The sequence below is a fragment of the Acinonyx jubatus genome, chromosome B3 (assembly GCF_027475565.1).
Source record: "Acinonyx jubatus isolate Ajub_Pintada_27869175 chromosome B3, VMU_Ajub_asm_v1.0, whole genome shotgun sequence".
Lineage (NCBI taxonomy): Eukaryota > Metazoa > Chordata > Mammalia > Carnivora > Felidae > Acinonyx > Acinonyx jubatus.
Window position 1 is genome coordinate 70,939,930 of NC_069386.1, and position 68,222 is coordinate 71,008,151.

General features: G+C 39.8%; 4 protein-coding genes and 1 pseudogene across 4 annotated transcripts; 1 reads left to right on the forward strand and 4 right to left on the reverse strand.

The window, feature by feature from the left end:
• Positions 1-5,048: 5,048 nt before the first annotated feature.
• LOC106971386 (olfactory receptor 10G3) lies at positions 5,049-5,990 on the reverse strand. Its single transcript, XM_015068191.1, has one exon. The coding sequence runs from the start codon at positions 5,988-5,990 to the stop codon at positions 5,049-5,051; it is 942 nt and encodes a 313-aa protein (XP_014923677.1).
• A 17,247-nt stretch (positions 5,991-23,237) lies between these two features.
• LOC106971387 (olfactory receptor 10G2) lies at positions 23,238-27,942 on the reverse strand. Its single transcript, XM_053225143.1, has 3 exons — positions 27,660-27,942; positions 27,268-27,325; positions 23,238-25,158 (listed from the first exon to the last, which is right to left on the reverse strand). The coding sequence occupies exon 3, from the start codon at positions 25,142-25,144 to the stop codon at positions 24,107-24,109; it is 1,038 nt and encodes a 345-aa protein (XP_053081118.1). The 5' UTR covers positions 25,145-25,158; positions 27,268-27,325; positions 27,660-27,942; the 3' UTR covers positions 23,238-24,106.
• A 14,238-nt stretch (positions 27,943-42,180) lies between these two features.
• LOC113601455 (Y-box-binding protein 1-like) lies at positions 42,181-42,956 on the reverse strand (annotated as a pseudogene).
• A 12,968-nt stretch (positions 42,957-55,924) lies between these two features.
• Positions 55,925-56,920, forward strand: LOC106971388 (olfactory receptor 1509). Its single transcript, XM_015068193.3, has one exon. The coding sequence runs from the start codon at positions 55,925-55,927 to the stop codon at positions 56,861-56,863; it is 939 nt and encodes a 312-aa protein (XP_014923679.2). The 3' UTR covers positions 56,864-56,920.
• A 5,086-nt stretch (positions 56,921-62,006) lies between these two features.
• Positions 62,007-63,048, reverse strand: LOC106971389 (olfactory receptor 4E1). Its single transcript, XM_015068194.3, has one exon. The coding sequence runs from the start codon at positions 62,952-62,954 to the stop codon at positions 62,007-62,009; it is 948 nt and encodes a 315-aa protein (XP_014923680.2). The 5' UTR covers positions 62,955-63,048.
• Between the last annotated feature and the right edge of the window lie 5,174 nt (positions 63,049-68,222).

Here is a 68,222-nt window from a genome sequence, read left to right on the forward strand (position 1 = left end):
TTTTTTTTTTTTTTTTTTTTTTTAGTATTTATTTATTTTTGGGAGAGGGCAAGCAGGTGAGGGGCAGAGAGAGGGAGACAGAGGATTGGAAGCAGGCTCTGCGCTGACAGGCTGACAGCAGCGAGCCAGATGTGGGGCTCAAACCCAAGAACAGTGAGATCATGACCTGAGTTGAAGTCAGACACTCAACCGACTGCACAACTCAGGTGCCCTGAAAGTTGAGAAGCTTTTAAGCATCTGCTTAAGATGACTTCCAGGGTTAGATTTTTGCCTTCTGGTGTATATACCTACTTCCAGTTATTCAAACACAATCAAAATTTCTTCTAGGTACTAATGTGAAGGAATTTTGCAAATGTAATTAAAGGTCCCAAATGAATTGATCTTAAAATAGGAAGATTATCCTTTGTGGGCCTAGATTAATTGGGTGAGTCCTTAAAAAGGACTGAATTCTTCATTGGGAGAGAGATTTGAGACACAAGAAGGATTCTAGGTGAGGTAGAGTTCTGTTTTTGGCTTTAAAGATGGAAGAGGCCAGGGATGCCTCTTCCAGTGGCTCAGTCAGTTAAGCATCTGACTCTTGATTTCTACTCAGGTCATGATCTCATGGTTCACGGGTTTAAGCCCCACATGGAGTTCTGTACTGACAGTGTGGAGCCTGCTTGGGATTCTCTCCCTCCCTCTCTGTCAAAATAAACTTAAAACAAATAAACTTAAACAACTTAGAAAAAAATATGGAAGAGGCCATGTGGCAAGGAATTTGGGTAGCTTCTTGAAGCTGAGAGTGCCCTCTACCTGACAGCCCACAAGGGAACAGGGACCTAAGTCCAATAATTGCAAGGAACTGAATTCTGCCACAACCTTGTGAGCCTGGAAGAGAACCTTGACCTCCAGATGAGAATGCAGCTCAGGGACACCTTGATTTTAGCCTAGTGAGATACTGAGCAGAGAACCAAGTCATGTGGTGTTTGGATTGTTGACCTACAAAACCGTGAGCTAATAAATGAGCTTTGTTTTCAGCTGCTAAGTTTGTGATCACTTGTTACACGGCGATTGAAAACTAACAATGGCCATCATAGTAGATTAAATCCAAACTGCTTACGTAGTTTCCAAGGTTTTCTGTGCTCCAACCCTTGCCTGCACCTGTGTAATAACCGTGTACTCTCTCCCCCATGCACTACACTTCAATGACATCCCTTTCCTTTCAAACATGCCAAACTCTTATCCACCCCAGGGCCTTGTACTAGCCTTTCCCTCTATTCAGAAAACTTTTTCCTGAGATTTTCATAGCTATGGCTTTCAAAAAGTCTTTTATTATGGACATTTACAAACATACTTGAGTAATGAGAGCAGCGAAATGACACCTCATGTTAAGTTAGCTTCAATGAACATATGGCCTAACTTTTTCATCTATATTTCTCCTTAATCTTTCCCCAGCCCCGTTCCTTATTGTATTTTTATTTTTTTAACTGTGGTTAAATACATATAACATTTACCAGCCTAACCATTTTTTAAAAAATGTTTATTTATTTTTGAGAGAGAGAGAGCACGAGAGAGAATGAGCTGGAGAGGGGCAGAGAGAGATGGAGACACAGAACCCAAAGCAGGATCCAGTCTCTGAGTGGTCAGCACAGAGCCCAAAGCCCAGTGCAGGGCTCAAAACCACTAGCCATGAAATCATGACATGAACTGAGGTCAGATGCTTAACTGACTGAGCTACCCAGGTGCCCCTACCAGCTTAACCATTTTTTAAACATACAGTTCAGTAGTGTTAAGTATATTCACACTCTTGTGCAACCATCTCTGGAACTCCTTTCATCCTGCAGAACTGAACCTCTATACCTACTAAACAACAACTCCCCACTCTCCCCTCTCCTCAGTCCCTGGCAACCACCATTCTACTCTCTATCTCTATGAATTTGACTATTCTAGGAATTCATTTAAATGAAATCATACAGTATTTGTCTTTTTGTGACTGGCTTATTTCACCTAGCATAGTATCTTAAAGATTTATCCATGTTGTAGCATGTGTCAGAATTTCCTCCTTTTAAAAGGCTGTATAATATTCCAATGTATGTGTATATCACATTTTGTTTATCCAGTCATCCATCAATGGACACTTTTGGCTATTAAGAACAATGCAGCGATGAACATGGGTGTACAAATATCTCTTGGAGACCCAGCTTTCAATTTTTTTGGGTATGTACCCAGAAATGGAATTGCTGAGTCATTTGGTAATTCTACTTTTAATTTTTTTAGGAACCCCCATACTGTTTTCCATAGTGCCTGCACCATTGTTCATCCTACTGTACAACAGCCAAGAAGCCCACAGGAATCTTAAACTGACATTAGTCCTTCCTGAAGCTCATGCCTTGGAGAGCAGCCTCAGAGCCACAAGGAAATGTAAGTTCCTGATATGACTTTCCCAACAGCCCTTGTGATCGACAGTCTCCCCTGCCTCCTAGCACCTTCCTCTTATGTGTCATTTATTTTTTAAAGTTTTAAAAAATGTTTATTTTTGAGAGAGAGAGAGAGAGAGAGACAGAATGAGAGAGAGAGAGCACTTGAGCTGGGGAGGGGCAGAGAGACAGAGGCTCTGTGCCACCAGTGAAGAGCCTGATATGGGGCTCGAATCCATGAACCATGAGATCATGACCTGAGCCAAAGTCCAATGGTCAACTACCTAAGTCACCCAGGAATTCCCCCTTATGTATCCTTTAAATAAGACTCCTCTGTGGCTTACTAAAATCCTGCTCTTTTGGTTTGAATAATCTGGCTGTAGTCTAGGAACCCCAAAACATTCCACCTACTGACCTGAAAAAAGACATGTGCCCCAGGTCCTGCCTTTGTTTGTTTTCTGCCTTGACCTCCCATGTGACTCCTTGAGGCATGCTGGGTAATTCTTCCAGGACCTGTGAGTGATAAAGTTCTCTATTTCAATCCTCTTGTAGTCTGTTGTACTACAAATTACCATCCACCATCCTACGCTCCACTTAATACACGTTAATTCAACAAATTCATAGTAGAGTCCAGTCTACTTTTCATTTATTTATTAAAAAAAATTTTTTTTTCAACGTTTATTTATTTTTGGGACAGAGAGAAACAGAGCATGAATGGGCGAGGGGCAGAGAGAGAGGGAGACACAGAATCGGAAACAGGGTCCAGGCTCTGAGCCATCAGCCCAGAACCCGACGCAGGGCTCGAACTCACGGAGCGCGAGATCATGACCTGGCTGAAGTCGGACGCTTAACCGACTGCACCACCCAGGTGCCCCAATATATATATATATTTTTAAATGCCCTTAAGAGACTTTGGCTCAGGTCATGATCTCACAGTTCGTGAGTCTGAGCCCCGGTGGTGGGCTCTGTGCGGACAGCTCAGAGCCTGGAGCCTGCTTCCAATTCTGTGTCTCCCTCTCTCTCTCTGCTCCTCCTCCACTTGTGCTCTGTCTCTCTCTCAACAATAAATAAATGTTAAAAGAAATTAAAAAACCCCACAAGTATTTGCCCCAGAATTACTCCATTTTGATCTGTATTTTTATTATACACTTACAGATCATTTTAATGTTATTTGATTTTTAAAAAATAATTTTTTATTATTCTCATTTATTAATGTTATGTGATTAATTGTTAAAACAACAGGTATGATAACCATTGTGCTAGGCACCTGGGAAAATAGGAGCAAGATGTATAATAGCCTTTGGAAATATTTTTGGCTTATCAGCTGTAGCTCTAAGTTTATTTTTGTAACTCACAGTTTAGTCATTTTATTTATTAAATATTTTGAAAGACTAAGATTTCAGAAGTAATGTTTTAATGTAAGGGAGTTGATATCCATTATATTGTTTGTTTTGTGAACAAAATGCTGAAAAATTGTGTCAGTCAGCTTCATCCAAAGGAGAATGGTTCGTTTTTTTGTCTCCTATATCAATTAGGTAAACCTAATTTCCTTTGGAAACGAACATTTACATGCCCAAACTGCTGACTCTCAGCTATGCCCAAGAGACTTTGTTTTATAGATAACATGATATCATTCATCACATGGATAAGCAACCATCCACTATGACAAGCTGGAGAATGAGGCAGAATCACAACAGAATAAGATTGGAGGTGTGAAGGGATTGAAACAACAGATACCGCACCAAGTTTGCCCACATTGATTAGGCCCCAGCCAACTTAATGAAAGCTTGTCAAGCTCACAAATCTAAATGGATATGAAATACTCATTTGGGAAAAGGACTTCAGTTCCCTGGTTAATTGTCCTATTATTTAATTTATTTAAGCCATGGCTACACCCAATGGGGGCTCAAACTCACAACCCCTGAGATCAAGAGCCATGAGCTCTACCAACTGAGCCAGCCAGGTGCCTGCCTATTTTCTTTCCATGGGAAATTTCATATTGAGCTTTACTTTTTGGCATGGGGGAATTTATTACTGAGACATTTGAAAAGACTTCATTGCCTTTTTGCTGGGGAGGTATTGTTTAATTTGGTTTGGTTTGTGAAAACACCAGTTTAAGAGGAGTGTTATTTCTTCAGCAGGCAAGGGAGAGGAAGCACTTTAGTTCCTCCCCACATCCTATGATGACCTCAGGATGGCCCCAGAGCCAGGCCTGTTAACATGCATGTAGCACGGCATCTATAGTTTCTCTTCTAGCATTAGCTGTTGAAGTTAATATCCAATTGGAACAGAACAGAGGAACATTCTTCCATCAAAAGAACTATAGTCCTTCTTAAGCTTGGCCAATGTAAGCCTAGAGGCTGAAAAGCCCATTAGGTGCTTTTGTTCTGTCAGTTCTCTGGATGTGGAAGCGTGCCAGCTTTTGAGTGACTTTAGTCTCACTTTCTACTGTTGGAGTAGCTGAGGTTGTTTGTCTGAAGGGGATACCAAGGAACTGCTAGAAAGTGGTATTTTACTTAAAACTGTGTTTGCTCTTATTGTATTGATATTATATGGCTACATAAAAGAGAAAAATAATAATAAAGAAAACTTCACTGAAATGTAAGCATTAGGATAAACTGTGAAGGTTTCACCAGTGGGGGACAGACACTTTCAAACCTCACTCTTAGTCCCAGGGCCTCCTATCATTCTCTTCAGGGCCAGCTTTACCTCTTGGTTCCGCAGAGTGTAGATGAGGGGGTTGAGGAAAGGAGTAATAGCTGTGGGAAATAAGGCAGCTGCCCCATCCAGGGGGCTGTTGGTTTCAGGCCTCAGGTAGATGAAGGCACAGGGCACATAGTACACGGTTACCATGGTTACGTGGGCCCCACAGGTTGAAAAGGCTCGGCGCCGCCCATCAGTTGTGCGGATTCTCAGGATGGCCTGAGTGATCTGTACATAGGAGAGGAGGATCAGGGAGAAACAAGTGGCAACCACCACCCCAATGTCCACAAAGGTCACCTGCTCGTTGACTGTTGTATCAGTACAGGCTAGCCTCAAAACTGCAGGGATGTCACAGAAGAAGTAATCTACCTGGTTTGGCCCACAGTAGGGCAGACGGAAGGTTAGGATAGCCTGGAGGGCCCCATGGATGGATCCTGCCACCCAAGCTCCAGTCACAAGCAAGGTACTCAACTTAGCATTCATGAGAATATGGTAGCGCAGGGGTTGGCATATTGCCAGGTACCTATCGTAGGCCATCAAGGTATAGAGGAAGCACTGGGTGCTACCCAAAAAGTGATAGAAATAGAGTTGAGCAACACAGCCGCCAAAGGGGATGGGTTTGATGCCTAGAGTGAAGTTCATCATGAGGCGGGGGACAATGATGGTAGAGATGCCCATGTCAATGACGGAGAGAACACCAAGAAAGATGTACATGGGACGGGCATGGAGCTGCGGGTCTACCCAGACAGTGACTAGAATGAGCAGGTTTCCCAGCTGAGTCAGGATGTAGATTAGCAAAAAGAACACAAACAGAAATGTCCTTAGTCTGAGTGGGTAGGGAATTCCTGTGAGAATGAACTCAGTCAACGATGTGCTGTTGACTCTTTCCATCCTCTGGAGATCTTACCTAGAGAATGGACAAGAGAAGAGTTAGCATGGAAGTGAGAAGGACGTGAGGAAAAACTAGAGAAAGAGCTTATAAAAAATGAAGGACAATGATGGAGAAGTTTCTTTATGTGGGGGAGAGGACAGATAGGGAGAAGTATGCTTTATGGCAGGAGATGGCCTATTTAGTAAATACAGTTTTATTGGAACACAGCCATGCTCATTTACTTATGTGTTGTCTGTAGCTGCTTTGGTGCTATGATGGCAGAGTTAAGTAGTTGCATTTGTCCTGAAAAGCCTAAAATATTTATTCTCTGGGCTTTTACAGAAAAAGCTTGCTCCTAGGAGTTTGTACCTGGAACACTTTTGCCAAAGATTAAGGGTTTACTGGAAGCAACATGTGTGGGAAAAGACACTTGTTTTGTTAGATGCTCTGCCACTTTAACCTCCAGAATCCACTGACTCATTCTTATTGTGCCAGTACATAAACTTATACGTAGAGTGGGGAGTATGCAGAAAGGGAATGAGAAAATTCTTTGTATCCATTTGTAGTAGAGAGAACGGAACACAATTGTGATTAAATGGCTAGTTGTATGTGACATATCTTGATGCTGTGTGAGTCTACTCTCCAAGTTCTTTACAATGAAAGAAGTCCATGAGGCTGTAAGCATGTAAATAAAGTTACAGTTGGTACTTGCTGCTATGTATTTTGTTTCTTTGTATATAATAGTGTGGCCTTGCGACACAGTAAAGAAAGAGAGGAGAAAAGGAAGCAAAGAGGGATGTCTGTAGTGAGACATCAGAGATGAGAGAAAAAGCAAGGATGACTGGAGAGGATGAGAGAAGAGCAGGGCAAATGGCTTTCAGTGTGGAAGAGTTATTTTAAGTTTTTGGTCCAACCTCTTGACTGGCATTTCCCACCTAAAGAAAAAGGTTGATTAATGAGCTTTTAAAACTCACCAGTTGTACAATTCGCTAATATCTAAGCTTATGGGTTGAGGTGGGATGTCCAAGAAATTGAAATGGATTGATGCATTGATTTTGCTCTGGAATGATTCACATCCACTCAGAAGGAAGAGAGTGAGATTAACAGAGAAGCCAGGAACTCTCTGATTAATAATTCCCTCCAGCTTCACTCTTGTGCTTTGGCTCAAATGAATGTGAAGAGCAGGGAAGTGACAACCTTTGAGAAAGACATTATGGACAGATGGTCCTGCTGCTGGCTGGAAACCCTAAATGTTAATATTGTAATGAATCTGGGTCATCAGCTTGCTTCTTGGCTCCGAGAAAAGTTTCACAGCTCTGTTGGGTTCTCATTTCCTTATTGAGGTTATGAGGATGGGGAACGAAACTCTGGACCCAATTCTGACACATAGTGACCAAGAGTGGGTGGTTATACTCAACCCTTACATTAAACAATTAACTTAAAAAAAAACACTTAATTTTAAAACTGCTATATCCATGCCCTGTCAAAGCTTAGCCCTCATTATTTTACCATATCTTATAGAATTTTAAAAAGGCACCAGTAAATCATTCTACCCCTGTCATATGGTTTTTTTGTTTTTGCAAGTGAATGGAACAGCAGTTGTGATTTTTCAAAAAAAATATTTAAAAACAGTGATGGCTGAACTTCAAAAGTTGACTACAGAGCTCTTCTGGAAGTCAGGGTTACAAAACCAGGCCCATTCCTTCCATTTCCCAGTTTCAGGAACTGCAGAGGGTTACAAGCTTCCTTGAGAAATTCATAACAGCCCCCCAGCAGCCCTGGCCTGAATGAGTTCAGGTAGTTTCTCTGGTGCTTGTTGTAGGATGCTATAGTTCCCCGGGGTCACAGAAATCTGATGTTAAACTCTGCAGATTTAGAAGCCTGATTTGGTCAGGTCTCCTTAGAGGAATCAACACTGGGAAACCAATTCATGCTATTCAATACCTGAGAGAATGACTTGTAAACCAAACAGCCAATTTGTTAATTTACAGTGGGAGATCTCATTCCCATGACTGAAATAGTGTGTTTACTACCCAGGGCAACCACTGACTAATATTAAGATCTAGGGAAATGAAATTAGGAATCGGATGCATATTTCTAAGTTTTGAATCAGAGCAAAGAGACTATGATGGGGCACACTTAATTGAGGCTGTGATAGGTATAACTCAATGAGTTATACCTGGTGAATTACACAGTACGTTTATCTAGAAGTATTCTTTAATCTTGCCTTCAGATACAATATTTTTTTTCAGGAAGTAGTGGGGGTACATTGATAAAGTTTTACTTTATTAATTTTCTTCCTAAATTTAATTTCCCTAGTCATTTTTTCTCTTTTGTTTTCCATACTGTTTTCCTGTTTGCATTAGGGAATGTTCTCTGTTCTTTGAGTTACTCTCTAGGAACTGTTATTTCTTTGGGGAAATTTGCTGTAAATAGGGAATTCCAGTCCACACAGGGTATGCTGATTCTTGTCTTCAATCAGAGAGAATAGTATTTCATTATCTTGCCCTTAGATTTTAGGTCCATTTTTTTTTCTTTCCCTAATTTTTTTAAAGCAAGATCTATGCCCAATGTGGGGCTTGAACTCATGATGCCAAGATGAAGAGTTGCATGCTCTACTGACTGAGCCAGCCAGGTGCCTAGACCCATCTTAATGGGAGCGATGAGGGAATGGGATGTAGTCTTATTTGTAATACTGTCCTTATTAGGTGTGCTCTCATTCCAGTTGAAATGAAAATTTCCTCCATTTCTTTAACAAGTTTTCCCTCATTTAGCTATAAAGATAATAAATGGGACAACTTCCTTTTCGCCTCCGATCTGTTACAACCGTCTTCCTTGTGGTACTGCCATTATCATAGGTCTCCAAGAATGAAGCTTGGTGTTTACTGGATGAACACACTTCTGCTTGCTCTGATTCATTAATATCCCAGGTGTGGCTCTGAGACACATTTAATCATTTCAATAATAAAACTGCAGGGAAGGAGAGAGGAACATGGCACAAGGAGAAAGGAACATGACAGGGATGAAACCTCCATGGACTAGGGTGATATGAACTCACAGAACAATGGTATTTTACATCTGTGTAGTGTTGTCATGATCCTCAGAGGAGATAAATGACAGAGGAGTCCTATAGCTGTATGGTGCAAGAGTAAGGACCCCAACTAGATTTTATGGTTTTAAGTTCAGTATTCCTTTAAAAAATTTAATGTTTATTTTTGAGAGAGAGAGAGAGAGAGAGAGAGAGAGAGAGAGAGAGCAAGCAAGCATGAGCAGGGAGGGGCAGAGAGAGAGGGAGACACAGAATCTGAAGCAGGCTCCAGGCTCTGAGCTATCAGCACAGAGCCCGACGTGGGGCTCAAACTCATAAACTGCGAGATCATGACCTGAGCTGAAGTTGAATGCTCAACTGACTGAGCCACCTAGGCGCCCCTCCAGTTCAGTATTCTTTCTACATTTTACTTAACATTTTTTTCCTACAAATAATATGATTTACTAAATTATTTTGGCTGATTTCAGGATTTTAAATCATTAGAAGTTTTCAAAATTCACTGGCAATGTTAATTCTGGTGTCCTGAGGCCATAGCTTTGTCTGTGATCTGAATAACAATTTTAAGAGTTTGATGGTTTATTCTGTCAAAGACTCTAAATGGGAGCTGCTGCTCCATTTCTAAACCTAGATGTAGAATTAAGTGCAAGTTTTAAAGTTAAACAAGAGTTGATATTTCTTACTATGAATCTGTGAAGTGGACCATCTCCTTTCTGTCTGGGATTCTAGTGCACTGAATATGTCTTTGGGAAGTAGATCATTGCCTGGGGGCTTAGCAGTATTTTCATTTTACAGAGATTTTGACTGTGAAGGTATTGATGCAGGATGCTTTTCTTTTATGTTTGTTTATTTATTTTTGAGAGAGAGAGGAAGCAGGGGAGGGGCAGACAGAGAGGGAGACAGAGAATCTGTCAGCACATAGCCTGATGCAGACCTCAAACTCATGAACTGTGAGATCATGACCTGAGTCTGAGTGGGATGCTTAACTGACTGAGCTACCCAGGAGCCCCGATGCAGTATGTTTTTGAATTGTGATATATCAAATATGAAAAGTTATTTAGTACATGCATGTTATAAGAAAGATATGGGAATCATTAGTGGATCACAAAATGATTATACATGTATAAATTTGATCATTAAAAATTTGCTAGTGACTGATTTGCCCAGGGGATCAGGTATCTTTTCTAAGGAGATAAAGGGCACAGTCTTGACCCCATTTCAGCAGATGACTTTTGCTTAATTCTGGTCCCAAATACATACCTAACTCTAGTCACCTATCTCTCAAATGGCCATGAAATAAATACGTATTTAAAAAAGTTTTTTAATACAACTAAATCAGATTAGACTTTCTTTTAATTTGTAAAAAGCATCTCAAATATTTAGAAAATTTAGATGATCTGCTGCCATTTTCTGAATTTTACAATAAGACATATAAATTGTAAAATTATTTAGAGGAATAACATTGGAATGAACACATATAATGACATGAGAAAATTTTGAATTACTAAGTCTGAGAAAGGAGATAAAGCATTTCTATTAATGCTTAGCACCTGGCTCAGTTGGTTAAGCATCCAACTTTTGATTTCAGCTAAGGTCATGATCTCATGGTTCATGAGATCAAGCCCCATGTCTGGCTCTGCATTGAGAATGTGGAGCCTGCCTAGGATTCTCTCTCTCCTTCTCTCTTCCCCTCCCCTGCTCATCTCTCTCTCTCTCTCTCTCTCTCTCTCTCTCTCTCTCTCTCAAAATAAATATTAAAAAACCCAAAACCCCAAAACATTTCCATTAACATAAAACCCTTATTAGAGTAATGAGTTTGAAGCATGTAATATACTCACTAACATAGAAATCAGATTACAATTTTATTCATATCCATCCTTCACATTTTGGGTACAGAAACTGCCTTAAGGGTGGGGGGAGGGATCTGATAAGCAACAAACAGCAAGGTGCAGAGATGGAACCACCACAGAACTCTAAGATACTCTTACCTTCTCTGGTTGGTATGCAATCCAGGCAGTGAATGAACCTCTTAAGAAAGGTAGCTTTGGATGAATTGTAGCCAATACAAGTCTTGTGGAAATAGTGTTATCTTGATATAAAGTAGCTAAATGGTAGCTGCATAGTCTTTCTGTGAGAGCATAAACAAACATATATTGAATGATTAGACAAGGGAAGACATGGAGAGATGAAGCGACTGAGTGTGGAGAAATCCTTTGCATGGTGTTTGGACTGAACATTTATATATATCTGAAACTTACTCTGTGTTCATCTATATTTGCGAATATCCTCCTCTCTTTTAAGAACTTCTTTGCACCAGTGATCTTGTAAGTGATGTTTAATTCTGGAAAATGGGATAGAACAATGGCAGGTGCTACTTGGGGGCAGGTGCTTCACCTGGTGGTGCCAGTATCCACAGAAACTCCTTTTTCAATCTGAGATAAGGTATATAAATCTGTTCCTAGAGAGATTTCAGTGGCTTTGGATCCCACAGGGTCAGCAGATTTTGTTGTGAAGGGCTCATGACAGAAGACCTGAATAGTCAGTTCTGGTTGGAACAAAGTGAAGGACCAAATTACTGAAACCTGATTTATTTGCTTGTTTATTTGTAGACGTCCTCTTCCAGTTGCCTTATTAACTGGGGGAAGAGTTTTGGTCCCCACTGAAGGTAATTGCTAAGGTTGGTCTCTCTTGTGTTCTGTTACTTCTTTTATTTTCTCTAGAGTCAATTACAGTGTGTGAGACTTGCAGCTTGGGGACTATTGTAATGGGATCCCTGTGATAAGCCAAGACCAGTATCTTGGTTTGTTTCCTGGGATACCCCCTTAGTTTCCAGCTTTTCCCAATTTTGTAACATCAGCAGGGACAAAATCTGTGGGGCTTAATAAGGCTTGTTGTTGATTTTATGTCTGTGATTTCTTTACTCTTCCAAAAAAAAAGAAATTTGGAGAGAAAAAAAAGCTAGTGTGGTTGTTACTGGTCAATGATATCTTCTTATTGGCACATTCACACTTTATGAAAGTCATATGTTAGAATTACTAAGGTGCTAACATAGATCTGATAGTGTAGGAGAAACAGACTCTCAGGGTAGAGGAACATGGAAAGTCATCCAATCTGTCATCTAGCTGTCATATATAATACCATAAGTGATGTTCACTGAGCAATGATTTTTATTAATATTTCTTGGTTCTGTGTTTTTGAATACTTTGAGATTGGTCTTATTTATTTTTCTGCTAGTCTGATCTTTGGAATTCTCTGAAGCCCCCTTTCCGTTTTTTTTCCCCTCAAATGTCTAGAGATTGTCTAGGTCTTCAGAGAATACCTTAAATGTGATCTGTTTCACCTGCCTGCAGGCTTTTGTGGTGATCTCTATAGCTCCTAAGTTGCCTTGGAATTGAAATGTCTAGAGTAGAGGTTGGTGAACTTTTTCCGGAAAAGCCAGATCATATTTTTGGCCATGAGGACCATACAGTCTCTGTTGTAACTATTCAAGTCTGCCATTGTACATAGAAGTGGCCATAAACGATACACATAAAATGGGCATGGCTGTATTACATAAAACTTCATTTGTGGACACTGACATTTGAATTTCATGTAAATTTCAATGACAGAAGTCCTTCCTTATCAGTAATTACTTTAAACGTAAATGGTTAAATTTCCCAATCAAGGACAGACTGGCAGAACAGATAAAAAACACATGATCCAATTATATGTGCCTGTAAGAGACTCACTTGAGATCCAAAGACACAAACAGGCTGAAAGTGAAAGGACAGAAAAAGATATTCCATGCAAATAGTAGCCAAAAGAGAACAGGAGTAACTATACTAACACCAGACCAAACAGATTAAATACAAAAAAGTTACAAGAGACAAAGAAGGACATTACATGGTAAAAGATTCAATACAACAAGAAGATATAACAATGATTAGTGTTTATACAGCTAATGACAGATCAAAATATATGAAGCAAAACCTGATGGATTGAAAGGAGAGATAGATAGATCTACAATAATAGTTGGAGACTTCAATATACCACCCACAATGGATAGAACAACAAAAGATAAGGAAACAAAGGACTTAAACAACAATAAGCCAACTAGACCTAACAGAGATATACAGAATATTCTACCCAAAAACAGAATACGCATTCTTAAGTGCACATGGGACATTTTTCAGGATAGACCACATATTAGGCCACAGATTAAGTCTCAATGTATTTAAAAAAATAGACATGCTACAAAATATGTTATCTGACTATAATGAGATTGTTAGAAGTTAATAAAAGGAAAACTGGAAAATCCATAATATTGTTGAAATTAAACACACTTTTAAAAAAATGTTTATTTTTGAGAGAGAGAGAGCGAACATGAGCAGGGGAGGCACAGAGTGAGAGGGGGGACAGAGGATCTGAAGTGGGATCTGCACTGACAGCAGGGAGCCCGATGCAGAGCTCAAAATCACAAACTGTGAGATAATGACCTGAGCCAAAGTCAGACACCTAACTGGCTGAGCCCCAACACAATTTTTTTTTTAAAGTAAGCTTTACCCCATATGTGGTTTGAATTAATGACCCTGACCAGGAGTCACATGCTCTACTAACTGAGCCAGCCAGGCATTCCCAAATAATATACTTTTAAACAACCAATGGACAAAAGAAGAAATTGCAAAGGAACTTAGAAAATATTTAAAGATGAAAACAATATGACATACCAAAGCTTTTTGGACACAGTGAAAGTAGTGCTAAGGGGAAACTTAGAGCTATAAGTGCTTACTTTAAAAAACAAAAAGAATCCCTGGGCACTGATAGCTAGCTCAGTTGGTAGAGCATGGAACTCTTCTTTTTTTTAATGTTTATTTATTTATTTTGAGAGACACAGAGAGAGAGAGAGAGAGAGAGACCGAGTGAGCAGGGAAGGGGCAGAGAGAGAGAGAGAGAGAGAGAGAGAGAGAGAGAATCTTAGGCTGTCACAGAGCTTGATGCAGGGCTCAATCTCATGAACCATGAGATCATGACCTGAGCTGAAATCAAGAGTTGGGGGCTTAACTGATTGAGTCACCAGGCGTCAGAAGCATGCAACTCTTGATCCCAGGGTTGCAAGCTGGAGCCCCACATTGGGTATAGAATTTACTTAAACAAACAAGCAGAACCAAAACAAAACCAGAAAGATCTCAATCAACAACGTACTTTTAAAACTAAAGGATCTAGAAAAAGAAGAACATACTAAACCCAGAGCGAGCAGAAGGAAAGGAATAATAAAAGATTAGAACACAGATGAATGAAAAGGAGAATAGAAAAACAATAGAGAATGTCAATGAAACCAAAGAAAAGATAAAAGAAATGGACAAACTTTATCTAGATGGACTAAAACAAAGAGAAAAGACTCAAATTATAAAGTCAGTAAAGAAAGTGGGGACATTACTATTACTTCTACAGAAATAAAACAGATTATAAGGGAGTACTATGAATAATTGTATACCAAAAAATTGGATAACCTAAATGAAATGAACAAATTCCTAGAAATACAAAACTTGCTAAGACTAACTTGTGAAGAAATAGAGAATCTGAAAAGACCCATAACTAACAAAAAAATTAAATAAGTAATGAAAAAAATCTCCCAACAAAGAAAAGCTCTGGACCAGATGGTTTCACTGGTAAATTCTACCAAACATTTTAAAGAAGAACTAATACCAATCCTTCTCAAACTTTTCCAAAAAATTGAAGAGGAGGAAACACTAACTCACTGTATGAGGCCAGCACTACCCTGATATCAAAGCCAGAAAAAGACTACAAGATAATTACAAACCAATGTCCTTTATATATACATTGATGCAAAATCCTCAATGAAATACTAGCAGCAGAATTCAGCAGCATTTTAAAAGATTATACACCATGATGCCAGGTGTGTGTTGTGATTTTCCATAACCCCTGAAATCTTGCTGCTACACGATCGTGTGAACTTTTTCTGGGGCGGGCTAGCACCCAGCTGCAGTCTCTGGGTATCGGCAGCAACACGGTCCTGCAAACGTTCCTGGGGGTGGGCCGGTCCCTGGCCATTGCTCAGTGAGACCCTCCCCCAGAAGGTCTGAGAGGGTCAAAGCTGCAGTTCCTCAGAAATGAGGGGTTGGGAAACACAGCTGCATCTGAGAAAAAACTCAGGAGGGAGGTGCTGCCTGGCAACCTGACGGCTTGGTTATGGACAGTGTAAAAGTGGGCAGTGGATGGAAGCTGGAGACAAAGGACAGGTGCGTGATTGCTGGTCAGGGAGAACAGAGTTCTGATACTAGAGACTGGGTAGTTGGGTGATGCCATTTTCACCTCTCCTGCACATGCGCATACACACCTACAGGTGCCACAACCCACCCCAGTAAGCTAAACAGCGCCATCTAGTGGAGAACGGAGCTGTTACACTAAGCCCCGCCCATCTGGGCCAACCTCACGCTTCAGGAATACCACAAGTCTTTCCACCTGCTTAGTTTACAGACTATAAAGTGCTTCATAGTTTGACTTCTAGGGGAAAACGATGTAATTTCAATCATATTTCAGTCTGTTCAGTAGTCCATCTATTCAATTTTCTTTTTTTTCATTTCTTTTTTTTGTTGAATAAAGAAAAAAGTTTTTATTTTCAATTTTTATTAAAAATATTTTTCTTTAATTTTTTTCTACTATATTTTTTACTTTTTTGTAAAATTTTCAAATTCTATTTTGCTTCCATCATTTAATTTTATTCTATTTCATTGTATTCATTTTTTCAAATTTTCAAAACGTTTTCCTTTTTTTTTCCTTTTTCTCCCCCACCCCCTTTTTTCTCTAATCTATCAAGCTTCTTTCAACAACCAGACCAAAACTACCTAGGACCTACCATCATGCATTTGATTTTGTGTGTGTGTTGTTTTTAATTTTTTAATTTTAATTTTTTACTTTATTAATTCCTTTTCTTCTGTCAAAATGATGAAATGAAGGGATTCACCCCAAAAGACAGAGCAGGTAGAAATGACAGCCAGGGACTTAATCAACACAGATACAAGCAAGATGTCTGAACCAGATTTTAGAATCATGATAATAAGAATGCTAGCTGGGGTCAAAAATAGATCAGAATCCCTTTCTGTAGAGATAAAAGTAGTAAAAGCTAGTCAGGATGAAATAAAAAATGCTGTAACTGAGCTGCAATCTTGAATGGATGCCACAGCAGCAAGGATGGATGAGGCAGAGAAGAAAATCAATGATATAGGGGACAAACTTATGGAGAATAATGAAGCAGAAAAAGAGACTAAGGCAAAAGAACATGATTTAAGAATCAGAGAAATCAGTGACTCATTAAAAAGGAACAACAGGTGTCCCAGAAGATGAAGAGAGAGAAAAAGGGGTAGAAGGGTAATGTGAGCAAATCTTAGCAGAAAACTTTCCTAAACTGGGGAAACACAGACATCAAAATCCAGGAAGCACAGAGGACTCCCATTAGATTCAACAAAAACTGACCATCAACAAGGCATATCATAGTCAAGTTCAAAAATACTCAGGCAAGAAAAGAATAATGAAAGCAGGAAGCAAAAAAAAAGTCCTTAGCCAGCAAGGGAAGACAGATCAGGTTTGCAGCATACCTATCCACAGAAAATTGGCAGGCCAGACAAGAGTGGCAGGATATAGTCAATGTGCTGAATCAGAAAAATATCAGCCACGAATTCTTTATCCAGCAAGGCTGTCATTCAAAATAGAAGGAGAGATAAAAAGTTTCCCAGACAAACAAAAATTAAAGGAGTTTGTGACCACTAAACCAGCCCTGTGAGAAATTTTAAGGGGGACTCTCTCAGGGGAGAAAAGATGAAAATACACATACATACATACACACATACCAAAAGCAACAAAGATTAGAAAGGACCAGAGAACACCACCAGAAACTCCAACTCTACAAGCAACATAATGGAAATAAATTCATATCTTTCAATACTCACTCTAAATGTCAATGGACTAAATGCTCCAATCAAAAGACATAGGGTAACAGAATGGATAAGAAAACAAGACCCATCTATATGCTGTTTGCAACAGACCAACTTTAGACCTAAAGACACCTTCGGATTGAAAGTAAGGGGGTGGAGAAGCATCTATCATGTTAATGGTCGACAAAAGAAAGCCAGAGTAGCCATACATGTATCAGTGAATCTAGACTTTAAAATAAAGGTTGTAACAAGAGATGAAGAAGGACATTATATCATAATCAAGGGGTCTATCCACCAAGAAGACCTAACAATTATAAACATTTATGCTCCAAATGTGCAACACCCAAATATATAAATCAATTAATCACAAACATAAAGAAACTCATTGATAATACCATAATAGTAGGGAACTTCAACATCCCACTTACAGCAATGGGCAGATCATCTAAACAGAAAATCAACAAGGAAACAATGACTTTGAATGTCACACTGGACCAGATGGACTTAACAGATATATTCAGAACATTTCATCCTAAAGCAGTGGAATATACATTCTTCTCCACTGCACATGGAATGTTCTCCAGAATAGACCACACTCTAGGACAAAAATCAGCCCTCAAAAAGTACAAAAATATCGAGATCATACTGTGCATATTTTCAGACCACAATGCTATGAAACTCAAAATCAACCACAAGAAAAAATTTGGAAAGGTAACAAATACTTGGAGACTAAAGAACATCCTACTAAAGAAGGAATGGGCTAACCAAGAAGTTAAAGAGGAAATTAAAAAGTACATGGAAGCCAATGAAAATGATAACACCACAGCCCAAAACCTCTGGGACACACCAAAGCAGTCATAAGGTCAATCCAGACCTTCCTAAAGAAGGAAGAAAGGTCTCAGGTACACAACATAACCCTACACCTTAAAGAGCTGGAAAAAGAACAGTAAATAAAACCCAAAACTACCAGAAGACAGGAAATAAAGATTCGAGCAGAAATCAATGCTATCTAAACCAAAAAAGCAGAACAGATCAATTAACCAGAAACTGGTTCTTTGAAAGAATGAATAAAATTGATAAACCACTAGCCAGTTTGATCAAGAAGAAAAAGGAAAGGACCCAAAGTAATAAAATCAAGAATGAAAGAGGAGAGATCATGACCAACACAACATAAATAAAAACAATAGCAAGAGTATATTATGAGCAATTATATGCCAATAAAATGGGCAACCTGAAAGAAATGGACAAATTCCTAGAAACATATAAACTGCCAAAACAGAAACAGGAAGAAATGGAAAATTTGAACAGATCCATAACCAGTAAAGAAATCGACTTAGTAATCAAAAATCTGCCAAAAAAACAAGAGTCCAGGGCCAGATAGCTTTCCAGGGGAATTCTACCAAACATTTAAGGAAGAGTTAACACCTATTCTGTTGAAGCTCTTCCAAAAAATAGAAATGGAAGGAAAATTTCCAAACTCTTTCTATGAAGCCAGCATTACCTTGATTCCAAAACCAGACAAAGACCCCACTAAAAAGGAGAACTATAGACCAATTTCCCTGATGAACATGGATGCAAAAATCCTTAACAAGATATTAGCCAACCGGCTCCAAGAACACATTAAAAAAGTAATTCACCATGACCAAGTGGGATTTATACCTGGGATGCAGGGTCAGTTCCATATCCACAAAACAATCAATGTGATTCATCATATCATCATATCAATAGAAGAACATCATATCAATAACAAGAACCACATGATCCTCTCAATAGATACAGAGAAAGCATTTGACAAAATACAGCATCCTTTCTTGATAAAAACCCTCAAGAAAGTAGGGGTAGAAGGATCATAGCTTGAGATCATAGAAGCCATATATGAAAGACCCAATGCTAATATCATCCTCAATGGGGAAAAACTGAGAGCTTTCCCCCCAAGGTCAGGAACAAGACAGGAATGTCCACTCTTGCCACTGTTATTCAACATAGTATTGGAAGTCTTGGCCTCAGCAATCAGACAACACAAAGAAATAAAAGGAATCTAAATCGGCCAGGAGGAGGTCAAACTTTCACTCTTCGCAGATGACATGATACCCTATATGGGAAACCCTAAAGATTCCACCAAAAAACTACTAGAACTGATCCATGGATTCAGCAAAGTTGCAGGATATAAAATCAATGCACAGAAATCGGTTGCATTCCTATACACCAACAATGAAGCAACAGAAAGAGAAATCAAGGAATCTATCCCATTTACAATTGCACCAAAACCCATAAACTACCTAGGAATAAATGTAACCAAAGAGGGGAAAAATCTATACACTCAAAACTATAGAAAGCTTATGAAAGAAATTGAAGACACAAAAAAATGGAAAAATACTCCATGCTTCTGGATAGGAAGAACAAATATTGTTAAAATGTCAGTACTACCCAAAGCAATCTATATATTCAATGCAATCCCTATCAAAATAATACCAGAATTCTTCAGAGCTAGAGCAAACAATACTAAAACTTCTATGGAAACAGAAAAGACCCTGAGTAGCCAAAGCAATCTTGAAAAGGAAAACTAAAGCAGGAGGCATCACAATCCCGGACTTCAAGCTGTCTTACAAAGCTATAATCATTAAGACAGTATGGTACTGGCACAAAAACAGACACTCAGATCAATGGAACAGAATAGAGAACCCAGAAATGGACCCACATGTAAATTTAATGTAAATTAAAAAAAAAACCCGATTATACACCATGACCAAATAGAATTTATTCCTGGAATGCAAGAATGATTCAACATATGAAAATTGATCAATCTATTATGCCACATCAAGAAAATGAAAGAAAAAAAAGGACATGATCATCTCAATAGATGCAGAAAAAGCATTTGACAAAATTCAACACTTTTTCTTGATGAAAAACACTTAGCAAACTGGGAACAGAAAAAAACCAATAAAAGCCATATATCAAAAATCCACAGCAAACATACTCAATTGTAAAAAGCTGAAAACATTTCCTCTAAGGTCAGAAACAAGGCAAGGGTTCCTGTTTTCACTACTAAAAAATTTTTTTTAAAAATGTTTATTTACTTTTGAGAGAAAGAGACACACACACACAGAATCCAAAGCAGGGTCCAGGTTCTGAGCTGTCAGCACAGAACCTGATGCAGAGCTAGAACTCCCAAATTGTGAGACCAAATTCAGGCGCTGAACCTGACCTGAGCTGAAGTCAGGCACTTAACTGACTGAGCCTCCTAGGTGCCTCTGTTTTCACTACTTTTATTCAACAAAGTACTTGAAGTTCTAGCCAGGATAATTAGTCTAGAAAAAGAAATAAATGGCATCAAAACTGGAAAGGAAGAAGTAAAATTATCTGTTTGCAGATATGATTTTATATATAGAAAACCCTGAAGATTCCACATAAACAAATGGTTAGAAATACTCAAAATGAATTCAGCAAATTAGCAGAATATACTCAGCACATAAAAGTCAGTTACATTTCTATACACGAACAATGAACAATACAAAAAGGAAATGACAAAAATAATTTCATTTATAACAGCATCAAAAAGAATAAATGTTTAGGAATTAGAACTTAACCAAGGAGGTGAGAGGTTTTTTACAATGAAAACTACAAAACATTGTCTAAAGAAATTGGTGAATTTTACAGAAACTTAATTTAATTTCACAAATAAATGGAAACACATCTGACGTTCATGGATTGGAAGATATAATATTGTTAAAATGTCAACACTCAAAAAAAAGTCAGTTCTATTCAAACTGATCTACTGACTCAGTGCAGTCCCTATCAAAATCCCAATGACTTTTGTTTTTGTTTTTGTTTTTGTTTTTTGGCACAAATAGAAAAACTGGGGCTCAGCCAGTTAAGTGCCTAACTCTTGATTTTGGTTCAGGTCATGGATTGTGAGTTGGAGCCCCACATTGGGCTCTGTGCTGACAGGGTGGAGCCTGCTTCAGAGTCTCTGTCTCCTTCTCTTTTTGCCTCTCCCCCGTGCTCTCTCTCTCTTACCCTCTCTCTCAAAAATAAATAAATGTTAAAAAAAAAAAACACCTGAAAAACGAAGTAAGTCACTTCATACCGTTACAGTTTTATTCAGGGTAACTTACCAACAGGGAGGGATCTGTAAGTTCAACAATGGTACGTGGCCATTCTCCATCCTCATTCTGCTGTGATTCCCTGCCCAGTCCAGACCTTAATTCCCAGCTTTTATGGGGAAGGGCATGGTGGTGAGATCACAGCGTAGTTATCTAAAGTGGCATCATCTGTGTGCAAGAGGATCTCTACTAGTTACCTGAAGTGGAGTCTTCTGTCTTCCACTTTAGGAAAGATCAGAACAAGCCTTCCTGAGTTTTGGTCAGGGCATACATTAACTTCTATGGGGCCTGGAACATGTAGCCCCAAGAGGTCATTGAGCATGAAAAAGATGGAATTACTGTTATCAGCACTCCTACAAAAAGGAATAAAACTGGAAGACTCACACTTTCTGATTTTAAAACTTACTACAGAGCTACAGTATTCAAAAGTGTGGTACTGGCATTAAGACACACACGTGGACCAATGAAACAGAATGAGGATTCAGGCGCACCTGGGTGGTTCAGTGGGTTAAGCCTCTGACTTGGGCTCAGGTCATGATCTCACGGTTTGGAAGTTCAAGGCCTGTGTCAGGTTCTGTGCTGACAGCTCAGAGCCTAGAGCCTGCTTCAGATTCTGTGTGTGTCTCTCTCTCTTCCCCTCCCCACTTGCTGTCTGTCTCTCTCTCTTTTTCTCTCTCTCTCAAAAATAAATAAAACACTAACATTTTTTTTAAAGATTCCAGAAATAAATCCTTGCAGATATAGTCACGTCATTTTTGACAAGGGTGTCAAGACCATTCCCTGGGGAAAAGGACAGTCTTTTCAGCAAGTGGTGCTGGAACAACTGGATATTCACATACAAAAAAATGAAGTTGGACCCTTACCTAACACCATATACATAAATTAACTCAAAATGGATCAAAGACTTAAACATAAGACCTAAGCCAATAAAACTCTCAGGAGGAAACTTAGGACAAAATCTTCACAACATTGGATTTGGCAATGATTTCTTGGGTATGACACCAAAGTCACAGGTAACAAAAAAAAAATAGACAAATTTGACTTAATGAAAATTAAAAATGTGCATTAAAAATGCTATTAACAGAATAAAAAGGCAATCCATAGAATGAGAGAATATATCTGCAAATTATATATCTGATAAACAGTTAATATCCAGAACTCCTAAAACTCAACAACAACAAAAATGGACAGCCTTATTTAAAAATGGGCAAAGGACTTGAATGGACATTTCTCTAAAGAAGACATACAAATGGCTAGCAAGCACATGAAAGAATGCTCCACATCACTCATTTTTCAGGAAATGCAAACCTAAACTACAATGAGGTACCACCTCACACCCATTAGGATGGCTACTATCAAAAACCCAGAAAACAACCAGTGTTGTTGATGCTGTGGAAAAAAGGGAACTCCCATCCACTCTTGGTGGGAATGTAAAATGGTATAGCCACTGTGGAAAACAATATGACAGTTCCTCAAAAAATTAAAAATGGAATTACCACATGGTCCAGTAATTTCCCTTCTGGGTATATACCCAAAGAACTGAAAGCAGGATGCTGAAGAGATGTTTAAACACCCACAGTCACAGTAGCATTATTCATAATAGCGAAACATGGAAGCAATCCCAGAGTCCATTGATGGATAAATGGATAAACAAAATGGGATATATACACATATATATGTATATATATGTATATATGTGTGTGTGTGTGTGTGTGTGTGTGTGTGTGTGTGTATACATGCATATATATACAGTGGACTGTTAGTCAGCCTTAAGAAGGAAGGAGATTCTGCAGTATGCTATGACATGAATGAATCTTGGGGGCATTAAGCTAAGTGAAACAAGCCAATAACATAAGATGGCTATTGTATAATTCCACTTATATAAAGTACTTAGAAGAGTCAAAATCATAGAGACAGAAAGTAGAATGGTTGTTGTCAGGGCTGGGGGAAGGGGACAATGGATGGTTATTGTTTAATGGGCATATCTTTTAAGTTTTAAAAGATGAAAGGAGTTCTGGAGATGGATCATGGTGATGGTTGCTAACAATATGAATGTATTTAATACCACACAAGGATACACTTAAAATGATTAAGATGGTAACTGTTATGTGTATTTTACCACAATAAAAAATATCTACAAAAGAAAATTGGACTAGCATGACCTCGCACGTCTAAATGAGTGAAAAAACTGTGAGTAAATGAAAGAACACATTTATGTGGTCCCTCATTTTCTAAAAGAGCTATTGACACTTGCTCTTATATTGCAACTGAGTCCTCTGTCTCCATATTTTCTTGTTCTTCTAGATAAGACCATGACAGGTCACAGTGGGTAAGTCAAGGTCATTTCTATCACTCTGGCCTGGTCAGAGGGATATTGTGTGATTAACTGATTGGTCCACTGAATCACTAACCAGGTGACTTCCAGATCTTTGTCTATTTGGCATTATGATAATTGGCCAAGAGTTTTTTCTGGATACTTTGGACAATTTAGATGTAGTTTGAAAGTCTTTCCTGGTTCTGTTTTAATTTTTAAAAAATTGCTGATTGAGTGAAATATTAATAAGGATGAGGTAAGGCTCCTGCGATAAAGTAATCCATTAACAAATCCATGATTTAAAGGATTAGAGGTTTGTTTTCTTCTCACTTAAAATTCCGAAGTGAATGTTGGTAGGTGATTCATCTCCCTGATGTGAGCAAAGCGATCCAAGTGCCTAGAGGCTTGGGAAATTATGACTGAAGCAATGGATGGAGGGTGGTAGGGTAGCATTATACTGGTATTCCCCAATTTTTCTGGAATAATCCCCCTCCTCCTAGATAGGGCATTACTCCTCATATTCAACATTTGTGTAGAGTGTGCTTTCTCCTGAGAGGTGTATCGGAAAAGTATAAAACAGCTCTGGCCAATTTATTGCGGTTAAATATAGCACTAGAAGCTTCTTAGTAGAATTACATCCAGTTCAGCTTAAGCCAACATATATTTTTGAACGTTTGCCACATGCAGCAGAAGCTGAGAGGTGTGGTAGCAATGGTGAGGCAGGAAGTCCCTGGGCCTGTAGTTACTTGTTTTCTCTGGTGGCCTTTCCACCTGCTGTTATTCTCTTCAGAGCGGACTTCACTTCCTGGTTCCTCAGGGTATAGATGAGGGGGTTCAGTAATGGAGTGACAACAGTGTAAAACACAGCCACTGCCTCATCCAGGGGACTCTTGGAGCCAGCCCTGAGGTAGGTAAAAATGCAGGGGACATAGTAGACTGTGACCACGGTTAGGTGGGAGCCGCAGGTGGAGAAGGCTCGGCGCCGCCCATCAGCAGTGCATATCTTGAGGATGGCGCGGACTATGCAGGCGTAGGAGAGCAGAATTAACATGAAGCAACTGGCAGCCACCATCCCAATGTCCACAAAGGTCACAAGCTCATTGACGGTTGTGTCAGCACAGGCCAGTCTCAATACTGCAGGGATGTCACAGAAAAAATAATCCACTTGGTTGGGCCCACAGTATGGCAGACGGAAAGTCAGGGTGGCCTGGACAGACCCATGGATGGAGCCGGCCACCCAAGCCCCAGCCACAAGGATGGTGCATAACCTCCCATTCATGAGCACGGGGTAGCGCAGGGGCTGGCATATTGCCAGGTACCTGTCGTAGGCCATCAAGGTGTAGAGGAAACACTGGGTACTGCCCAGGAAGTGAAAGAAATACAGTTGAGCCACACAGCCACCAAAGGGCATTGCCTTGCTGGCAGGAGTAAAATCCAATATTAGCCGAGGGACAATGACTGAGGAGAGCCACATGTCCAGGAATGAGAGCACGCCCAGAAGAATGTACATGGGGCGAGTGTGGAGCTTTGGGTCAGCCCACACGGTGAGCAGAATGAGCAGGTTCCCCAGTTGAGTCAGGATGTAAATGATGAAGAAGACCAGGAAGAGGAGGGTCCTCAGACTGGGGGGGTGAGGTAAGCCCAGGAGAATGAAGCCTGTCACGACGGTGTCCAGGGATGTGTTTTTGGTCTCTCTCATGTCTTTCTGTAGTATGTCGGGATGAGTGGTGAAATCAGACAAGGGAAATATCCACAGGAGGTGGTGAGAGAATGGTTTCATCTCATGACCAGAGTCTAGGGGGGATACAGAGGACTTCTTTATTTTATTTATTTTTTATTTTTATTTATTTATTTTTAATATATGAAATTTATTGTCAAATTGGTTTCCATACAACACCCAGTGCTCATCCCAAAAGGTGCCCTCCTCAATACCCATCACCCACCCTCCCCTCCCTCCCACCCCCCATCAACCCTCTGTTCTTAGTTTTTAACAGTCTCTTATGCTTTGGCTCTCTCCCACTGTAACCTCGGACTTCTTTATTTTAAAGTAGAAAACATTTGCCATCAGTCATCTGGGTTTGCTCTGCAAGACAAGCCCTCAGAGGCTGGTTGATTTCTAGATGTCCTGACATGCTCCTTCTATGGGAGATACTATTTCAAGTATTGGAAGCCAAGGCACAAGGTTATGTCTTAATAACAGTGTTAGTGAATATGATGGGTCTGTAACCCCAAGGGGGACCACAGAGAAATGGATTTTGGAGCAATGTGGACCAGTTACTCCGTAATTACCATCCCTATTGTTGGAATGGACTTCTCAAAATGTCTCTTGTAGATCTACAAGAATCTTTGAAATCTAACCCTTATATATTTCTATAATCTTCTTTCTTTGTTCCCTCAGAGCACCAAGGACCTTCTGGCCCCACTTCTGGAGTATACTGATTCATCTCAACACAGTCTCATTCCTCAGGACTCACTTGGCTGTCACTTCCTTTGGGAAGAGTTTTTCTCCCTTAGAAGACAATCTTCTTGGAGATACGAATTTATATTGTAAACGGCAGTTGCAGCACAGTGTGATGAGAGCTATTTGCCTAAATGCTCCCTGGTTTCTTCTATTAGATTATAGGCTCCTTCAGAGCAAAGACCAAGTCTTTTTTGTTCTTTTACTGTATCTGCAGCACCTGCCACAGTGTTTGGCAACAGTAAGGTAATTAATAAATTTTGGCTGATTGTCTGACTGAATGGCTTTTGCCAACTCAGGTCAGTCCTGCATCCTGTTTCCCTGTGTGATCACATCTCTCCTGCTTTGTGTCACAAAGTCAGCACTGACGGGTGAGGGGACTGGCCACATACTTCAGCAGTGTGAGTCTGTCCCCAGCGTAAACAAAGTCAAAGGCATCACCCATGTTTTCTGTTTGCCTTAGAATGTTATTTAACTTTATTGATTGACCTCAGTAGTTTATTGGTTTTGGTGATTTGGATTATAACAGATTGATTTTTATAGGATTTCACCTTTGGTGTGTTATTATTTTAAGATCTTATTTGACTTTCAACAAATGAGATTCTCAAAAACACTTTAAAGGTATTAAACACCTGAGCACCATATTATTTAAAACCCCCTTTGATGAATGGTTTGTTCAAAAAAAAAGTTTTTTTCTCCAAATAGTGTTTTAGGTATTTTTACCTAGGCTTAAACTAAAAGATCTTGTAATTCTTAAGAAATAACAAAGAAAAAAAAATTTAAACTGATAGGAGGTTAAGAGGTTAGTTATACGGAGGTGGGAACATCAACAGATCTAACTGCTGGAATGTCGTTAAAAACGTAGGGGTGTCTGGGTGGCTCAGTCGGTTAAACGTCCGACTTCGGCTCAGGTCATGATCTTGCGGTCTGTGAGTTCGAGCTCTGCGTCGGGCTCTGTGCTGACAGCTCAGAGTCTGGAGCCTGTTTCAGATTCTGTGCCTCCCTCTCTCTCTGACCCTCCCCCGTTCATGCTCTGTCTCTCTCTTCTCAAAAATAAATAAATGTCAAAAAAAAATTTAAAAAATGCTCTTATAAACATTAATCTCAAACATATACATACATATATGTAAAGATTTTATTTATTTTGAAGACTTTATTTATTTATTTATTTATTTATTATTTATTTGTTTTAAGTAGGCTTTAAGCTCAACATGGGGCTTGAACTTACAACCCTGAGATCAAGAGTTGCATGCTCTACTGACAGACCCCACCAGGCACCCCCAGTCTCAAACATATTTTATCTTCATCATTATTTAAAAAGAACTAAGTGGATATAATAATATCTGGTAGTGATTAATATTACTCAATGTCTCATGTTCTATAGAATCCATAGAAATATTAATAATAGACTTTGCCCACAAAGAGAAAAATATATTCGCTATTACCTGATTTTCAGAAGGAAGAATAATTTCTTTCAGGAAGGATGGATGGTACTTTCTATGGCTAGAACAGAAAGGGAAGACAAAATTTGAGAGCATGTGTATGATACCAATTATGAAACCTTATTTTGTGTCAGCTAGAGGAGATACATATTACAGATATGCTCCTATCTTAGGCAAATGATGTCTTTCTAGAATTTTTTATGAAAATCAAATTTTCATAAATCAATTCATATTAGCATTATACTAAAAAGTTATTTGGAGAACATCCATAATGAATCTCTATGGACAGTAAAAAAAAAGAAAAACCTTAGTTCATCTTTCTTCTCCCAGCTGTGGTGCACACATCTGGATGCACTTTCCCAAAGGACCTGCTGGGAGAAGGCTGGAAGCCATACCTCTCTCTGTGTGGCTCTGGGTGTTCTGGCTGGCCTGCATGGGAACAGGGGGCTGCAGTGGTGGGTCTGAGGGAGAAGCTCCTTTTCCAGGCAGAGTCAGCAGAAGACAGTGGTTTTGATTTGAGGTGGCGTAAGGTAGAATCTCTTGGAGAGGCAGGGATTGCCTGCAGAAGCACTAAGAGAGACTTTTAGAAAAGAGAACAGCCTTTTCTTTTTTAAATTATTTATGTGTTTATTACTATTATTATTTTTCAAATGATCCTTCCAAATTTCATTTATTTTTATTTTTTAATGCTTATTTATTTTTGAGAGAGACAGAGAGAGGGAGCAGGTGGGGGAGGGGTGGAGAGAGAGGAAGACAGAGGATCCAAAGACAGCAGAGAGACTGATTCGGGGCTCAAACTCACAAACTGTGAGACCATGACCTGAGCCGAAGTTGAAGGCCTAACCAACTGAGCCATGCAGTTGCAACCCCCCTTTAAAAACTTTTTTAGGGGTGTCTGAGTGGCTCAGTCAGTTAAGCGTCTGACTTCGGCTCAGGTCATGATCTCACAGTTTGTGGGTTGGAGCCCCGTGTCGGGCTCTGTGCTGACAGCTCTGAGCCTGGAGCCTGCTTTGGATTCTGTGTCTCCCTCTCTCTCTGCCCCTCCCCTGCTCACACTCTGTCTCTCTGTCTCAAAAATAAATAAACATTAAAAAATATTTAAAAACTTAAAAAAATGTTTATTTATTTCTGAGACAGAATGTGAACAGGGGAGGGACAGAGAGAGGGAGTCACAGAATCTGAAGTAGGCTCCAAGTTCTGAGTTGTCAGGACAGAGCCTGACATGGGGCTTGAACTCACAAGACATGAGATCATGACCTGAGCTGAAGTAGGATGCTTACCCAGCTGCTCCTTCTTTTTTTTTTTAAAGCCTATTTATTTATTTTGAGAGAGAGAGAGATAGAGAGAGAGCGTACGCACAAGCAGGGGAAGGGCAGAAAGAGAAAGAGAGAGAGAGAGAATTCCAAGCAGGCTCCGCACTGTCAGCACAGAGCCCGATGTGAGGCTCGAACTCATGAACCATGAGATCATGACCTGAGCTGAAAACAAGAGTCAGACACTTAACGGACTGAGCCAACCAGGTGCCCCTTTTTTCTCTTTTCTAGAGATAAAGGAGCCCGCCTAGAAAAAAAAGAAGAAAACTAACTGAATAATTTTTCCTCTTAATTTATCTGTGATTTTTTATCACAGAGCTGTTAATTTTTTGAAGTTGTGTCACTTAAGCTATTTAAATTGAGGAGTGAAGCAAGCTAAGATTCATCAATTAAAAACATTTTAAGTATCCACATGGTGGCTAATGTGATACAGATTAAAACATTTCCTGTTTTAAATAGTTTTTGGTATTGTTAAGGCCATCATATAAAATAGTTGCACTTTAGTTTTTATGTTTATTTTTTTAAAACTTAAAAAATTTTTTTAATGTTTACTTTTGAGAGAGAGAGAGAGAAGGAGACACAGAATCCGAAGCAGGCTCCAGGCTCCGAGCTGTCCACATAGAGCCTGACATGGAGCTCGAACTCATGGACTGTGAGATCATGACCTTAGCAGAAGTCAGATGCTTAACTGACTGAGCCACCCAGGTGCTGCTTTTAAAACTTTAAAAAAGTATTTATTTATTTATTTTGAGAGACACAGAGAGAGAGAGAGAGAGCTGGGGATGCAAGGGCGGGTGGGGGGGGGGGCGGAGAGGGAGAGAGAATCCCAAGAGGTTAAGCACTGTCAGCATAGAGCCTGATGCAGGGCTCAAACTCGTGAACCATGAGATCATGACCTGCACTGAAATCATGAATCAGATGCTCAACTGACTGAGCCACCTAGGCACCTCTAACATAGTTGCACTCTAATATCAAAAATATATAATTAAAGAAAAGAAGAAGCTAGTGATATCACTGATATAATCAATATTTAAAGCAGCAAATAATTAGGTGCAGGAGCTTTGGTCTGGAAATTCAAGGGAAAGGCTTCTAGGGATGGAATGGAAGAGGACGGCATGAAGAGAGCCAAGTCAGGGAGGGTGCAACCCTCTTTCCAGGGTCAAGTGGAAGTCATCCTCCTTACAGGATCAGACAGGAAGTCATAGGTTGTTAGGAAGCAAACTCACTTTGAGGCCTTTTCAGACAGTGTCTCTTTCATTTGTAAAAAATCAGATTATTTCAGAGGTTTGGCCTCTTTCTGGCATGCCTACACTGAACTGGGGTTCTGTATAGGGCACGCTAGGGTTGAGGACCTTCTCCAAGCAGAGCAGATACACATCACTAAGGCTGAGGCATGAGGAATGACCCAGATTTGAGCTGTTCATCCTTGTTTGCCTTTAGGACAAGACTCAGACCACAGCCCTTTGAGGCCATGAGGCAGCCTGGGCAGAGGCAGAGCATGGAGAATGAACAGAGTTTGGGTGCAGTGGGGAGACATAACCCATGTTTTATTCTAATTATCCCATCAGCATCCTTCCACTGTAAATGAAAAAAACAAACAAAGAAACAAAAAACAACAACCAAAAAACAAAACAAGTGTGTTTGTTAAGAAACTTTAACAAGTTTGTATCGGGGCACCTGAGTAACTTAGTGAGTTGAGTGCCTGACTCTTGGTTTCTGTTCAGTTTGTGAAACAGCGTTGTGGGATGGAGCCCTAAGTTGGGTTCCAAGCTGAGTGTGGAGCCTGATTAAGACTCTCTCTCTCTCTCTCTCTCTTTCTATCTCTCTCCTTCTCCCTCTGCCCCTCTACCCTGCTTGTGTGCTCTCTCTCTCCAAAATAAAAAAATAAAAAATAAAAAAAGTGTTATCCTAAAAAGCAAAGGAAAGGAAAGAAAAGAAAAGAAAAGAAAAGAAAAGAAGAGAAAAGAAAAGGTATGCAGTGGAAGGCCTTCCAGCCTTCGAGGAAGTTGACTGTGTGTGCTCACCACTGGGAGAAAAAGGGTTAACATGTCCATCCCTGACTATGTTTGCTCAGTAACACTGATACAGCATTTACATTACTTTATTATCTCTCCCCAAATATAGAAAAGACAAATGTTTAAAACTCTTTTTCTCAATTTAGAGAAGAAAGCTCCCAAATCTGGAGAAAGGCTGATTTAATTCAAAATTAATATGCTTAATGTGTTAACATTGTGACTAGAGGGTGAGGTAAGAAAGAAGGTGGGGGAAAGAGACACATTACATACAGTTTTTGACAAAGTTACTGAAACTCTTAATGTGTGGAAATTAAGTCTTTGCTCCCATTGTGAATTGGCCTGCTATTAAAATGCTTCCCTCGTTGGACTCACGTGGACACAACAACAAAACATTGGAGAAGGCTGGTCTTTCTCTGGTCGAATGAGTGTGTGAGGAAGGTGTCCTTCAGAGCATCCCCTTGGCTTGCGGTGATAGGTAACCAGGTCTCTGCTTTGGAATGGAATTAAAATCTTCCAGGGGAACGAAACATTGACCCTTCTAACAGCCTATGAGATCCTCTGCCCTTGGACGCTCTTTACAGATTGAGACTTCTCTACTCAAGTGTCTTGAACTTTACATCAATTGCATTATGAGCCAGATCTTCCTTGACTGAGGGTTTCTTTCTTTCTTTCTTTTTGTTTGTTTTTTAAACACTATCGAGAGATTTGTAAAGAACTATTTATCTCTTGGGAGTTCTACCCTGAAACATTGCCCCCATGAGAGCTACACTCCCCTGATCCTCATTAGTTTTTGTTTTGACAGCAAACAGGAATCATTTCTACATGTAGAAAGTGAGCTGTGAAGAACGTGATCTGTTCGGGTGACCTCCAATTTCTGTGATTCCTTTCTTTGAAGTGTTGGGATCACACTTTTATCCACATGATACTCAGAAATGCATTGAAAATGTACCTAACTTTTGGGACGCCTGGACGGCTCAGTCAGTTAAGTGTCCAACTCTTGATCTCAGCTCAGGCCTTGATCTCAGGGTCGTGATTTCAAGCCACACGTCGGGTTATGTGCTGGGTGGGAAGCCTACTTGAAAATAAGAAAAAGAGGGGCACCTGGTTGGCTCAGTCGGTTAAGCGGCCGACTTCGGCTCAGGTCATTATCTCCCGGTCTGTGAGTTCGAGCCCCGCATCGGGCTCTGTGCTGACAGCTCGGAGCCTGGAACCTGTTTCAGATTCTGTCTCTCTCTCTCTCTCTCTGAACCTCCCCCGTTCATGCTCTGTCTCTCTCTGTCTCAAAAATAAATAAACGTTAAAAAAAAAATTAAAAAAAAAGAAAACAAGAAAAAGAAAATGGACTTAATTTTTAATGATTGAGCTGATTTTTCTTACATGTTCCCACCTCTCTAGATACTGAGAGAAAAAAAAAATCCCTTAAATTTAGGTCAGTTAAGTACAGTTTAGTCACCATCAGTTTGAAGCCTTGGATGACCCCATTCTTCTTATGGCATGGAGAAAGAGGATAGTTTCAAATTGTTGGAGTGCTCCTTGGATATTTGCTCTTGACTTTGTGGGGGTGTGGCAGTTCTGGTAGGCTCCTTGGACCGTGCAGGTGAAGATGTCCCCATCTGGAATTGCATGTGGCATGACTTGTTCCCCTCAGACTGATTTGGCATCAGTTGTGTGCTGAAGTTGGTTTGTACTGGCTTCCAATACCCTACCGCTAAATTTTCAAAAATTTTATGAGCTCTTTGTTAAGTTTGCAATTAAATTTAAATACAAACTTGCAATTGGACATGTATTATCAATTAAATATATTAGAAATGAAATAATACTCAAATGATCACTTTCTAATTATTTTTCTTTAAATTTTTTTAAAAAGATTTCACTAAAAATATTTTATTTTTATTTAAAATTTTCTTTAATGTTTTATTTATTTTTGAGAGAGCACAAGTGGGGGAGGGGCAGAGAGAGAGGGAGAGAGAGGATCCAAAGCAGGCTCTGTGCTGATAGCAGCGAGCCCGACGTGGGGCTTGAACTTGAGAACCGTGAGATCATGACCTGAGCTGAAGTTGGATGCTCAACCGACTGAGCCACCCAGGCGCCCCCCAAAATAATTTTATTTTTAAATAATCTCTACACCCAACATGGGGCTTGAATTTTAACCCCTAGATCAAGAGTCACATGCTCTACCAATTGAGTCAATCAGGCTCCCCTTTTTTTGTGTTTACTAGTATCTGTGAGGTTATTCACATCTATCCAATCTTTATGGTGGAAAACACCATACAATGGTGTACTGCCCTTACCAACTTTATACATAATGGTGTCATGTTGGAGTTTGAAATTGACTATAGTAGGGGTATTTAAACCCTGAAAAATTTGTGGTTCCTGGGTGGCTCAGTGGGTGAACATCTGACTCTTGATTTCGGCTTGGGTCATGACCTCACGGTTTGTGACTTCAAGCCCCGTGTGGGGCTCTGTGCTGACAGTGAAGAGCCTGCTTCGGATTCTCTCTTCCTCTCTCTCTACCCGTCCCCTGCTGCTTCTCATCTGGACCACTTAATAAAGCATAGACCTAGATGAATGGTATCAGGGCTTTATTTATTTAGCAAGGGGTTAATCATATTTTGAGCAATGTTTGGAAAGAAAGAAAGCTAGTTTCAGAGGAACAGAGTCTCATAAGGAATTTTGCCACTTTGCCAAGTTTTACATGATATCAGTTGTAAAATGAGATAGTTGAAGAGGACTAGATGCTTTTAAAGCTTTCCTTTGTTTCTAAATTTTTATATCAAAAATTTTTTAAAGTTTTATTTACTTAAGTAATCTCTATATCCAACATGGGGTTCAAATTCATGACCCCGAGATCAAGAGTCATATGTTTTTCTGACTGAGCCATCCAGGTACCCCTAAATTTCTATATGTTTGGTAGAGAAAAACCATATTAATCATTTGGGGACATAGGTGAGAATGTGTGTAAATAAAATGGCAATGTTTTATGGTGCCACAAGATGGCAGTATTATATCTATTATAACTAGGCACTATATTCCACCCACATGCAGTAAGTAGAAAATAATTATTCCAGAGCATTCACAAGGGAAACAAATTGCCTTTAACTTTTTCTTTTGCTTTCAGCTTGTTTATTTTCATCTTTATCCCAGTTGCATGAAGTTTATTACAATTTTCTCATCACTGACACTAATAATTTGTTTCCCGTTTTCTACCAGGTTTTAGAAAACATGAGAAAAATGAACAAACATGCTGTTTAGACAAAGTCGAGTAAGGTGAGGAGGCAGGCGGCAACCCCTACACATTTGCTCTCCATCTGTTGTTGCACAAAAGCCTGCTGTTGTTCAAGAGACTTAATTCCATGTACACAGGAATTTTAACGCACACTTACGAAATCAAGGAAAGCCTGTAGTCAACATGGGCTCAGCAGTAGCTTTAACAATCTTCATTCCACAGGCCATCCATGAGGGAAGATGATTCTGACCCTGTGTGACAAGAACAAGCAGCAAAGATTCAAATTCCCAGTCAGACAGGAGATTCCAAAAACAAAACTGTGATCACAGCAGGGCTCAATAAATACCCCCCTTTTTTTGCATAATACATTGATCTTAAGTGTAGTGAAATTCTCCAACATCTATCAACATAGGTTTAAATAAATTTTAAAAAGAATAGCTGTACTGAGGTTAATTCAAATACAGTTCACCACCCTTTCAGAGTGTACAACTCAGTAGTTGTTGGTGTGCTTACAAGGCTGTGTGTTGATCACCAATTCCTGAACATTTTCACCGCTCCAAAAAGAAATCCCATACTCATTAGCAGCCTTTCTCTTTTTTCTTTTAAATGCTTATTTATGCATTTTTGAGAGAGAGAGAGAGAGAGAGGGAGAGAGAGAGAGAACAAAAGTGGGGGAAGGGCAGAGAGAGAGAGAGAGAGAGAGAGGGAGACACAGAATCCGCAGCAGGCTCCAGGCTCTGAGCTGTCAGCAAGGAGCCCAACGCAGGGCTCAAACTCACGAACTGTGAGATCACGACCTGAGCTGAAGTCGAACGCTTAACCAACTCGGACGCCCAGGCTCCCCTAGTAATATCTCTTCACCTTCCTTCCTTACCCCTCCTGCACCCCAACCCCTGGTAACCACTAATCTACTTTCTGTCTCTATGGATTTGCCTTTTATGAACATTTCATATAAATGGATCGTATAAAATGTGGCCTTTTGTGTCTGGCTTCTTTTACTTAGCATAATGTTTTCAAGCTCCATCCACGTTGTGGCAGGTATCAGAACTTCATTCCTTTTTATGGCTGAATGCTATTCCATTTTATGGATATACTGTAATTTGTTTATCCATTTATCAGTTGATGGGCATTTTGGTTTTTATACTTTTTGGCTGTTTGAATAATGTTGCTATGACCATTCACGTGCACATTTTTGTGTGGACATGTGGTTTTATTTCTTTTGGAATATCCATAAGAGTGTAATTCCTGGGTCATATGCTCTATGTTGAATATTTTGAGGGACTGCCAGATTTTTCTTAGTGGCTGTATTATTTTGCATTCCTATTGGAAATGTACGGGGGATCCAATTTCTCTACATCTTCAATAACACTTGTTATTGCCCATCTTTTTTAAAATGTTTATTTACTTGTTTTTTAGAGAGAGAGAGAGAGAGAAAGGAGGGCAGAGAAAGAGAATCCCAGGCAAGCTCCACACTGTGAGTACAGAGCTTGATGTGGGGCTCAAACCCATGAACCATGAGATCAAGACCCCAGCAGAAACCAAGAGTCAGATGTTTGAGTCACCCAGGCAACCCATCCATCTTTTTTATTATTGCTGCCTTTGACAGTAAATGAGGCCAATAGGTTTGGAAAAATATTATCAGATCACAGGAAATTTCTTTCTGAGGTATCTTGGTAAATGGTTTAAGATATGGTTGAAGTTTTTCCTTTTTCCTTTCTTTTTTCTTTAATTCTCATTTTCTTCCTCCCTTATTTCCCTCTTCTCTTCTTTCTTTTCAGTTCTCTCTCTTTTTTAAAATTGTTGTTCTTGTTTTTTAAGTAATCTCTGTATGTAGTGTGGGCCTCAAACTCACGATCCCAAGGTCAAGAGTCTCATGCTCTTCTGACTCAGACAGCCAAGTACCCCTAGACCTGTCTTTTAAATTAAATAATGAAGCTTATTCATTTTCACATTAAGTAGTAAAGGTGTGCAGGGAAAAAAAATCTTTCCTCATTCCATTCTCAGTGGAGCCCCTAACGTAACCAATGTTATTAGTGTGTCCTACACTTTTTTTTTAATGTTTATTTATTTTTGAGACAGAGAGAGACAGAGCATGAATGGGGGAGGGTCAGAGAGAGAGGGAGACACAGAATCCGAAACAGGCTCCAGGCTCTGAGCTGTCAGCACATAGCCTGACGCGGGGCTTGAACTCACGGACCATGAGATCATGACCTGAGCCAAAGTCGGACACTTAACTGACTGAGCCACCCAGGCGCCCATGTCCTACACTTTTTAAAGGTTTTATGTATACATAAATATGTATATAATATATACATTATATACATATGTATATAATATAATATTATATATATACATAAAACCTTTAAAAAGTGTATATATAATATTATATATGTATGTATATAATATAATACATATAATACATATAATAATATAATACATATAATACATATAATATATATTATCATTATAATATACATTATAGTGATATATATACGTATTATATATATACATATATATAATACGTATATATATGTATATATATAATACGTATATATAATACGTGTATATATATATATACATATGTATATATATATATATACACGTATTATACACACACACACACACACACACAAATACATGTATAAGGGACACCTGACTGGCTCAGTGGGAAGAGCATCTGACTCTTGACAGGGTCTTGAGTTCAAGCCCCACATTGGGTGAAGAGATTATTTAAATAAATAAAACTTAAAAACATGTATATAGTACATATATTGATAAAGATAAGACCAGTTAACACCCTCACTCTGCAACTGGCTTGTGAAATTTTTTTTTTAGAGCGAGAGAGCACAAACTGGAGCGAGGAAGAGGGGCAGAGGGGGATAGGGGCAAAGGGACAGAGGGGCAGAGGGGTAGAGAGGGAGAGAGAAAGATTCCTAGGCAGTCTCCAGACTCAGCACAGAGCCCTACATGGGCTTGATCCCATGACTCTGGGATTATGACCTGAGCTGAAATCAAGAGTTGGACACTCAGTCGACTGAGCCACCCAGGTGCCCCTGTCTTGAATTTTTTGAAGACTATTTCTATATTAACTGTTTCAAAAATACTTAAAGCATAGCCAAATTCCCTTCTCTCTTTTAAAAATTTCAAAAAAGTGTTTATTTATTTTTGAGAGAGACAGAGACAGAATGCGAGTGGGTTAGGGGCAGAGAGAGAAGAAAGCACAGAATCCCAAGCAGGCTCCAGGCTCTGAGCTGTCTGCACAGAGCCTGATGCAGGGGTTGAACCCACCAGCTGTGAGATCATGACCCAAGCCGAAGTTGGATGCTCACCCGACTGAGCCACCCAGGCGCCCCTCTTCTCTCTTTAACTTTCTTTTTTTTTTTTAAACGTTTTATTTATTTTTGAGACAGAGAGAGACAGAGCATGAACGGGGGAGGGGCAGAGAGAGACGGAGACACAGAATCGGAAGCAGGCTGCAGGCTCTGAGCCATCAGCCCAGAGCCCGACACGGGGCTCGAACTCACGGACCGCGAGATCGTGACCTGGCTGAAGTCGGAAGCTTAAGCGGCTGCGCCACCCAGGCGCCCCTCTCTTTAACTTTCAAAACATATACGACACACAAACACATGTTCAATGTGCTTACACACGCACTCCACCTGAAGATGATTCCTATTTTATTGTGTCATGCAAAAGGGAAACTATTAACATTGTCACATTGACTACTTTTTGCCTTTGCCTTGTGTTATTCTTCCTATTCTTGTCATCTCTTGTTCTTTACACACCATTCTACTGTTCAGTGTTCATAGAATCTCCTGGACTACAGCCTGTGGATTCACCAGTAGAAGACGTTCCCGCGAGGACACTGCTCTAAGGGAACCCGCAACTGCTCCTGCGGAAGCTGAAAGTCACCTGTCAAGAGAGGAGCTTCCCACCCTGGTGTTTCTTCTGGGTTTTGCATCCAGATTGGGTTTTCCTCCCTCAGCCCCAGGGAGGGCACGGACCTTCTGCCGCCGGTTCCAGCGGCTCAGGCACCGGGGATGCAGTGCCTGGCCCGGGGTGTCCCGCAGCAGATGTGGGGAGATTTCCTTCTTTATGTTTCCCTGACGGTGGGAAGGAAGGCTCGAGTCAGTAGCGAACTCTGCAGGCGGGGTTCAAAATAATTTTCTACCGGCTGAATGCTTGCCACCTCTGGTCTTTGTAATGAAGGAGTCTTTTCTGATCCACATTTTCCTGAAGTGGTGCTAACCGTCCCCATATTACTACTGCTACCGTGGCTGCTGCTACCACTACGATCACTACCGTTGCCGCTTCATTGTCACTTGTGTCTGTCTGAGGAACTCCTCCAGCGGTGGCAGTGTTCTCCTTTTCAATAACGCTGTGGCTCCCAGGAGCGCTGCCCTGCCAAGGACCCGCGTGTTCTCACAGGCGCTGCGGGACAAGGCGTTCAGCAGCCCACGGAGGGGACGGCTCTGGAAGGAGCCTCTGTGCGGGTCAAGCGCACGAACCGGACGTCTGGCTTGGGCGGGCCGGATTGGTACCAGCAACGTGGCAGCGGAGCCCCCACACGTGTGTCTGAAGTGCTCTGGATGGTTGGGAGAGGAGAGGTGGTTTTCCTTCGTTCCTTAGTCGCTCTGATTGATGCATCCAGTTACCTCCTCCCGCCAAGCTGCAGAGGACAGACTCTGCCTCTGCCCTCTGTGCCGTGAGACACGCGGTGGCTACCAGGCCTCTTCAGCTGCACCCAACTTCACAGGTGACCGTGGCAGTGAGAAACTGTATTTCCTGAGTGGATGCCTGCTGTGAGTTAAGACTGGGGACTTTGGGAGTAGACTGCCTGGATTTGAATTTGCTTTTTTCTAGCTGGGTGGTCTTGAGTAAGTCACTTTCTCTTTGATTTAGTTTCCTCACTTATACAATGAGAATAGTAATAGTAATAGTCCCTGGCTCATGGGTTGTTGTGAGTTATAACTATGTATGTTTATCTCTATTTCTACCTACCTACCTAGGTAACATGTAACTTACATACTCAGCGGTATATAAGTGTTAGCTATTTCACTTCTTTTTGTTTTTGGTTTGAGAGAGAGAGAGCACGAAAGAGGGCCAGAGGGGAGAGAGAGAGAAGGAATAGAGAGAGAATCTTAAGCAGGCCCCACCCCCAGCACTGAGCCTGATGCGCCGCTCGATCCCATCACTGTGAGATCATGACCTGAGCCAAAATCAAGAGTCAGATGCTTAACCGACTGAGCCAGCCAGGCGTCCCTAGGTATTTCACTTCTAATCCTGAACTTTCACTAAATGTTATGTGCCAGGGGTTCTGGGACTGGATCTCAGTATTTCTCTCTTCTCTGGTTTGTGGAAGGTGAAATCCTGACAACTCTTGGTTGTGGATTAAAGGCTGCAAGATGGAGTTTGTATATGGGGTAGATTATTTGCTCAGGAGAGACCACTGTGGTGATACTCAACCTTTTTGGGGAGACCCTGAACTTTGGAAATCCAGATCCAAATGCTTCAAAATGAGATGTTAAATATTCTGATTGATTTTGCAAGGATATTACATGCTTTCCTGAGAAATTGATACAATCTTAATATACTTTAGGAGTTTATCAGGCAGGGTAGAAATGAGGTGTAGGGCTTTGCACCCATAGAAGATGGGGGGAAAAATAAGCATAGGCAATATGCTGCAATTCAAGGAGAGGAAAGAGAGCCAGTAGGGGATTCCTATGGCAAGGCATGGTCATTGGACATTAAGAATCATAAAAATCTTTAGTTAGTTTTAAGATTTTCCTTTCCTGCTTTGTAATTCCCTTATATTGTCTTCAAATTTTCAATGAAGCTTGTTAAACATTATAGCCTACTGTTAGCTAGATTAGAAAATAAATGATTATTGATGTAGCTTTGTCCCCACACACGATGAGGCTGACCAGAGCTCTGAGGCTCAGATTGTAGGTTATTTGGAAATCAAAAGTGAGGGCTGCTCCAAGTTATTATAAGATATAGTTAGCCATGTATTATACAATTTGTTTGGAATCAAAGATTAAACAGAATTGTCTTTGGGTGAGGTAGAAGTGAGTTTTCATTGTGATTTTTAAAATTAACTTTTGAGGGGAACCTGGGTGACTCAGTCATTTAAGCATCTGACGCTTGATTTTGGCTCAGGTCGTGATTCATGGTCATGAGATCAAGCCCCACATGGGGCTCTGTGCTGGGCATGGAATCTGCTTGAGATTCTCTCTCTCCCTCTCCTTCTGCTCCTCCCCTACTTGAATGCATGCACTCTCTACCCCACCCCCAATAAATATAATAAATAAATAAAATGAACTTTTTTCTTTGCTTTCAATTACCTTTTTAATGTTTACTTATTTTTGAGAGAGAGGGGGAGACAGAGCATGAGTGGGAGAGGGGCAGAGAGTGGGAGAACAGAATCGGAAGCAGGCTCCAGGCTCTGAGCTGTCAGCACAGAGCCTGATGCAGGGCTGGAACTCATGAGCTGTAAGATCATGACCTGAGCCAAAGTCAGACACTTAACCAACTGAGCCACCCAGGTGCCCCTAAAATGAACTTTATAAAAAAATGCTTTTATTTTTGAGAGAAAGCATGAGTGGGGGAGGGCCAGAGAGAAAGAGGGGGACAGAGGATGTGAAGTGGGCTCCCTGATGATGTGGGGCTTGAACTCATGAACCATGAGATCATGATCTGAATCGAAGTCAGACACTCAACTGAGTCTAAAGGTGCCTAAAATGAACTTTTGTGAGATGGAATTTGGATGGACATAATCCTGTTGGAAAATAATCTGACATTACAAATCAAGGCCATTAATATGTTCATATTTCTTTTACCTGATAATTCCATTTGTGAGCTCTCATTTAAAAAAAAGGCAAGCTTGAGGGGTGACTGAGTGGCTCAGTTGGGTAAGTGTCTGACTTTGGTCAGGTCATGATCTCATGGTTCACGAGTTTGAGCCCTGTGTTAGGCTCTGTGCTGACAGCTCAGATCCTGGAGCCTGCTTTGGATTCTGTGTCTCCCTCTCTCTCTGTCCCTTCCCTGCTCCTGCTCCTCCAGCCCCTTTCCACTCCCCAGGGGTCAGGGAGTGGTACTGAAAGTTCCAAATCTTTAATTACAAAGTCGGTTTTCCTGGGGCGCCTGGGTGGCTCAGTCAGTTAAGTGTCAGACTGGTTTTGGCTCAGGGCCCGATCTTATGGGATTGAGCTCGGAGTCAGGCTCTGCACTGACAATATGGAGTCTGCTTGGGATTCTTTCTCTCCTTCTCTCTCTGTCCCTCCCCAGCTCATGCTCTCTCTCTCTCTCTCTCTCTCAAAAATAAATAAATAAACTTTAAGAAACAAACAAACAAAAAAACCAAGGTTGGTTCTCCTGGCAACCTCCCCTCTCCTTCGGTGCTTTCAAAGTTACCTTAGTAACATAAAAAAGACACCTTTATCGTTCTCATCACTTAGGAAATTCCTAGGATTTTTGGAGCTCTGTGCTTGGAAAGGGGTTGAAGACCAAATATGTATTTCTTTAAAAAAAATTTTTTTTCAACGTTTATTTATTTTTGGGACAGAGAGAGACAGAGCATGAACGGGGGAGGGGCAGAGAGAGAGGGAGACACAGAATCGGAAGCAGGCTGCAGGCTCTGAGCCATCAGCCCATAGCCCGACGCGGGGCTCGAACTCACGGATCGCAAGATCGTGACCTGGCTGAAGTCGGACGCTTAACCGACTGCGCCACCCAGGCGCCCCCCAAATATGTATTTCTTAATATAAATCACAATATTACAATTAACTTAAAAAATCAAGTTACAAACTTTTGTTACAGAGTCAAAGTGAGATTCCTAGTCATTTCAACTTGGCCAGATAAGAAACAATTTAAAAATCTTTAAATTTTTTTTTAATGTTTATTTTTTGAGAGAGAGAGAGAGAGAGAGAGAGAGAGAGAGAGAGAGAGCGCGCAAGCAGGGGAGGGGCAGAGAGAGAGAGAGAGAGGGAGACACAGAATCCGAAGCAGGCTCCAGGCTCTGAGCTGTCAGCACAGAGCCTAACACGGGGCTCGAACCCACAAGCGGTGAGATCATGACCCAAGCCGAAGTCAGATGCTTAACTGACTGAGCCACCCAGGCACCCCACAATTTAAAAACCTTTAAAGATGTATTGAGAAAAACCAGGCATTAAAAAAAAAAAAAACAAAAAAACTTGTTTGTCATTACCCAAAAGATAGGGTAAAGGGCTTTAGGTAAAAATATTAAAAACCCCAAGCTGCACAAATAATGCAGATAGTTCTAGTTATCTGGTCCATGGACAAAAAAGCAAGCACTTACAGCATCAGCTCCAATATTTTATAAATTTCTTCTTACTGGAATTTTATATTCATTTCTTTTGGTTAGATGAGTAAACTAGATTTTGGCAGAGGTCCTAAGCTGGCTTTTGCTCAGTGCTACCTTGCTCAGCCTCAGGAACAGATGAATTTCCAGCTGGTGGATCAACTGCTTTTGTCTCTTTGCCATGTTGTGGTTTAGGGTTTTCTGGGCATCTGAGGAGGTAACTGAAGTTGTGGTACCGACCCCGATATGGCTGCTGACCGTGGCTCTCATCTCCCTTTCGTTGCTGTCCTCACTAGGCTGTGTTTGGTGAAGAGGGGCCCTGAAGAATTATGGTCTATAGGTCTGATTCACATTCTGTCTTACTGGTCCACGTTGCTGTCCTGCACCCCGGTTGTCAGTATCCTCCATCACTTCCTGCACCAGAGCGTTGGAATCGTCCGGTCAAGGCCCATGGAATCTACACATATAGTAAGGTGACACCCATGGCCTGAGGTAGGGGTGGTGCTTCTGGGCCTGGACTTCGGGAGCACTCACCCATCCCTTGTTCTTTTTCCTACTCTCACTGTTCTGGTGATTCTGGTAATGGCGAAGCATCTGTAAATGGTTAGAGCCTGCTGTGTGTTTACTGACTTTGCGATGATGGAACTCTGCCAGCGCCCATGACATTTGTTGCCTCGGTATTCTTTTCTCCTCAACGTCATCAAACTTCATAGTCTCTTCATCTCCTACACTGCAAAAGGTGGATACATGTTGTATCACCTATCAGTACCTCATTCCTTTCTTATTACTGAATAATATTCCATTTTATGAACATACCGCATTTTTTTAACCTTCTGTCAATTGATAGACATTTTAGTTGTTTCCACTTTTTGGATGGCATGAATGATGCTGCAATGAATATGTACAAATTTTTGTGTGGACATATGTTTTCAGTTCTCTTGGGTGTAGGAGTGGATCTGCTGGGTTATGATAGGTCTGTCTTTAGCATTTTGAAGAGCTGCCGAATTATTTTCCAAAATGCCTGCATCATTTTATAGTCCTACCAATTATTACTAGGGGTTCTAATTTCTCTACATCCTTTGTGACACTTGTCATTTTCTGTCTCTTGACTATAGTCATCCTAGTGCATGTGAAGTGGTATCTTGTTGTGGCTTTGATTTGCATTTCCCCGAAGGATAATAATGTTGAAAAATTTTTCATGGGCTTATTGGCCATTTGTGTATCTTCTTTGGGAAAATGTCAATTTAAATCCTTTGCCCATTCTCAGGTTGGTTATTTGTCTTTTTATTGTTGAGTTGTAAGAGTTGTTTACATATTCTAGATATAAGGTAGACCGTTTACATTTAATGTGATTATTGATGGGGTTTGGTTTAAATCTACCGTTTTGCTATTTGTTTTCCAACCTAATTTTTCTTATGTTCTTTTTCTTTTTATCATTTAGATTAAGTGAGATTTTTTTTTAATGGTTATTCATTTTTGAAAGACAGAGACAGAGAACAAGCAGGAGTGGGGTGGAGACAGAGGGGGACACAGAATCTGAAGCAGGCTCCAGGCTCTGAGTCGTCAGCACAGAGCCCAACACGGGGCTCGAACTCATGAACAGCGAGATCATGCCCTGAGCCGAAGTTGGATGCTTAACTGACTGAGCCACCCGGGTGCCCTGGATTAACTCAGTTTTTAAAAATATTTTATTTCATCTCTACTATTACATTATTAACTATACCACTTTATTTTACTGTTTCTCTAGCATTTAGAGAATACTCTTTAAAGCAGTATATTATAAAATAATATTATACCACTGCCTGTATAACATAAGAATCTTCCAAGCTTCCATTTTCCTCCTCCCAGCCTTTTTTGTTATTATTTTTGTATATTTTATTTCTGCATATTATAAATTCCACCATGCATTATTGTTTTTCCTTTAGGTAGTCAAAAATCTTTTAAGGAGATTTAAAAACTAGCTGGTTCCAAACATCTTGATATTTTTGCCTTACATAAAGAGGTTATCTTATGTGGATAATCTGTACAGAGCAGATTGTATTTTTTTTGCTTTGACTTTTTTACTCAAGTAATAGAAAAGACAAATGAGGAGGTGTTGAGTCAGTTATTTCTGGAAACTAAGTGAGTTCCAGGCTGCATATTGGGTATTTTGGGAGCCCATGGATTGATACTAATTTATTTAGTATTCATGGGTGAGGTTCATTTGTCAGTGGACTTTGAATCTCTGATGTGTATTGCAATCATTAGTACGATGGCTAAACAAACTGATGTCATACTAATTGCCAGAAGTTTGGCACTCTTCAACATTTGGAGGCTGGTGGTTTTATTGTCCACTTATTAAACTGCTAAATGAATGAGACTAATAACAAGAAATTCATTGAAATGGAAAACTTATAATAGTTCCCCTGAGTATTCATTGATGGCAAGTTCAATTATAGTCATCCAATGAGCACCTCAAAGTCCTATGTCTGACAGATAAAAATCCCAAAGCTTTCAAGCCTGAAATCCACCCTGTGTAAAATTTTGTGCTCTAGGATTTTCCATCCTGGGCTTCTGTAACAGGGTATAAGAGGACAACTGAATAATGAGGAGGTTTTGGAGTAGGTGGTAAGTGTTTAATGCCAGTGGAAAATCTATTTCAAACAAGCAAGATAAGACTATGAATGAATGTTACTGATTATACATTGAGGAATATTGCTTTGGTCTTTTAAAGAGAGTCAGAGTTTCATAAAGTAAGTGGGTTGATTGATTTGGTTTGATGACCCTGAGTTTTCCTACCCTCTATCTGTCTCATCTTTGTAAAGTAATAATGACTATTGTTGTTTAGGTAAGATAGATGTTGAGGGAGGGAGAGAGAATATAATAAGATCTTCAGGAGAAGTTTATCTCCTGGGAGTGATAAAGGTATAATGGTCTTCCTATATATGTAACCTTTCCTAAACCTAAACCACATTCTCATCTTTAAGACAATTACAAGGGAGGTCATTGTATTAGTCAGGGTTGTCCAGAAAAACATAACTAATAGGATATCTATCTACCTACCTACCTATTTATCTATCGATCAATTGATCTATCATCTATCATCAAACTAAATTGTATGTATATATATATATATATATATATATATATAGAGAGAGAGAGAGAGAGAGAGAGAGAGAGAGAGAGAGAATGAGAGAGAGAGACAGAGACAGAGATTTATTTTAAGGAATTGGCTCATGAGATTGTGGGACCTGGCAAATCTGAAGTGTGCATGGCAGATCAGCAGGCTGGAAAATGGCAGGCGTCAGTCTTGCAGCCTTGAGTCTGGAAGCAGAATTCCTTTTTCTGGGGATTTCAGTCTTTTCTTTAAAGGGTTTCCACTGATTGCATGAGGCACACCCAATTATGGAAGGTAATCTACTTAAAGTCTACTGATTTAAATGGTAACCACATTTGAAATATGCCGTCTCAATAACATCTAGACCTGTATTTGATCATACAGTGGGTACCATGGTTTAGCCAAGTTGACATATAAAATTAACTATCGCAATAATTAAAGGGATCAAATTAGTACCTATGTTCCAGATAACAAAAATAAAGTCAAGTGACCTGTGTAAGTGTACCCAGGATTATGATAGATCAGTTTGTTAAAGGAGTGAAAAAAAAGAGCAGAATTCTAATTTTTAAAATTATTATTAGTTTTCTTTCTTTCTTTCTTTCTTTCTTTCTTTCTTTCTTTCTTTCTTTCTTTCTTTCTTTCTTCTTTTTCTTAGGCTTCATGAGGAACACGGGGCTTGAATTCATGATCGTGACATTAAGAGTCACATACTCTACTGACTGAGCCAGCCAGGCACCCCAGAATTCAAATTTTTAGATATATTATTTCACAAAATAGGTCTTTACTCAATAATGCTTGTTAGTTCAGCAGGACAACAATAGAACCTAAGACTAACTGGTTTTGACTTGACACAACTCCACAGAAACTTTTCTATTTTCTTTCCCCTGCCCCCCAGGTTTATTGAGGTGTAATTGACAGACAAGTAAAGATTACATACACTTGAAGTGACAATGTGATGATTTGATGTATGTGTACATTGTGACATGAGTACCATGATCAAAACACTTATATTTTCTTGATAAAAAATTTTAAGCTTTAAATTCATATTAGCTTATATCTCATAAAGTATACAATTTATTTATATTAACAAAAAATAAGTACTTTCCTTCCATAAAACTGTTTGTTGAATGAAGGAATGGTTTTGAGTGGCAGATTTTGGAACCTGTTCAAATATAGTTCTAATGGTGCCCATGGTAGTTACTGATTAAAGTGGCAAGGTCAAGTAGGCTTAGTTCTACCATACTTGGTTAGAAGAAGGAAGAAGTATTGAAAAGGACAAATGCAAAATTTACAGAGAAGGAAAGAGATTAAAAAAAATCCAGAGACCAACATTAAAAGGGTGAGACTATTTAAACAGATAACCAGCTGCTAATGACCAAATCAGTTTGTTTTCTTTCTGTTTCATTTCAGAAGGGATTATGGAAGAAATGGAAGAAAGAACATTATAAGAGCCAGCCAAATCACCCCTGTGTAATTGGAGAGAATTGGTGAGTTTTACCACCTCTTTACTTGGTGTGGTATTTATACATCTAGTAGAAGGACTCTTAATTTATGACAATTATTTTAATCTCTCTTCAGTCTCAGGACTCAGTATATTTTTTCATTGTGTTGCTTTCTACAAAGGCACCCTCAACGCCACAAATACATACACCCTCCAAGGTTCTTCAAAATGTCTAGGATTATGACTTGTCACCTTTTAGATTTTGCCACAGCACCTGTTCCTTCTTTCTAGTCATCAAAAAGCCATTGGGATTGAGAGGGATTTAGACCATTACTTCCCTCTGCCTAGCACAGTGCCTGCTAGGCATTCACAAATGTTTGTGGAATGAATGTTGAATATGATACAATCTTTCAAAGAAAGAATGAGTCTCTTCTACTGGCAGATGGTCATTCAGTCTTTGCTTGTTTGTGTAAGCGACAGAGTCCTCATTACCACCAGAGAAAGCCTATCTTTCTGGTGCTCTGAAAGTCAGCATACATATTAGATTTGGGCTGTTCTGGAGAAGAAATGGAAGAGTACAGCTGAAGCATGAGAGCTCTGCTCCCCTTCGGCTTCCCAATCCAGTGCCACTCACTGGGACGTAACTCTGTGTACAGATTGTGTAAACCTGTAACCTATGGGGGAAGCACTGTTGAGTGCTTTCTCTGTATGCAGGGAAGAAGACACCATTTGGTTCTCCACCTTTAAAAACCTCAGAGCAACTTTTTTTCTCAGAGGTTTCTTTCCTGTTTTGGTTGGCAACCAAGTAGATAAGATCATAATATACTATGAAGAATCAAATCTTAAAAAAAATAAATACTATGATAAACTCCAAAGAACAAAATCTTAAAAATAAAAACTAAGTACAATGTACTGAAAGAGATTTAGGAGTTAATCTACCTCAGCTCTCTAGAGGCAACTGCCGAGTAGTGGAAAAATCTAAGGGCAGGAGACTTGGGACAGAATTCTGATCTGCCATGCGAAGGTAGGGCGAGCCATAAAGTATCTCTGAAACTTAACCATATTCCATTTTATTAGAGAAATAAAGCTGTCATACTTCAGTGTGTTCCAAGAGCTTCTACCTTGTCCCTTCTTTAGGGTTTAAGCCCCTGGCATTCAGTTGACACAGCCAAGGAGTTCCCTCCTACAAGATCCCTCTAAGCAAGATTTTGGCAGCTCGGGGGCACCTGGGTGGCTCAGTCAGTTAAGTGTCCAACTTTGGTTCAGGTCATGATCTCACGGTTCATGAGTTTGAGCCCTGCATTGGGCTCTGTGCTGACAGTGCAGAGCCTAGAGCCTGCTTCGGATTCTGTGTCTCCCTCTTTCTCTCTGCCCCTCCCTGCTCATGCTCTTTCTATCAAAAATAAATTAAATTAAAAAAAAAAAGATTTTGGTAGCTCAAGATCAAATCCATTTGAGGCTGAAATGGTGATGGTCTAGTAAGATGAAAACTCAGGTTCCTCTCAGCGAAAGGAGCCTTCTCTAAGCGTGTCTTTGCCAAGGTCTGAGCCTGCAGTCCTGAAATAGCAGTCAGATGGAAACAGAGAGAAAAGACTTGGGGTGTCTCTGAGGAAATGGCAGAGATGACGAGGCCGAAATTAAGGAGTTAGGAGGTAAAGGATTCAACTCTGCTGCTCATCACGTTGGATCCCCAGCAAATCACTATGCTTTTCAGAGCAGTGATTTCAAAAAGGGGCAAGTTGTTACTATCTACTTTGTGAAGCTGCTGTGGGCATTGCCCAGCCCTTGAGTGAAAGGTACGAGGAAAGAGCAAAGGGCAGAAAGGCACAGATTTTCAATGTCCTTTAGTCTTTCATGAAGAATCCCAGTGTACACAATACACATTAATGTACACACTATTGATGTCCAGTGGGGATTCTGATCCTTTTAGTTCAATTGTCCCTTTGTTGATAAGGTTTCTACTGACTTCTTTAAAAACCTGGGCAATGATTTTAATGCACAGATCAACTTCCCCCTAAATTTTGAGACTTTTCATGTTTATTATGTGCAATGTTGCTTTTTAAAAGTATTTTTTCGTCAATTGATTCAACAAGTATTTAGTGAGTTCCTCTTTTGTGCCAGGTACTTTGCTATGTGGATACAAAAATGAATGAGATATTTCCCTCCCTTCAAGGGGTGCATAGTTGTAACTTCTTGTTCTTTAAAGACCCCTTGATGTTTATTGGTTCAATCTCTTCTACGTAGCATGACACAGTGGTTGAGAGTGTAGGCCTTGAAAGGTTCAAATCCCATTTCAACCAACTGCTAACCGAGTGACCATGAGTGAATTACTTAACCCTGCAAACATTACGGAAAGCAGTTTGGCAACACTATTTTGAGTCATAATCTTTAAGCTAGCAAATTCGTTTCTTTTTTTAAAAACGTTTTTGTTAATATTTATTTATTTTTGAAAGACAGAGTGGGGGGAGGGCCAGAATGAGGGAGATTTGGAGTAGGCTCCACACAGCGAACACAGAGCCCAACATGGGGCTTGAACTCATGAACTGTGAGATCATGACCTGAGCTAAAATCAAGAGTTGGCTGCTTAACCAACTAAGTTACCCGTGTACCCCAGTAAGTTCATTTCTAATGATCAATTCCTAAAGGACTAAGTTAAAATATTGGAGAGGTTATAATCACTCAAAAGTATTTATTGAACTAATACTATGTCCTATATAATTTTCCAGATACTTTGGATACTTCATTGAACAAAACATACAAAAGTTCCTGCCCTCATGGAATTGACATTCTAGGAGCAGGAGATGGACAATAAGAAACAATAGACTAATTAAGTAGATCATTCATATAGTATGTTAGAAGTTGATCAATGCTTTCAAAAAATAAAAAAGTAGATCAGGGTAAATAGGATCAGGCATGCTGGGGATTCTGGGTGAGTTCCAGTTTTCTATAGGGTCATCAGCATAAGCCTTAGTGAGAAGGTGATATTTGAGGAAAGGCACTAAGGGAATGGGAGAATTGACTATGGGATCTAGGGGAAGAGGTTCCCAGCTGAGGAAGCAACCAGTGCAAAGGCTATCAGGTGGGAATGTGCTCCAAGCGTTTGAGGAATAGCAAGGAGTCCATGTAATTGGAACTGAGTGAATGAAGGGGAGGGTGGTAGTAGATAAGGTCAGAGAGGTATCATTTAGGTTTCTTTGTGGGTTTCCACACTTCTCTTTCTAATATCCCATCAAATCTCTGTAATTCTAGGAAAGACTCCATGACAAATCAGTGTTGGCGTAAGAAAGAAGTACAACCATCATAACTTCCTGGTTGTGTGGAAGTTTTGGTCCAGGGCTTGTATAGAAGGGATGCCTGAAAACAATTATTCCCACCACTGTACTTCTTGTTAAAGGTTGCATGTACCCCTAAAAGGACCTGTTACCATGTCAGAGGAAGTAGACATTCTTCTCTAATTTTCTTTGGTGTTCACAGAAAGTGGGCACTTTACTCCCACCTTATCTCTGTGATTAATTTCTCAACACTCCATTTATTAAGAAACTAGTCTTTTGATCTATTAGTAGACTAAACGATGAAAGCCTGGGGACACCTGGATGGGTCAGTTGGTGGAGCATGTGGCTCTTGATGTCAGGGTCATGAGTTCAAGCCCCACATTGGGCATGGAGCCCACTTAAAAAAAAAGTAAATGATGAAAGCTTTGAATTAGAAATAAAAGTTTACCTCAAGCCTTAAATCTTGATACATTCAACAGATAAAAAAGCTTTTTTTTTTCAAGAAATTTTCTTTTTAAAAAAGCCCACTGCTAAGTCGATAAAAGACATTTAAAAACTAATTTTCATTTGACCTCAATAATTTGAATTCAGTATTTTCTACTTGACATCTTTAGTTTGCAAGCCGTGAGTCCTTTTTTCTACACTTGAAAGTCCCCATCTGCCAAATTATTCATGGATCAGTCCATCTGTGAGTTTACTGGATTATTCAGGGAATGAGTGAAATTTGGTGGGCTTATAGCAAATGAGCACTGCACAGGTATCACTCATAACATCTCTGTGTGTACATTTCTTTCCTTCAGGTTTATTGGGCCATTACAATGTGCCTCACTTGTCCACATTGTTTCTTATGCTTCCTAAGCCCTCCAGACTTTTTCCCTCTTCCTTTTGGGAATGGGAAAAAGAGAAGAAAAGAGATATGACACAATAGACCAGCATGATGGTGGGCAAGGAGTGGGAAAGGCTTGAGAGGAGTAGAGAAAGACATATTGAGAAGGTTGAAAGAGGTCCTCTGCTTCTTTTCAGAAGGAGAAAAGAATGGAATCTTTAAAAATCAGGAGAGTGCTAAATCTCCTACTTCCAGTAGGCACTGTATACTTTTTCTTTTCAAAGTTAATTATTATTACTTATGACTATTATTTTTAATATACTTATTAGTTTTAATCACATATGTTTTTGTTTTTATGGACCCTTTAGGTCAGAAACTGCCTAGCATTTCTTGAGGGGCTCTGTCGTTTTGGAGCGTGGAAGTCTTAGTCCCATGGCTCAACATAGTGTGGGTTGGGTTTTGGGATCTCATTCATTGTTGAGCACAAGTTTTGGGTATGTAGCAGTAAACAAGGCAGATCTAGTCCTTGCCCTCAAGGGGTTTATATTTGGAAAGGCAGACGATAAACAGAGATGTAAAGAATTCAGGTGATTTCAGGTATTTATAAGTGCTACAAAGGAGATGCACTAGGAGACTGTGTAATTAGAGAGTGTTCTTTTAGCTATAAGCATCAGGAGAGCCTCCACATGGGAGTGATATTTGAGATAAGACCTTATTAATGAATAATAAGGGTGCCTGGCTGGCTCAGTCTGTGGTGAGTTCAAGCCCCACATTGGATGTAAAGATTACTAAAAAATAAATAGATAAACAAACAAACTTAAAATGAGACAGAAAAAGCCATGACAAGGTCTGAGGGAAGAATGTTCTTTGGGTACAGATCCTGCTGGGGCATTCACTAAATAGTGTTTGATTGATCAGTGACTCCTCACTTTCTTTCATCAACTTTTTTGTGGTCTTTGTTTTAGGTTGTGTGTAAACACATGACCTACATTTTCTCTGGTCTTTTTGGGATATTTTCTCAGAGATTGGTAGGTATCAGTGAAAAGAATGGACTTTTTATATATACATTTTAAGTGCCAGGCAATATGTAGTAACACTTTTGTAACAGTTCTGTGAAATAGGTTCATAATTTGAGTTTGCACAAATGAGAAAATTGAAGCTCAGGGAGGCTAAGTAATTTTTCTAAAGAGACTTAATCCCAGAGTTAAAACCTCAACCCACCTCTTTTTATTTACTTAACTTTTAAAAAAGATTTTATTTTATTTATTTAAAAATTTTTTTTTACGTTTTATTTATTTTTGAGACAGAAAGAGACAGAGCATGAACAGGGGAGGGTCAGAGAGAGAGGAAGACACAGAATCTGAAACAGGCTCCAGGCTCTAAGTTGTCAGCACAGAGCCTGATGTGGGACTTGAACCCACAGGCTGTGAGATCATGACTCAAGCCGAAGTCGGACGCTCAACTGACTGAGCCACCTAGGTGCCCCAGATTTTATTTTTAAGTAATCTCCACACCTAACATGGGGCTTGAATTCACAACCCTGAGATCAGGAGTCACAAGCTCTACCAACTGAGCCATCCAGGGACCCCATTATCCCACCTTTAAAAAAAAAAAACAGAGCAAAAACTCTTTTTCCCAGCACAGTGTAGATTCTTCTGGTCTGAAAATATAGCAGCTACCATCTGTTGCCCCTGGAAACAGACTAAGGCCATCAAGGGAATTATCCTGGCTTTGCGAATTTCAGCCAATCCCAAGATTCAGTGCCTCTCATTAGATTCTTCTAAAGTAAAATGTACCTATGAGCTTCAATTTTTAACGACCATTTTCTGTGCTACAGAGCCCCTAATGAAGCTAGAGATTCTTCCCATCTCCTTGCTTCTCTTTTAGTCTTTTCAACAGGAGACCTGTATATTTGCTACATCTAATCATGTATAAGAGATGCACCTAGTTCCTATTTTATAGCTCAGAAAACTGAGGTTTAGGGAGGTGAAGGCCAAAGGTCACAGTTATTTGAATTCGTTGAATGTGCTGTTGTGACAAGCCTCTTTCCTCTTTTTCCTAGAGGAAAGCAGAACAGCTCTTGGTTCCCTGCTGCTAGGGCATTGCTGACCAGGAGTTTATGGGAAAGATCCTCCCCATTTTAAGAATACTGTCTTAGAAGACACATAACCAGATTATAAACTCTTAGACGTGGAGAAGGAAAAATGTGCTCATGATCCCATGAAGTGAGCATTTTCATTTCTTTTCCTTTTTTCCCAGACACATGCTTTTATCACTTTGCTTTTTCAACAAAGTAATCCGTGCTTATTACACAAACCTAAACAGTTATAGAGTATAATATAAAAATTAATAAAATCTTACTATTCCTTTCAATTTGATACTTCCACAAGTAACTAATGTTAAAATAACTGTGTATTCTTCCACACCTATTTTCTATTCTTTTAAGAATAAATACACACACACATAATTCATGAATATGTAAGTGTATGTGTGTGTGTGTGTGTATATACGTTTGAGCCTATGCATGCACACACACACATCCCTTGATTCCCTCCCTCTGTTCCTTTGTTTGCTCCTTCTTTCCTTTTTCTCTCCCTTCCTCCTTCTCTCCCTCCCTCCCTCCCTCCCCTCCTGGTTCATATTATATTCATAATGCACCCATTTTACTTAAAAATATATTGTTGACATACCTTGAAGTTAATAGTTTGTGATCTCGGTTATATGTTGGAAATGCCAAAGAGCTTTAAAAGTACTGACAGGTCCAACCCTTAAAAAGCCTGCGTTAATTGTCTCAGGTGAGGCCTGTGCAGCAAAATTCAAGCTCCACCCCCCTCCTCCTCCACCCACCTCAGGTGGTTCTAATGTATGGCCATATCGACAACCACCGCTTTAAGTCAGTGTGCTCAATGCAACTCATTCTTTCTTTTTAATGGCTGGATAATATTCCAAATTGTGGCTGTACTAAAATTTATTTACTTATATCTCTGTTAATAAATATTCAATTTGTTTCCAGTTCCTTGTTTTGCTAAAAATGCTTCAATTAACATTTATCCTTAATTACTTATTCCTTTATTTCTATGAAATACAATCCTAGCAGTGGGCTTCTTGGTTAGAGGTATGGGCATTTAGAATTTTGATAGGTACTGGCAGGTCATTTTCCAAAAAGGTCTTGATAATATCTACCTCTAATAACAGTCTATAGCATACTCAGCTTCTTATTCCTTTGCCAATCTGAAGAGAGACAGAAAACATTTTTTTAACTCACTGCTGAAGTTGAGTATTTTCTTATTCATACTTATTTGTCATTTGCATTTCTCTTTCTGTGATGTGCCCTTTCATACTTTTTGCCCATATTTAATTGTCATTTGTTCTTTCTTGTCATATTTTAAGAGCTCTTTAAATAATAGGAATATTATCCTTTTTTGGTCATATATGTTACAATATTTTCTTCTAATCTACTCTTTGAATTTTGATAATTTATATGGCACTAGTATATTTTAGCAAAAAAAAATATTTTTAAGTAGGCTTCACACCCAGTGTGGAGCCCACCACAGGGCTTGAACTCATGATCCTGAGATTAAGACCTGAACTGAGATCAAGAGTTGGATGCTTAACCGACTGAGCTACCCAGGTGCCCTGTGGCCTGACACTCATATGAGAGAACACACACACACACACACACACACACACACACTGAAGCAAGGGAGAGGAAGGGAGAGAGGGAGAGAGAATCTTAAATAGGCTCCCTGCCAGGCAGCTTGGGGTTTGATCTCATGACTGTTAGATCATGACCTGAACCAAAATCAAGAGGCGGACGCTTAACCGACTGAGCCACCCAGGCTGTATATACTTTAAACTGTTGAGAATGCATAAACAAATTTTATCTCATGTCTTATTCTTCATAATATTTCAAAATTTTTCATATTGGCAATCTGTTGTTACTACCATTCTTAATGGCTGCGTGTAATTCTATTCAACTTCCACTCTATTCATTTAAGCTTCAAAAAAAAAATCCAGTGACTGTTATTTTAAATAATGCTGTAATTAATATTTTCTTGCATTTAGCTTTTTTGACAGTTTGGATGCTTAGGAGACTCCTACAAGTGAAGTAGTTGGGTCAAGAATATAAATATTTTTTATGGTTGTGGTAATTATTTCCTAAACTCTGTTACAGTTTTTGGCTGGCCAATCAATATAGAACATTAGGGGCAAAATAGCTTTAGTACTTATACAACAATATCTCCTAGAGGACAAATCATATTACAGAATTAAAAAAATTAAGTTTCTTAAGTCATTTTTTAGCTTTATGGTGAAGGAAGAATTATACTTTTTTCCAGGTTATCTAAGAAGGTAGGTTCAGTTCAAATAAAAGTGTTTTTTTTCGAACACCTGCTGTGTGCAAGAAGCTGTACCAAGTGCCGCAAAGGATAATTCTTATGTAGTTATTGCTTTTTAAGAAAATTTCAATTTAATGGGGGAACAGAAACAAATGTATTATTTTCTTTTCTTTTACAGTTCAGTACCATCAAATAGGTATGAAAGAGAAGAGATAGGATTTGGTTGTATCAGCAAAGTTTTCTTAAAGGAGGAGGTAGCATGGCCGAAGCGTAATAACCTGCTTGCCTGGAGAGATGAATACATAGGGGGAAAAAGGAGGATCCCAGACTGGAAAAATAAATAAGTAGCAGACTGTTGCAGGCTTTGCATGTACATTTAATTTGATAGGAAGGGGGAAATGGTGAACGATTTTAGTTGGGAGTCGTATTTTGTAAGATTAATTTGGCATTATCTGTGGATTAGACTGAAATGGAAAAAGCCAGCTAACTACTGGCTAAGCATTTTGGGCAACTTGTTTATTCCTGTAAGGTTCATTTATCTCGTCTGCAAGCCAGAAACAATAATGCCTATGCCATGGTGCAGTTGTGATTAAATAGAATGGTGTATATAAAGTGCCTGGAATGACTCCTGATATATCATGGGTATATTGTAACAATTGCTTTTAAGTTGGTCTTATATTTTATATGCCTTGATAATAAATAAGCAACTCATATGGGAATGTAGTCACTTCAATTAATTCTACTTGTATACTATTAAAGCTAAATTAGCTTTCATGTCCTTTTTTTCCCTTGCAAGGTCCTTTTGAAACTCATTGGATGGATGCTCTAAATCAAACAAGAGTGACTGAATTTGTCTTCTTGGGACTCACTGATAAGTGGGTGCTGGAGATACTATTTTTTCTGGCATTCTCCGTCACATATGTATTAACCCTTTTGGGAAACACTCTCATTATAGTTACTATAGTCTTTACTCCACGCCTCCATACCCCCATGTATTTCTTCCTGAGCAATCTGTCCTTTATTGACATCTGCCACTCATCTGTCACTGTGCCCAAGATGCTAGAGGGCTTGCTTTTAGAGATAAAGACTATTTCCTTTGATAATTGCATTGCACAGCTCTTCTTCCTACATCTGTTTGCTTGTGCTGAGATCTTTCTGCTGACCATTATGGCTTATGATCGTTATGTAGCCATCTGTGCTCCATTGCACTATTCTAATGTGATGAGCATGAGGGTCTGTGTACAGCTTGTCTTTGCTCTCTGGTTGGGGGCTACTGTTCACTCTCTGGTGCAGACCTTCTTGACCATTCGTCTACCTTACTGTGGCCCCAACATTATTGATAGCTACTTCTGCGATGTGCCCCCTATCATCAAGCTGGCTTGCACAGATACATACCTCACGGGAATGCTAATTGTGTCTAATAGTGGAACCATCTCCCTCACCTGTTTCCTGGCTTTGGTCACCTCTTACACGGTCATCCTGGTTTCTCTTAGAAAACATTCAGCTGAAGGGCGCCGGAAAGCCTTGTCTACCTGTTCAGCCCACTTCATGGTTGTAGCCTTCTTTTTTGGACCATGTATCTTCATCTACACTCGGCCAGACACTAGCTTCTCCATTGACAAGGTGGTATCTGTCTTCTACACGGTGGTCACTCCTTTGCTGAATCCTCTCATTTACACCTTGAGAAATGAGGAGGTAAAAAGTGTCATGAAGCATCTCAGACAGAGAGTTTTTTTCATGAAGTCAGGTACATGATGGGTTTGGAATTACAAATATAATTATGGCCATATCTTTAACAGTAAAAGTAAAGAACAAAATTAATAGGTAAAATGACACGTTGGGGTGGCTAGGTGGTCCAATCAGTTAAGTATTGGACTCTTGGTTTCGGCTCAGATTATGATCTCACAGTCATGGGTTGAGCCCCACATTGGGCTCTGCTCTGGCAGTGCAGAGCCTGATTGGGATTTTCTCTCTCTACCTCTGTCTCTGCACCCCCCCCAAATAAATAAATAAACAAACAGCAACAACAATAAAAAAGAAAGTGTCAAAGTTTTATGATGATAGCTTTAAAAAATAAATAAAATGGCACAGAGAAGGGCAGACTTCTGTATTAAAGAGAAGGATTTATTAACTATTACTTATATAAAGGAAAAGATGATGGTGGAACAGATAAGGAAAAAGAATCTGGAAAAGTTCCAAGAAGGCTTCTGATTTCACTAGTAAAAGAACACAAGTTGGGGCATGGATTCAGTTTCAGGAACAAGTACAGTAGTGAGAGAACACATTTTCTTGATTTGTGGATTCTGTGGGCTATTGCCTCTGGGAAGCAATATATATCACACCTATGTTTTGTAAATTATAGTGGTTTCAAGCTTGCTTTCAGATTTATTTTCAGTGTGTTTATTTAAGCCTTCACTGATTTATATTGAATTGAGTTGTTACTTTGAAAGTGATTCTCTCATTATTCCTGGATCTATTTTGTATTTTTCATAGGACTTTTATTTGATAAAATCAAGGTGGAAATGTATAAAGAACTTATTTTAAAATAAGCTTTCTTGAGGTGAAATTTAATTACATAAAATGCATGCATTTTCAATGTACAGTTTGAGAAATTTTGACAAAGGTGTATATATATATATATATATACACCCATGTAACCATCTTTCCAATCAAGATGTAGAACATTTCCATCACCTCAGAAAGTTTCCGCAGTCCCTTCCCAGCCAATCCTTCTATCCCCACCCAAGCACCCAAAGATCTGATTTTTGTCACTATAAATTAGATTTGTCTTTCCTAGAGCTTCGTATAAATTGAATCATACAGTATGAACTTTTTCTGTGCCTGACTTCTTTTGCTCTGCATGCTGTTTCTGAGATTAACCTATGTCTTTGTGGGTGTTAGTAGCTTATGTTTTATTATTGTTGAGTAATACCTTATGGTATACCATACTTTGTTTATTCATTCACTTATTGATTTGGATGTTGTCTGTTTCTGACAATTGTGAATAAAGTAGATATAAATGTTTAGTTACGAGTTACTTTGGCCTCATGTCTTTGTTTCTCCTGGGTAAATACCTAGGAGTAGAGTAATTGGATCATATAGTAGGTGTATGTTTAACTTGTAAGAAACTACAACGCTGTTTTCCACAGCTGTTGTATGATCTTTTAAAAGTATTTTAGGGGCCATCAGGGTGACTCAGTCGGTTAAGTGAACGACTCTTGATTTCAGCTTAGGTCATGATCTCATGGTTGTGAGATGAGCCCCACTTTGGACTCTGTGCTGAGTATGGAGCCTGCTTAGGATTCTCTCTCTCTCTCTCTCTCTCTCTCTCTGCCCCTCCCCCTGCTCATGTATGTGCATACACACTCTCAAAATAAATAAACTTAAAAAAATAAAAATATTTTTAGTATTTATGTATTTATTTGTTTATTTTTTAATTTTTAATTTTTATTTATTTTGTTTTTATTTTTAAAAATTTGTAATGTTTTTATTTATTTTTGAGACAGAGGGAGACAGAGCATGAGCAGGGGAGGGGCAGAGAGAGAGGGAGACACAGAATCTGAAGCAGGCTCCAGGCTCTGAGCTGTCAGCACAAAGTCCGATGTGGGGCTTGAACTCACAGACTGTGAGATCATGACCTGAGCTGAAGTGGGACGCTTAACCGACTGAACCACCCAGGCACCCCTATTTTTAATTTTTTTAATGTGTATTTACTTTTTGAGAGAGAGAGAGACAGACAGATAGACAGAGCATGAGCGGGGGAGGGGCAGAGAGAGAAGGAGACACAGAATCTGAAGCAGGCTCTAGGATCCAAGCTGTCAGCACAGAGCCTGACATGGGGCTTGAAATCCTCAAATGCGAGATCATGACCTGAGCCAAAGTTAGACGCCCAACTGAGCCACCCAGTCACCTCTTTATTTATGTATTTTTAAGTAAACACTACCCCCACTGTGGGGCTTGAACTCATGACCCCGAGATCAAGAGTCTCATGCTCCACTGACTGTACCAGCCAGGTGCCCCCAAAGTGGTTGTATGAATTTTTAAATTTTTTTAAAAATTTTTTTTCAATGTTTTTTATTTATTTTTGGGACAGAGAGAGACAGAGCATGAACGGGGGAGGGGCAGAGAGAGGGAGACACAGAATCGGAAACAGGCTCCATGCTCCGAGCCATCAGTCCAGAGCCTGAGGCGGGGCTCGAACTCACGGACCGCGAGATCGTGACCTGGCTGAAGTCGGACACTTAACCGACTGCGCCACCCAGGCGCTCCTGAATTTTTTGATTTTTATTTTTTTAATTAAAAAAATTTTTTTTTGAGTCAGAGGAGGGGCAGAGAGAGATGGAGGGAGAGAATCTCAAGCAGGCTCTATGCTCAGAGAGGAGCCCCATGCGGAGCTTGATCTCAAAATGTGAGATCATGACCTGAGCCAAAATCCAGAGTCAGATGCTTAACAAACTGAACCACCCAGGCGCCCCCAAAGTGATTGTATCATTTGATACTCTCATCAGAAGTATATGAGTTTAACATCCAACAAATTGGTATTTAATTTTAGGCATTCTTGTGAGTGTGTGGTTTACTTGTCATTTCCCTAATGACTGATGATGCTGTGAACCTTTCAATTTGCTTATTATCCTTTAATATATCTTTGTTGTGATGTGTCTCTTCAGATATTTGATCATTTATTATTTTTTTGTCTTCTTGTCACTGTAAGAGTATACAACAGTATTTTTTGTATAGTCTGGATATAAGACCTTTGTTGCATTTGTCCTGGCAATATTTTTTCTCACTCCATGGCTTGCTGTTTTATTTTCTAAATGATATATTTTGAAGAGAAGTTTACATTTTGATTAAGTTCTTATTTATCAATTTTTTACTTTTAAGATTGATGCCTTTTGTGTCCTAAGAAATCTTCACCTACTCCAAAGTCTCAAAGATTTTCTCCTGTTTTCTTTTAGAAATTTTATAATTCAGCTTTAAATTTTAGGTTTGTGGTCCATTGTAAGTTTACTTTGATATATCATGCAAGATAAGGGTTGAGATTTGTTTTCCCACCTATCTAGTTGATACAGTACATTTAAAAAGACTTGTTTCCCCATTGTGTTACCTTTTTAAGTCAGTTGAGCCTTGAGAGGACATAAAAGTATTCTTTTCACCTCTTCACTATCATCTGTCACCATTCTCTGCCTTAGAGTCTAAACTATAACCACATTGGTCTATCATTTCTTGGACCACGCCAGAGTTTTTTCCAACATATGTCTTTACACCTGCCATTTCTTCTGCCTAGAATGTTCATCACTCTCTTTTTTTCATGCTTGGCTTTTTTTCATCTTTCAGATCTTAGCTTCAATGTCATTTTGTCAAAGAGGCCCTTAGCACATAATAGGTGCTTGGTAAATATTTTTTTTAACTTGTTTTACTTTTTATTTTTTTGAATTTACATCCAAATTAGTTAGCATATAGTGCAACAACGATTTCAGGAGTAGATTCCTTAATGCCCCTTACCCATGTAGCCCATCCCGCCTCCCATAACCCCTCGTGTAACCCTCAGTTTGTTCTCCATATTTATGAGTCTCTTCTGTTTTGCCCCCTTCCCTGTTTTTATATTATTTTTGTTTCCCTTCCCTTACGTTCATCTGTTTTGTCCCTCCCTTAAAGTCCTCATATGAGTGAAGTCATATGATTTTTGTCTTTCTCTGACTGACTAATTTCACTTAGCATAATACTCTCTAGTTCCAGCCACGTAGTTGCAAATGGCAAGATTTCATTCTTTTTGATTGCCGAGTAATACTCCATTGTATATATATACCACATCTTTATCCATTCATCCATTGATGGACATTTGGGCTCTTTGCATACTTTGGCTATTGTTGATAGTGCTGCTATAAACATGGGGGTGCATGTGTCCCTTCAAAACAGCACACCTGTATTACGTGGATAAATGCCTAGTAGTGCAATTGCTGGGTCGTAGGGTAGTTCTATTTTTAGTTTTTTGAGGAACTTCCATCCTGTTTTCCAGAGTGGCTGCACCAGCTTGCATTTCCAGGTGCTTGGTAAATATTTATCAAATGAATAAATAATAAGATACCCCCATTCAATTGCTCTGATGGCAGATTTTTCCTGAACACCTGAGGATATCAATAACTTCAATGGCTCAAGTCTTCTTTGTACATCACTAAGTCATAAGCAAACTCACTTTGCCTGATTCACTAGTGTTTGCCAAGCTATTTAGGCAAGCTTCTGAGTGAATGATGTGGTCAAGTGCTACTCAGCAATCTGAAGGTTTGTTTAAACTTTGTTTATCACCCTAAGACAAAAGCAGGAAAAGGTGGCATGGTGTAATGAAAATAGCATGAGTTCATGTGGATACACTTGACTTACCATTCTGCTTCCATCATTTCCTAACTGGGTGACCTTGGGCATGCTGTCTGCTCTCTTTGAGCTTGAGTTTCATCATTGTAAACAGGCATAACACCTACCTCATAAGTTGTTCTGAGAATGGAGTAAATGCAGAGTGCCTAGAACAATTTCCAGGACATGGAAGATATTAAAAATCCTAACTACTGCTATGGTTGTCAGATATTGGGCCAGAAGACAATTTCATAAGTCATCTAGCCTGATGAACGTTAGGTACCTTATTCTTTGCAAGGCATTTCTTTGATTAGGAACACCAGGCATGTTAAGAGCTTAGACATTGAAGGGCGTCTGGGAGGCTCAGTTGGTTAAGCGTCTGACTCTTGGTTTTCGCTCAGGTCATGATCTCACGGTTCGTGTGTTTGAGCCCCATGTCGGGCTCTGTGCTCACAGTGCAGAGCCTGCTTGGGATTCTCTCTTTCCCTCTCTCTCTGTCCCTCCTCTGCTCGATCTCTCTCAAAATAAATAAATAAACTTAAAAAAATAGTTATTTTTTCCCTCTCCCCTCCAACCTTCCCATTAACTTGTTCAAGGCATTTTTCATGTCTTCATTTCTAAGAGTATAGATGATGGGGTTCAGCAGGGGGGTGACAGCGGTGAAAAACACAGCCACCACCTTGTCCTCAGGGAGGCTGGTGGATGGGCGGGAATAGATGAAGATGCAGTGGCCCAGGAATAATGTGACCACTGTAAGGTGGGCTGCACAGGTGGATAAGGCCTTCCGCCTGCCTTCGGACAGCTGCTGCCGCAGGCTAACCAGGATGACTGCATAGGACACCACAAGGACCACGAAACAGACCACAGAGATCAGCCCACTGTTGGAGATGATGAGGATTTCAATGATGTGGGTATCCGTGCAGGCCAATTTGATCACCTGAGGTACGTCGCAGAAGAAGTTGTCGATCTCATCGAGACCACAGTAGGGCAGCTTGATGGTGAGGGAGGTCAGTGTGATGGAGTGGATGGTTCCCCCTGTCCAGAGGGCCACAGCAAGAAGCACACATACTTTCCAGTTCATAACTGTCATGTACTGCAGGGGTTTGGAAATGGCCACATACCGATCATAGGCCATGATGGTGAGGAGAAAGATCTCTGTGCAGGCAAAGAGGTGCAGGAAAAACATCTGAGTGACACAGGCATCAAAGGAGATGAGCTTCTCTTCTGACCATGTATCTATCAGCATCTTGGGGACTGTGACAGTGGAGTGGCAGACATCGATAAAAGACAGGTTGCTGAGGAAGAAATACATAGGGGTATGGAGCCGGCGGTCATAGGTAATAGTTATGACAATGAGGATGTTCCCAATCAGTGTCAGGACATAGAAAGTGAGGAACATGGCAAACACAGCCATCTGCACCTTCTGATTTACAGATAAGCCTCTAAGTCGTATATATGTGATGGAAGAGGTTTGATTGAGTAGGCCGGCCTCTTCCATTCTCTTTGTTGGACACTCTGTCAAGAATTAGGAAAAAAAATAACACTTAGCATCTGCATCAATCATTTGGTCACTTAATTTCTTCTTTGTTTGACTTTTTCCTCCGTCAGTATCTTATTTTAAAATCCCTATTCAGCACCTTAAATCATGCTGGACACATAGTAGGTGCTACACACACGTTTTTGGAATAATAGTGTGTAGAATCATGATTCACCAAGAGATATAAAACAACCTTGGAGAGGGGAGGACTTATGTTTAGTTATAAATCTTTACAGGAGAAAAAATTAAGATTTTTCTACCCCAAGAGAATAACTTGCTCAAACTCATACAAATCCTGGCTTTGAGCAGTTTTCTTTATTGCCTGTTGCCTGCATTTTTCACTCCCGCAAAATACTTGCTCCTCTGTTGGCTTCTGCCGTGACGCCCTGGGACTGTAATGGGAATGATCTGGTTTTCAGAAGGCAGAGGCTTTTCATCAAGCTGATGGACAACCAGCAATATGGCAATTTCTTTAGGGGAGGCTGGATAAAACCCAGGAAACCTTGGAGAATCTGGAGAGAGTGATGGAGGCTTGCTTTTGCTCCACCCCTCAGATAAGGGCAGACGTGCTTATTCTTCAGCTGCAGATCAAGGTCCGGGACCAATAGCCTCACCGTCCTCACTAGATTATCCTCAGCTCTTCTTAAAGTTCAATTCTGTTGTCTGACCCACAAGTAAAACATGGTTCTTTTATTTTCTTTTAAATTAGTTTCCCTTTGACCCAGGCCTCACTATTTAAAAAAATTTAGGGTGGTGCCTGGGTAGCTCAGTAGGCTGAGCATCCGACTTTGGCTCAGGTCATGATCTCACAGTTCGTGGGTTTGAGCCCCGCGTTGGGCTCTGTGCTGACAGCTGGGAGCCTGGGCCTACTTTGGATTCTGTGTCTCCCTCCCTCTGTACCCCTCCCCTGCTTGTGCTCTGTCTCTCTCTCTCAAAAATAAACATTAGAATTTTTAAAAATTTAATCATCCTGTGCTTATCACAAAAAGTGCACTCCTTCATCCCCATCACCTATTTCGCCATTCCCCCCGCCCTCCTGCCCCACAATAACCATCAGTTTGTTCTCCATAGTTAAGAGTCTGTTTCTTGGTTGGTCTCTCCCCCCTCTCTCTTCTTCCCCCCTTTGGTCCTTTGTTTTGTTTCTTAAATTCCACATATGAGTGAAATCATATGGTAATTGTCTGTCTCTGACTTTTCACTTAGCTTTATATTCTCCAGCTCTACCAATGTTGTTGCAAATGGCACAATTCCATTCTTTTTCGTGGCTGAATAACAGTCCACTGTGTATATATACCACATCTCCTTTATCCATTCATCAATCGATGGACACTTTTTCTTTTCTTTTTTTTTTTTTTTCATTTTTCAGGTAGAGAAAATGAGGCACAGAGAGGTAAAGCAACTGGCCCAAGTTCACAGAGAACTGTAGTAGGAGCTGTGCCTGGAGCTCAGGCTCTCTCTGCCCCTACTCTGACCTGACTCATTTATGTGATAATTAGGGTGCTAAGTGGAATGTGTCTTGGTGACCTGCCTCTTCCTCTCCCTCGTGCCCTAGGGCAGCTTGGTTGGGCATCTGTGGGGAGTCTCTCTTCTCTCCCTTGTCTTCATGCTGCTGCCTCCATGCATGGCCTGCCGAGGGTGCCCACCCACGCAAGCCACCCTCATGGTTCCTTAGGCCCTGTAATCCTGTGCTACCTTATTCCCATCACTGATCACTGCTGGTGCTTTACCTCATTCCTCAAGGCCAGGCTCTCTGACAGACAAATAAATCAACTCCACATTGCTTATGAAAAAAGACTAGAGAACGCTTTCTCTTCTGCTTCTAATTATCTTTCTTCTCAATTATTTCCTATTACTCATCCCGCTGGTCTGCTGACAGTGGCCCTTTTCATTGTCTATATCAGAGGAAAGACTATGGTAGTATCAAATTAGGGAACTAGCGAAGTAGAGCCATGGGAAAAGGAAGCATTTTGGGGCAGCAGAAGTATTTCAGGTAACATTTAAATTAAATTCATGGTGTCTAGAACTTAGAGTAATATTTATAGTAACATCTTAATGTAGTTATGGATTAACTTTACTATTTAGAAATTTTTCTTAGAGTGTTCACTTAAAGCTTCTGCTCCAGAAAGCTACGTTGAATGATTTACATCTGTTATCTTTTTAATTTATTAAGTTCCAAAAGAAGGATTGTAAATTGAAAGCTGAAGAACTGAGCAAGAATGGAGCCAGGAGTTTATTTTAAATCAACATGGAGGGGCGCTGGGGTGGCTATGTCGGTTAAGCCTCTGACTTCGGCTCGGGTCATGATTTCACGGTCTGTGGGTTTGAGCCCTGCGTTGGGCTCTGTGCTGACAGCTTGGAGCCTGGAGCCTGCTTCAGATTCTGTGTCTCCTCTCTCTCTGTCCCTCCCCTGCTTGAGCTCTGTCTCTCTCTCACAAAAATAAATAAACATTAAAAAAATTTAAAGCTCATACATAAAAAAAAATCAACATGGAGAATTTCACCTGCACAAATGGCAAAGGGTGTGCAGATTGAGAGCCTTAAAGACATTTGTTTCATCATCATCATCATCATCATCATCATCATCGTTTTTCTATTTCTTTGGAGCCATAGGAAAAAAATGCTTTGAAAAATGGAGATGTGCCCAACTGCAGTAGAAATTTGGTGTTGGTTTAGGTTGAGAATACAGTGCACAGAAGGAGAATCTACTGTCTATTGCATACGTTTCAGAAACATGGAGGAAAACAATTAAGAGCAAAAACAGAATAACACAAAAATGTCTATAAACACTCACCCTGGGTTGTTTCCGATGCTCCCAGCATCTCCAAAGAGAACTGAATCGTCACGGTCTTGTAATTTCAATATCAAATTATTTTCTAGTAGAAATAGCACAAATTTAAAGTTGGACAAATCAAATAACCCCATTTACCCTGATTTTTCCATGAGGATGGCCAGAATCCTTAAAGTTCCCTCGGGCTTTGTTCAGTGCTAGTAAGTCACAGTAAATATATTTCTGCAAAAATCATCCCTTCGTACCTATATTATTATCATATTTTTCAGTAAGTAGAGCATGTAACTCTGCCCTAAGATTTTCTAGAATTGGTTTCTGGGCAACTGAAGATGTGATGTAAGCATGGTATGTTTTTTGCACTTTTTCAGATGATATTGATGGCAGAATGATTAAAAGTAGCTACCAACCACTTTTGTGGGCCGTGCTAATTTACCAGGAGACCTCTAACACAGAACTGGACCTAATTATTCAGAACTAGTGTGACTGAGGCATTCTGTTTCCTTTGCAGCACATGCTCTATGTGTAAGTTTTATATTGCTAGCGTCAGATGGATTATTCCACCAAGGACTGAAGGGAAATCTGTCCAGGAAGAAAACAGCTGGGGCTGGCAGCTGCAGTGTTGGTATTTTTTTTAACCTGAATTATATAGGTTTTATATCCTTGGGACCTTTAAAGCAATGACATCAGCCTGCTATAGTCACTAGTTAGAAAAAGTTAATTCTGTGGGGACAAAAGTTACAGACCTTGCAATTGTCACTATGGGAATTTAATGGGAAAGCAAGACTTCTACCTCTAAATCTTTAGGATGTGTTTATACATCATTAAATGAACTACTATTTAGTGATTGCTTTCTATGTGCTAAGTATTAGGTGAGGGGCTTTTGTGTTTTCTTATTTACTCCATATAAAAACACAGAAATGAGGGATGGGCCATGGAGTTGAGATTTTAATCGGCTCTCTGCCAGAGAGGTCAAGTGTTTGAACTTCAGAGTCAGATTGTCTGAGCGCAGATTCCAATGCCCTAGATGTATGCATTTGGGCAAGTTATTTAACCTCTCTGGGCCTCAGTGTCTTATCCATAAAACATGAACAGCAATGGTAATTTTTTTTTTAGAACTCGTGAAGTTTTTGCAAAGCACGTGGCACTTGGCAAATATGTTGCCTATGCTAATACAATTATGCAATATGCAATTCAAACAATCAAATAAAAAAGCCACCATTGACTAACAGCCAACTCTTTTGGCAACATTTATTCATTGTTTTGTATACAATGAAAATGTAGAACCTCTTGCTCTAATTACCCTTTGGTTTTCTCTGTTTAGATATAAGAGCTTGGTAGTTTAAGTTGGTGAAAGAAGAATCCAAAGAAGAAGAATGAAGATCATAGTTGGAGTCTTTTTTTTTTTTTTTTTAAGTTTTATTTATTTAAGTAATCTCTACACCCGTCATGGGGCTCAAACTCACAACCCTGGGATCAAGAGCCACACACTCCTGACTGAGCCAGCCAGGTGTCCCCATACTTTGAGTTTGAATTTCAGGATTGTATAGTTTTTGTGGGATGGTTAGGATATATGAAATCCAGGGTGTGGAGTTAGAAGTAAGCCTTATAGTGGACTCTTCATGTAACAGTGTGTAGAACAGATGATGGGAATAGGAGGAACAGTGTCAGAAATTACCAAAAATTCTTATTCCTAAGGACTTGTGGCTTGGGCTACTTTTCCCCAGTTTTCTTGTTGAATTTGTTGCCATTGATCAGAGTCCAGACTTGACTGCATCGAAAAACCCAGAGCTTCCAGAACTTACAGATATTGCTACTTTGTCAATGAGGGGCTTGTATTATACTGTCACTTTGACAATTATGATATGCATTAGGAAGAGGGATATACTTACCGTACTAATTCTCAAGTATTTTTGGAACTGAGATACTTTATCATAGGTAAAATATACCAAGGATAATATAGAAAATGATGTTCAATTGGTTATAGGGCAATTACTTTAGCCACTGTCATTGATAACATGCAAGGTTAAGAAATTAATTTTTGACCTCCTAACATACAGTTTCTGTATTTTCCCCCTTCTCGGTAGTCCTGTCTCCCTGGCCCACTGTTTCCCTCTCTGCCACTTAAGTGTCCCTCCCAGGCTTTTCCTCCCTGGAAGTCCCTCAATGCTCCAACACTGTGTGTTCCCATTCTCTCTGCAGAATAAATGAAAAGAATTGTTTACACTTGCCTAGCACTATAGAGCTTGCAAACCTCTTTTGCACTCATTCATTTATTTGATCTTCACAATATCCCCGTGAGGTAAGAGCGTTATAGAAAAATTAGACTTGGCATTGAGTGATTTTCACAGAGTTTATATGTTAGGTAAGCATCTGAACCAGGGCTTGAGCTCAGGTCTTCTGCTGTTGAATTTGATAACTTACTCTATTACCTCACTTGGATA

Excerpts from the sequence above, each read along its gene's own strand:
- LOC106971387 (XM_053225143.1), bottom strand. The coding sequence starts at position 25,144 with ATGAAACCATTCTCTCACCACCTCCTGTGGATATTTCCCTTGTCTGAT.
- LOC106971388 (XM_015068193.3), top strand. The coding sequence starts at position 55,925 with ATGGATGCTCTAAATCAAACAAGAGTGACTGAATTTGTCTTCTTGGGA.
- LOC106971389 (XM_015068194.3), bottom strand. The coding sequence starts at position 62,954 with ATGGAAGAGGCCGGCCTACTCAATCAAACCTCTTCCATCACATATATA.
- LOC106971386 (XM_015068191.1), bottom strand. The coding sequence starts at position 5,990 with ATGGAAAGAGTCAACAGCACATCGTTGACTGAGTTCATTCTCACAGGA.